This window comes from Athene noctua, chromosome 3 (assembly GCF_965140245.1).
Source record: "Athene noctua chromosome 3, bAthNoc1.hap1.1, whole genome shotgun sequence".
Lineage (NCBI taxonomy): Eukaryota > Metazoa > Chordata > Aves > Strigiformes > Strigidae > Athene > Athene noctua.
In genome coordinates this window covers 36100834-36172303 of record NC_134039.1, presented here as the reverse complement: position 1 = coordinate 36172303, position 71470 = coordinate 36100834, and the positions used below count along the sequence as shown (strand labels likewise).

At 47.0% G+C, this 71470-nt stretch overlaps 1 protein-coding gene across 3 annotated transcripts; it reads right to left on the bottom strand.

Moving 5' to 3' along the window:
• Positions 1 to 20794: 20794 nt before the first annotated feature.
• NTN4 (netrin 4) lies at positions 20795 to 69474 on the bottom strand. Of its 3 annotated transcripts, none has more exons than XM_074902710.1 (10): positions 69298 to 69474; positions 65299 to 65828; positions 48771 to 49058; positions 37834 to 37960; positions 36330 to 36518; positions 30167 to 30383; positions 29346 to 29458; positions 28101 to 28169; positions 26136 to 26306; positions 20795 to 22537 (listed from the first exon to the last, which is right to left on the bottom strand). In XM_074902710.1, exons 1-10 carry the CDS (start codon positions 69467 to 69469, stop codon positions 22401 to 22403), a joined length of 2013 nt encoding a protein of 670 aa, XP_074758811.1. In that variant the 5' UTR covers positions 69470 to 69474; the 3' UTR covers positions 20795 to 22400. The 3 variants fall into 3 exon arrangements, with proteins under 3 accessions (XP_074758811.1, XP_074758812.1, XP_074758813.1); XM_074902711.1 differs by having other exon boundaries at positions 69352 to 69474; XM_074902712.1 differs by lacking the exon at positions 69298 to 69474 and adding an exon at positions 68504 to 68719.
• Positions 69475 to 71470: the final 1996 nt, after the last annotated feature.

Here is a 71470-nt window from a genome sequence, read left to right as displayed (position 1 = left end):
TATTTATTTTGCTTCCTTACTGATTTCATGCTCTGAATTTTGGTCTTCTGGAAATTCAGTGCTTTCTTGTTTATATTCTAATTTCAAAGGAAGGTATTTTGCTGACATTTATACAATATAACCGTTTGTCATGTCGAATCTTTAGAGAAGTTTTAAAGTTGCTGTTTGAGGGGTATAAATGGAGTCCCTCTAAACTCCATGCAGGACTGTAATGCATAAACCAGGTGCAACTCCTGGTTTAGAAATTGAAAGCCTATAATACTGCTTTTCCACATTGAATATTTAAATAAAAGAGGTCATGCTGAGACTTCATGACTCAGGCAAGGTAACACACTAAAAGCTGGGAGCCAAATGGGACGGAAAAAAATGTTGATGGGTCAATTATGTATTCACCTTCCCCACCTACCTCTCTATCTATAAATCAGCTTTAAGAGGCAATAACTCCTTCCAGAAGCCTGAACTGTCATGCAAGAGATATATGTCCCTTCACCAGCCTGTAAGCTGTTGCAGTCAGGAGAGGGCTGAGGGCTCAGATTCGCTGGTGCTGGTTAGAAGGATGTGAATGTATCTTGGATTAAATAATTTCTGGCTCTGCATGGCTGGAAATGAAAGAGTTTTTCTTCATGTCTCTGCTAGTACAACTAACGCTGCCACTATTGTTTCCTTTCTCTGCCTGGGCATTTGAACATTTTGCAAGGATCATTATGCTGCAGGTAAGGTCCTTGGTCTTTTTCCTGGTCACACACCTATAGAAGACCCTGGGTACTGTCCTAAAAGAAACCAGTGATGGCTTGAGCTGACATCACTTTGGGGCAGAGTTGTTTTTTTTTTGGCTTCCTTCCTGAGACAGACCTTAGTACCAAAATGTCACTTCAGCTGCCAGTTCCTTGCAGTTGAGCATACAAGCTACTTTCTGCTATTTATGATGTGTTTACCGACACCTGAATACATTCGCTATGCTGGCATGGCTGTGATGAGCAGCTGGCTACGTGACACCCTCCTGCTGTCCTCTAGTGGGTGGACTCAGAAGAGCTCAAGCGCACTTCAAGGCCCCATCTCTGGTGGGAACTCTTAACAGCCCTGGGAGCTGAGGGACAGGAGGTGTCAGTGCAAGGCTCTAAGTGTCCAGGCAGCCACTGCAGCGTGGACTGGTAAAGGCTTAGGTGACAGTGAAAACACACTCTCCAGTCCTCTCTCTACCATTTGTATAGACTGCTTGTCTGAAGTAAGTGACTGCTGTTGTTTTAAAGCATTTGCACATTGAATGGACATCGTGAATCCACAAATTAGATCAATTCCTCCCTACCTCTGCTCTAAAATGGTGAGAAACTCCTTCACATGTGGCCCTCTTCACTCACAGACTCACACTGGCCACTGTGTGTGGGGTAAGATGAGTTCCCTGGGAAGGAGCAGTCAGGACCAAAGTGGGCAGAGTGGCTTTGAAGGGCTGGGGCGGAGACTGCAGGTTACGCTGCCCACTTGCTTGTTCCCACCCAAGGTTGGGGTTGCTGACCTGTGCAGAGCCCTCTCACATTCACATGCTTGTCTGCAGCCAGCTGAGATGGTCTCTAGGATCATTTTGGTGGCCAGAAACTTTGTTGCCCTGCTTTTCTGGAGCTTTCTGAAGCAGGGGAGAGCTCACCTGTGGCTTTAGCAAAGCATTGTTGGTGGCTGGCTCCTGGGTTTGAGAAAATCCTTCAGTTTGCCAGGATTTGGAGACCATCAACAGCCTTTATCCTACATGGAAGACACACTTTCATGAAGTCAGGCCTTCTCTAACATAAACAAAGAGCAGTGCATATGTGTGCATGCATGCGTGTTAGAAAACTTCCCAAACACACGTACCCAGCTGGACACACCTCTGCCAGAGGAGGAAAGATGGGAAAGCACAAGGATACCAGGTGGTGGCCAAGCTGTGCACCAGGGGGTTGGTCGTGATTAGGCATGGCAGGACAAATCAGTGTCACGACCTGTATGAGGCAGAAATGAATCAGGTAACTATGACTTCTTCTGTCTCATTGTTCAGTAATTTTTAAGACTAGAATTTTCAATAGCTGAACTTGCAAAACTGTTGAAAAGACTAAGAAAACCTACAGTTTAAAATTTTGCCATAAGAGGGCAGTCTGAGATAACGGCATAACTAAATTACCTTGCACAGACCTGAATTTTTCTTATCAAAAAGAAAAAAAAAAAAAAAAGACGGCTGATAGGAATGAATGACTTGTCTCAAACCAAAGTCTTTATTTAACTTTAGAAGGGATTTTTGCAATTGGTGACATAGAATGAGTGTAAAAGGGGAGCATTCACTGTAAATTCCTGCTTTTCTGGAAGAGACCTAAAATAAATGTATGTCCCAAACTCAGGAGTCAGAGGGATGAGATTCAACTTTGTACAGCTGTATTCTCCTACTAGGAATGAGGGTTTTGAATTTTCCCTTCAGAGGAAAAACTATGTGGTCTAACGTGGGAAGAGGACCACAGCAGCACATGCTCATGGTGAAAGAGCAGAGTTACTGCAAGGCAGGGACGGGACACTACGTCATCTTCAGAGAAGCCTGCATAAGGAGCTCTCAGGTCTCACTCCCTGTTGAGGAGGCTAGTTCCTGCCAAAAGGCAATCATGACCCTCCTAGTTCCTGCTGAGTTTTTCCCAGTGCACATAATCTCTAATGTTTCAAAAAACAACCTGGTGCAGGGCTTTGAAAGGTTGCCTGCTGTTAGTCTGATTGCTGGGGTCTGGAAGAGAAAATCTCATCCTCTTTAAGGCCCACCTTGTCTTCCTGTGGTGCTGGGCAAGGCATTTGTGTCCCCTAAGCATAAGCCACTGATGAATGGATGCAGGATACTTCTGACAGCATTGTTGAATGCCCACCTTTTGCAGAGTGCCTTAAAATGCCACCACCACTGCTCTTCCACATCAGATATGTAATGCACTGCCACTCCAGCCCCTGGCTCCTGTTCTTGGCTGTCCCCTGGCACAAAAGGTAGGTCCAGGGGAAGAGAGGATTAGAGCTGCTGTAGAGGACGTGGAGGCTGCTGCCTCCCAAGATACTGCAGAGGCACTGGTGGGGCAGCTGGGGAGGGGACAACCCCCAGGCTGGCTGCGAGTGGGATGCCACTTCTTTCCTCCTTTGCTTGGGCATCACAATGGCTCAAAGCAAGCCCTAAGTATCTTTTTGTGAAAACACCCTTTTGCTATGCTCTTTATAAAATACAGGGCACATTTCACACTTGTGTTAGCTCAGACAAATACATATGCTTCGTGATGCAACTCAAGAGCAGCTGTTCTGTCAATAAAAACTGAAGACAGAGCAAATGTTGTCTGTGTCCCAGTATCACCCTGAAGGACAACAACAACAAAAACAGTCTCAACTTCTCCTCCGAGAAGAACTATGAAGGGAGACAAACACAGGAGGTGACAGCGTGATGCTGGAGCCCAGAAGCAGGCTCACATTCAAACCACAGCAGGGCTTAAGGGCAGGAGACCAAACCCCTGGCCTCCAGCCATAGGGTGTGAATTGCTCTCATAGAAATCAAAGATCTGTGCTCTCCAGGTTGTGCTATAACAGACCATCAGACTGAGAAAGCTTCAAAAGTTCTTTCTGATGTTACGGAAGCTACCAGGCAAAGAGGTTTGAGCACACTCTGAGAAGATTTGTCCCCTGGTGTTGGAGAAAAATATCTGTGCATTTAATGTACTGCAGAATCTCTTCAGGTATAGTTTAGATTTTAAGAAAATAAAGTTCTTATGAATGTCCTACAATCACTACAGCCTTAGGGTTTTTTTAGATAGGTGCCTCTGCATAAATTATATGTGTGCTTCAGCTGGGGCAGTGAAATCTGGCTTTGCACATCATGAAAATCAGAAGGGAGCTTTGAGTTAGTGATGATTCTAGTTTAAGTTGCTGATTCTAGGTTTGTCCTATTTTACCAATATTTAGAGATGAACCTCTGATCTGTGTGAGTCTCCCACTGGTCCAGCATGGGGAGAGTGTGAAGCTCCATCGTATTTCTCACACAGGGCACGCTTGTTTGGGCGAGCACACTGCTCCCCGTGCTTGCTGACTCTGTGCTCTGCCATCCTCATCAGAGCCCTGCTGGCCCTCTCCCGCAGCAACAGGGTGACAGAACTTGTCTTCTGGTAATATGTGCTTAGCTTCTCCTCCAGTATAGGTCAACCTAGAGCTAATTTTGTCTGAGATGTGGTACTGATTTGTGTGGGAATGGGCAGGGATATTGCAAGCTAAAACTGGACTCTGCCATAGCTTTTGTATGCAAAATTAGTTCTGATTTGATTTTAATAGCTCCAGTTAAACATTGTTTGCTGTGCCTTTTTCAATGTTGTTTTTCAAGAATGGAAACCAAAAATACAAAAAATATTTGTTATTCCCTCCTCAAGCCTGCTTTTACTATAAATTGTCGAAGATAAAACACCAGATACTCAGGAATAACACCCTGTGGGAAGAAGGAATTGAAAACTTCCCAACCTGTTCCAATCCCAATAATCTGGAAAAACCTCCCACTTATTTCAAAGGTTTTTCTGGGGAAAAAGATAGAAGGAATGGGATATTTGACCTCCATGCTAGCAGCACAGGTTCATTGTCTGCCACAGTAAAAAAATGAAAGAGCAATCCTTTTCTTTTGAGGCCAACTTCACAACATGTAATAGTTAATGAAATTGTTCTTGGCAAAATCCAGGGTCAATAAAATACACACTCAGTCTCACTGTGATGATTGTGTTACATACAATTAAGTCTTTAACCAGTAGTTAGAAATAGAGATGATCTTGATTTTGATGAGTAAGAGACAGATGATCCTTTGCCATCTCTGTTTACCATTTTACCTTTAAAACAGAGAGAAGGCAAATAGCTTTGCAGCCCAAAGAGAGTTTGCAGTTTGCTAGAAATGCACACACAGGCTTCATAAGAGCAAACTGAATTCCTCAGCTGTATACAGGCAGATTCCTTAAATCAGTGCAGTCGTGCTCACAGAAGTAAAAAATGGACCTGTCATCTCTGAGCAGTTAGTCAACTGCTGTGCTCCCATGGGAAAGGAAAAGGCAATTTTCCCAACCAAAGGAATTGCTCCGTAATGTGAGAGATCATTGAAATGCAAGTAACAAACCAAAACAGATGAAATATGTGCAAAGTAAATAGATCAAAGACATTGAGATAATTAATTACTGGCGGTCCAGTTGTCAGAGAAAGACCATTCATTCACAAAGAAGCCACTGTACCCGACACTTCCCAATATTGGTGTCTACAGCACAGATTTGATGTTTGTTAATGAGTAAAGACAGAATTATTATGCCAGATAACTGCCTGCCCTAAAAGTTTATGTTCTGTTATGATAGTGCTTTGGTCTACAAATAAACTTCACTACATTCATAACATTTTAGTTTAAGAAAAAGTGCCAAGTCCATTTTTGTGTTTACTAATGTGGAAGTTTTGATCTCTATCTGCTAATCATTCATGTGTTTATATAGCCATTTCAAAAGAAAACTCAATGGCATTTTGAACCCAAGTTCTCTTAATTCTTAGTGCCTGGATACTCATCTTTTTAATCCCATTAGCACAGTGGGAATATTTCTGTTGTAAGGACAGTGAGAGCGGAAAGGATGAAGCCCTGCATTAGTGCTGGTTCTTTGTCTGCCCGCACACTTAGACAGTCTCATCCCCTAAGGAATTACTGGAATGATATAAAAAAATTGATTGAATATATTCTGTGCTGCACACTCTAGTCTGATGGGGAGCCAAGCACCTTGCAGGCGTGGTAAGGCTTGTGGCCACAGGGATATTTCTACGAGGATGAGCATGATACAAGCCAGGTGTGAACAGTAAATTTTAGTTGCTCTGAGTCTACAAAACCAAAGGTTTGCCAGGTGGGAGGATTTGCTGGGACCAGGCACTAAACGAAAAAGCACCAGGAGTGAGAAGATGCTGATTGCTACCTGGGGGTGGCACCGGGCTGCCAAAATCATCAAGAGCTGGATTTAGCCATTAGGTATCTAAATCTCTTTGAATAGTGGCATTTGAAGCATCCTGGGGATGCATGTTTCTCAGTTTCCGAGGAATGTTGAGGGTGTTCATCACACCCATCTCCAGCACCTTCTCTGATGTGCCCTTCAGTCCCTAATTTTGACTCCTAAACACTTTATGAGTGGCTGAGGGCACAGCTGGAGGTCTGGGCCCTGCAGTTTGTCCCACTCCTCACAGGAAAGAAAAACACTTTTCTGGGGAGAGGACCAGTATAGCACAAAGGAGTCCAGACAGTGGTGGAGAGGTCAGGACAAATGAGAATCAAGGTCTCTCATGTAGGCGGGTGTTAGGACTTTTGACATCCTAGCTCTAGTTCTGTGTCCACTGGAAAATCTGACTTCACTTAGGTGAGACCATGGTCTTGTGGAGCTGCCTGAAGGATGAACGGTGCCATAGATTGGGGTATCACCCAGTGACACAGATCTGTGAGCCCACCAAGGGACAGGACAGGTGACTCTACCAGCCATGGAGAGAATGGGATTAGGGGACAATAAGGGAGGGAGGGGACAACAGCCATGCTCCTCAAATGCCTGGGGACCTGGCCTGGGAGAGAGGGCAGGAGGACTGAAGGTGCTTGAGGGGAGAACTGGGAATGACTGCTGAGAGTGGAGGGTGGTGGGGAGCTCTGGAGTGGAGGGTAGCTTCAACATGGATGCAGGAGATGGGAGGGCTCTGGGAAAGGGGGAAGGGCACAATGCAGTGCCCTAGCTGGGAAACACTGGTGTCTGTGGACAAGACTGGGATGATACCTTGGAGAAAATGGAGATGCATGTGAGGGGCAAGCTTGAGCTCTGCAGCATGCAGGATGGGGACCAGGCACTTTGGGGCAAGAAGGATGTAGGATTCAGGAGGAACAAGGTGGTGTTGGGGCTAAGTAGTCTTTCCTCCCCCTCTCCTCCCTTTTTTTCTTTTCAAAAAAAGTGCAACCCTCACCTGGATGGAGGAATGGAGGGGTAATGGGCAAGGGGTGACTGATTTGTCCTCTTCCAGGATTACCCCTCAAACAATTATATCCCAACAGACCATGTTCAAACCAAATGGGCTTTCAAGAGTGAAAATTTGTCACAGATTCTCTCTCCCTTTTAACAACATCTCAGCAACTATAAAAAAAAAAAAAAAAAAAAAATCCTGGATAACAGGTGTTCTGCCTATTTATACAAACGAGGGAGCTGCAGCACATCAGCTGTGAGAGTTTGGGCTTCGTATCTGGTAAAGACCCTGCCATTGTCAGTAAGTAACCACGTCTCCAGCTTTAACACTCTCAAATAGTATTCTTCCACCAGGTTATAGAGCAAAACGAACTAAGCCAAGGGATTTAAGGAGCAGCAAGTGATAGGGAACAAGTGTGAAGGCTTAGTTTACTTGGTTTAACACAGAACTTTAATTTTAGCCATGACAAATATAAAAGGCCTTTTCTTTATTTATATATGTGGCCATGGGGCATAAAGGACAGAGGAGCTCAAAAGACTTATTCATGCAAGCAGGGCTGCTGTACTATTTACACACTGCAAATGTATTTAATGCACATTAATGCAATGTGGGGAAAATGGATGAAAATCATGTCTCTCTCCACAGCAGTACAGAGGCTGAAAGTGCAACCAGAGGCCAGCAATCTTTGTATTTTCCCTTCAGCAAAATGGAAAGCTCACCTACGCACAAGGGCTGAAAGGGTTTTCTAAGCCACCCCAAAACAAAACAAAATTCATTCATGTCCTGTAGCTCAGGGACTGCAAAAAAAGCTCTCTATCATCTCTCTGCTTCTTCTATTTTAAGCAGAATGATTTCCCAGCTAAGGAGAAAATAGTTCAAGTTTGAGACATTATTAGCATTTTTCAAGATTTCCTGCTTCCAGTCTCTTGTTTGTGCCAGGCACATTGGTTTTGCTGAACTCTGGCACAATTTCTGCAGAATATTTCAAGGTGTTACAGGCAGACTTTTGGGCTGTAGGTTGTTGAAGCCTTGGTACAAGCACAGCAAAAGACAAAAATGTAAGTCATCTTTGCAAGTTGCATCCCTGAAGTGGTTTAACTGTACCCATGCACCTTTTAAGTCAGAAACGAATTGGGATTTTAAGATAAGAAGAACTGAAAAATCAAGGCCAAAATAACTGTTCTACTTCTAGAAGCCCATGGCAGGGCTGGGGGAGGACAGGTGTGCTGTGTGACAGGATGCCACCTATTCTGAGGGTGGCTTCAGCAGCTGGAACGAACATGGGGACCCCGCCCACAGGTCATGCCTGCCTGCCACTGGTTCCCCCCAGCACCTGGGGACACCCAGAAAATGCAGCTGAAGCTGTGACAGCTATTCAGCTGCTCCTGCAGGTGCATTTAGTGCTCCACGCAGCCAGTGCTGGTCCGTGTGGAGGCCCAGAGCAAGGTGTTCGAGCTGTGCTCGGCCACAGGCGCTGGGGACACTTGAGTCAGGACTCTGCACAACACATTGGTTGCCACTGTGGGAGGGCAAAGCAGTAAAGGACCATCATCTTTCCTGCTCTTGCACCCTGTCCAACATCAGCACCCCTTTCCCTCCAGCTCTGGCACAGCCAAAAATCCGCTGTTAACAGCCTGCCAGTCCTACTGAATGAGGATTCTTGAAATAACATCTTTTACCACCCCTCCCAGCTGGAAGGCTCTTATTTGCTGGCTCTACTCAACACAAGGACTAACTAACCTGTAACTTGGGAACACCTATTTGAAGAGATACTTTTTAAATTACTCCTTTTCATAGTTGAAGTGCCTGGAGAGAAGCCAGGAGTGATTCTCAAGCATCTCTGAGCTACTGGGTAATTCGGCTGTGGCAAGAAGCACTGGGGTGTGGGCGCTGGGGTGGCAGAGGACTGGTTTTATCTGGCTCACACATTTACAGTCACTCTTTCTATAAATGTGTTCAGACCTACTCTGGTTCAAAGGGTGCATTTCTTTGCTCGGCCATCCTTGTTTTCCAGCTGATTTTCTGATTTCTGTCCTGGCTTGAACATTTCAGAAAAGGATGCACGCCAGGAAGTCGCTGCTGGAAACCTGCAGCCTTCCTTCTTGTCTCTTATGGATTATCAAGGGCGCCAAGACAAGAACATGTGTTTTTCCTACTGCAGTAAACGTTTTGAATGTATGCTAAAAATGTTAATACATTATTGAAGGGACTGGAATTTTTTCTTCAGGTGTGATGCCTTTAGGCCATTTGTGCTTCACACACGATTGCAGGTAAGGGCTTGTTACGCTGGCAGAAACATGCACTTAATGAAATGTTATTCTCTGTCTTATTATAGTCAATACAAGAGCTCAGCAGTCACTCAGCTTCAATGTATCCTACTTTTTCCTCAAAAGCTTTGCCCTGAAGTCAGAGCTGTGGTAAGACTGGGGCAAGAGGGACATCTGTCCTCCAAGGAAGGCCCTAAATGGGTCCAAACATGCCAGGACCCTGCCTGCTGCTGTGAGCACCTGGGAAAGCAGCCAGGAAATGTGAAGTGAGCAGGAGGTGACAGTAGCAATGGGAAGGAGCCCAAGAAGGAGGAGGAGAGGGCACTGAAGAGTGCCAGGAGTAAAACCGCTGGGAATAGAGAGGGATGGTGTGGGCAAGACACCACATTTTACCCCCTCTCTGGCAGTGTATCAGAATGATTTTGCTGATGGCCTGGTGCTCACTAAAGCTGCACAGACCCGGTGATGCTGTCCAAACTAAAGGGGAAGCTCTCCAGAAGGTGTCCCTGGGTGAAGCTTGGCAGCAAAACATGCATGGGAGGGAAGATGGTGTGTGGATGCTGGGCATGGCAGGTCTTGCCCAGTGGTCTGGCACCCTGGCAGTGAGCCATACCTCACAGACACATCCCTGGGGGGATCCAGTCAGTCCTTGTGGCACAGGGGGGTCATGGGTCTGCTTCACACCAGGAAAGGTTAATGGCACAAGCCCTTGTGCTTGGAGAAGCTTTTTACTCCTTACGACATCTTTGCAGAAGTTGGCTATAAGTTGGCTGTTCGGCTCAGCTCAGGTAATACCCTGACAGGGTGTCCACCTCAGGGGTCCAAGGGCCCTTTTGGAGACATTGGCTTTCCTTTCTGACTAGCTTTATCATCACTTGTGGTGCATTTAGTTCATTCTCATCACACATTATTGGTTAAAACAGTCCCATACTGGCTCATCTTTATCTTGAACCCTCAGAGAGACAGCAGGCTGAGTTCTTCTGAAGGTATTGATCAATATCCATGGATAAGGGCTGGAATTTTGCAGTATAACTTTAAACAGCATCAGGTTTCATTTGGGTTTCTCAATTTAGATTTAACTTTAGGCAATTTGAAGACATTAAGGTAACAAAGGGCACATTGCTGGATGTTGGCAAGGTTTTACTGCATATCCACGGGCAGCCTCTTGGGGGACAGAGCACACTCAGGGCATCAGAGCTGACGAAAAATATTCCATGTGCAAGGAGATGGATCCATAGGACTTTGCAGAAGGGAAGGATTTTGGGGAGGATCACTGGGCTGAGCTGATGGTTCCCGAACCACGCTGTGTGACACAGAGCTCATTGACTTGGCTGGAAGGTGAGTGTTCTCCCCTCCCACTGCTGTCCTCACCATCTTGCAGGACCATGCCCGTATTTTGACTCCTGAATGTGTGGCCTCAGCTTGGCCAGGCACTGATCCCAGACTCTCCAGTAAGCAGAGTGTGTTGTTCCGCCTGTCTGCTCACAGCTTTTGCCTTTCTTCTGTCCTTCTGCTATTCTACTGCTACCATAAAATGCAGTTCTGACCTTTTTGTCCTCAGCAAGCTATTCATTTAAAATACAAATGTTGTCCTCAAACAGCAGTCATTAATATGAGGCAGCAAATTCTTTTCTTTGTTCTTTATTGTTGATTTCTCCCCATTGGGAAACTGGGTGGCAGAACTGCATAGCTGCAGGAGCAGCTTGCTAATTGCATACTTTCAAATACTAATTTGTATGGGTTTGTTTGGTTATAAAGGGAAAAAGAAACAAGCCAGGGGGTGATAAAAAAATGTCAAGGTTATAAACCCCACAGAAGCTCTTTGGCCTGGAATTTTTATTAATTCTTTAAATGTAAATTGTGGGCCCATGGCTGCACATCTGTGCCCCCCGCTGAGCGCCAGGTAGCGTGGTGTAATTTGCCCTGCGGACCTTCAGTATGGCACTCAACCCAAGGAGCTGAGCTCTGCCCTTGGCTGTCCGGGAGCAAGGCGGGTGAGATGCCAACCAGGCCGCTGTTCCCACTGTGGGCATCGCTCCCAGCTGGCGCCTGGTTGGCTGCAGTCAGGAGCTGGCCCCTGACTCAAACAGGGTCAGATTGTGGTGGAGGCAAAACCCCTTCTACCTTTAGGGAGCTGTGGTTTGGAGTGCTGTCATGCCAGCGTTGTCTGTGATGGTCCAAGGGAAGAGGTGAATGAAGGTACACATCCAGGAGTGACCCTTTTTACTGAACGAAGAGGGATAGCTGAAAAAAAACAAGTGTTTGGGCACCTGTGCTGGGACAGCTGCTCAGAGTTTCCCCCATGTATGTGCACCTCTCAGGCCAAAGAAAGTGCTTACTACACATGAACTGCAAGATTTTACCATTTTGTAATGTGGCTGGATGATTTGCAATAGAAAGCAAAACAAGACTTAGAGATATTCAGCTCTTTTAAGTTCAAGCCCTTGGGTACCGGCTCCTGCTAGGTTATTAGAAGTGGGGTTTTGAGCAGTTGTTTTTTCTGCCTATTTCCAGGTTTTTAGCCATACTTGATGTCTTTCTATATGTTCTTCCTTACCACCAACCAATGTCTTCCACTTTTCTTCTCTTTTTAAAAGCATATTTTTAGATGTTCTCTTCTGAGAAGTTCACAATGTCCATGCATGGTACTCATGCATAGTGGGGGCATTTCTGCCTACAGCAATCAGCTCTGTCCCATTTGGACATTATTATCACTTCATCTCCTTCCCTGTTTCTTGCCATCACAGGTTTGGAGCAGTGTCCCTGCACCCCAACACCCAGCAAAAGCAGAACATACCATGCTCCCCCTCAGCACCAGCACTGCCCTTGCATCCAAGGACTGTGGGTGCCAGCAGGGATGTCCCCCAGCAGGGCTACTACCCGTGCAAGGGTACGTTGAATTTTGTGCTGTGCTGCTGTGAATGTGGACCTAAGGACCTGCTGTGGTGCTCCTGAGTGAAGGATGTGACAACAGCCAGTGCCAGGAGGGACCTACCCAGGGCAGTGAGAGTTGAAGGGATGGGCATGGCACAAGGATCCACAGTTCAACATTGTTTCAGTCAGAGCTGCCACCGTATTATCATCTGACAATACTGGAGGGCTCCAAAGTTGTGAGCGTGAGGCAGGCAAAGTCAAGGAAAATTTTAATTACTTGAGTTCTTTTGTGTCTGTTTGCACGGGAAGGGGAGCTATCTCTGTTCACTCTCTTGTTGTCACATAGCATGATACAGATTCAAACTGGATTTTATTGTGTACCACTTGCATTAAAATATTGTTTCCCAGTATATATGCTACTGTTATTTCCTTCTCTGCTTAGTAAAGTAATCATGGTTGCGTGACAGTAAAAAGGGAAAAAAAGTATCCAGGGGCACTAGCTCTCTCAAAAAGAACTTGTATTTCATTGATGAGAAAAGGTCAGTCATTGGCCAAGTCACACAGTTTGAGTGGGTTTACAGTGAAAAACACTGTAACCGCAGGACTGTGCAGCAACAAAACCCAATATCTAATTATAACACATACTAATGTTGTGTTGGCTGGGAACTGATACTGTAAGGTTGTTTCTCAGTTTATAATGGGCAGCACATTGGATCCCTTGACAGGAATCTGGGGTTTTTTGAGTTATGTTGTGCTTAAGATAATTGACCAATTCATTTCCTTAGCTGGAAGAGAAAGGATGAGTCAGTAACCTTTATGGCTCATTATTATTAAAACAGTGTATATTAAAGGAGGGACAAGGAGAGAATTGGACTGAAGGTCAGTGCTCAGTAGCTTGCGAGTCATTAGGAGACACCCACTCAGCAGCAGTGAGTAAGACCCATAGCACCTCTGGTTTGCAGTAGGTGATCCTTTCTGGCTCTCAGACCCTCATGCTGTCTCAGTGAGGGATCCACCCTGCCCCAGGCCTCCAAGAAGTGGTCTGTGTCTCACATTTTATCATGGCTTTCATCTACTCTGGAAAACAGGAGGTGGGTGGATTTAAAAACCATAGAGTTTGAAGTGCTTTACTACCGTATACCAGTGGTTCTTAGAAGGCTTGTTTCACAGCAGCTAAGCTGCCACCAGCAAGCTGGGTGCTAGCACATGTGCTTCCCAGGGCCTGGGTTCCTGCAGCCACATGGTGGGCTCTGCCTCTGCCCCTGTGGTGTCTGCTGCTTGATGGTGATGGTGGCCTGCTGGTGGAGGGGATGGGATGTCTGACCTTCTGCAAATTCTGTGTCGGGACTGTGGCAAGTGAGAGTGGTGGTGCTCTCACCATGAGAACACTGCTGGTTGTAAAAGCCCAGCCCAGTTCCACTCCTGAGTAATGCCAAGGAAGGAAAAAATCCTCCAAGCAAGACAAGAGGGACAACACTTCTTCCCCAAGCCCTGGTCTCCCTGGAGCCCTCAGACCCTGCAGTCTTCGGGGGAAAACCTCTCTGGGCAGCATCTAATAGTATAACCTGGCACCAGCCTCCAACAAATTGTATGCAATGGCTGCACTGACTGGGGAGGGGGAATTGGGAAGACTAGAACCCTGTTACTCCCTAGGTTTTTTCCATGGATGTATCTCCGTGGACTACATAAAATTAAAATGGTTGATTACACTGAAGAACACATTATACTGAAGATTCATTATACTTCATCATACTGAAGAAATATTCAGAAGATTTCAGAAACTACACTAAAATCATGGTAACACACGCAGTCCTTTACCAGCAAAGCAACAGGCTTTCTGCATTGCAATTCACTGAGAAAAAACACATCCTTAACATAACATGAAAGCAAAATCCTTTTTTTCCCCCAGGTGAGGGAAATTTGGGAAAGACCATGGAGGCTTATTTTTTTATTTTTATTTTATGCCTTCAGATAAGCTGTCCCCCAGAACATGCTGCACTGCTAACTCACATTACAGGAAGAATAGCATTGCAGAAATTGTAGCATGAGGCAAGAAGTTATCATCTCAGTTGTGGATTCGAGCTCCAAGCTGGCATCCAGCTGGCAGAGACTGGATGGCTATTAAATATGTCAACAACACCAGATAAATGCCAGGATAGCCTTGTGAACAGGAACTCCTGATAGTATTTTCTTTTGTACTGTTGCTATTTTAGTTCTATTTGTCTTCTCTCTATTTTGGACACTATAAAAAAAAAGATTCTGCACAGCTCAAGAAAATGGAGTCCTAGAAGGAGATGAATAAGGATGCCAGCTGGTCACCTCTCCTTTGTTCCTGGCTAATATAACAGCCACATGTTTGATTTTTTACAAATCACAGAGGGTTTAAATGACTGTTATGGTATGTCCTCGGTGTATGTCATCATCTGCCAGGTATTCAAGGATTTCTAAGGATTTAAGCTTGCCTGCTGGTTGAATACAGGATGAGCAGCAATCCCTGTTCTTTGGCATGTGTAGGACTTCCCTGGGGGTGGAAAGGGAGACTGGAATTTAAATGATTCTAATTTATTTAGAATTTCCCTGTACAAAAGCCAGGAGTTTTCCAAAGTTGACTAGAGTGCAGTCATTTGTGAACAACCTGTAGCTGCTACCTGGGTTATGTCGGCATGTAACAATACCTGTCTGCTCCATGAATGTCAGACAAAGCTGTCATAAATCTTGAAGGCCAACAGTAAAATTAATGGGAATTGCAGAGAGCAGGACCCTGTCATCTTCATAATAGGTCTGTGGATGGAAAAAAAATTCTCCTGCTTTCCTTCAGGCATTCGGCAACCCAGCTACTGATGCTCAGTGGTCATTATCCAATTATAAGTGCTTTTTTGCTCAGAAAAATTTGGTCGTTATAATTTTTAATGTGTCAGAGTTAAATAGTCACCAGCACAGAGCTCAGGCAAGGGAGCCGACCCTGCTGCAGTCTGTGGCAGAAGTGCCCTGGGCTGTCTCCGCCTCTGAACCTTCTGTCTTGAAGCTCTTTGCAATATTGCTTGTATTTTGTCATTTGCAATTTTGCTTTGTCATTTCAGAGGTGACCAGGGTGCAGCAGGGGCCCGGCCTCTTCCCTCTTCTGCCTTGTCCAGCTGATCGGTATCAGCCCGGGGTGGGACGTCCTGTTTATGTCCCTGAGCAGGACTGGGAGTTCTGACTCTTCCCACCGGCACCATCATGGTCCCCAGTCCCCAGGGTGTTGTCATGGAGTGTCAGGCTCCCCAGAGTGTCAAGGCCTGGGCTGTTTGTCTGTGCTGCATTGCATTGTATTTACAGTGCCTTTTGGGGTTTCTGCCGGTCAGCCGCTGTGACCAGGAAAATATTTTTTCCCCCTCTGCTGCATAACTTGGCTTCTGTTTTCTTGTTGTTTTTTTCCTCCTGCCTTTGTAGCTGTTGGCTGCAGCCAGGGACAAGTCACAGGGCAGGATGTGTTGCTTCTCCGGAGATACAGACATGTGAATAAATTACACGGTTTTCAGGAATTTTTCTGGGCACTGGAAGGTGATTCTCTGTACCACCAAGTTGTTAGCACAGCTCCTGGCCCGGCTCTGTCCTGCTCCACTTCATCCCCTGCCAACCCCCTGGCTCTGGGGCTGCCAAGGGCCAGCATCTCTCCTGAAATGTCTGTTTCAGAGGTGTTTGATGGCACAGGCATGGGTTGTTTGCACTGCAGAGCAGCTCTGGGCATGTTTACTTTGCGCACACAGCTCTGTGTGATCATTTTCAAACTCCCTAGGTGGCTGCCAGCGGCATGTGTTGCAGTGACCAGGCTCAGGGTCCCTTGAATCTTCCTCCCTGTTCCAGTCACCCCAGTGGCGTTGGGGGCCTTTTCCAGGACCTGCTTTACAGGTCAAGAAATGACCCCCTGCTGCATCTCTCTGGGGGAAGGAGCTGATCTGGTCAGGGCAGCCATGCCAAACAAGGGGCGATGGCAGCAACAGCTGAGGCTTCCCTGTCTCCCACCCTGAGGCTGGGGTCCTGGCATTTGCTCACAGCTACAGAGGTGGTGCCCCTGCTTGGACCTCTGCTCTGTTTAACTTCCCTGCCCCTATGGAGGGTGGGTTTAATTAATCCCCTGTTCTTCTTCCAAGAGCATCTTGGTGATGCTCTTTGATGTACAGAAGTACCTGTGCACCTTCCTGCCCCCTGACCTGCCCCTGAGGGGCAGTTGGGAAGCTGTAATAGCCCCTTTGGGGTGCTCCTGAGTCTCTTCTGCAACCCTGGGGGAATCAGGGGATCCTTGCACAATTGCCACCTGCCACCAACACCTCACATGAGGTGGGGTGAATCTCTAGTCCTTGTTCGTGTACGTGAAATAATGTTTCCTTATCTACTACTGGTGTTATTCAGATACAGAGGCTGCACAAATGCTCAAGGTCCAGATGTGAGTTGCACCTGATGCAAACAAAGGAGAGCTCTGATGAAAAACAGAGACAGAGAGCAACTGTGTTTTTACAGGTATATGTTTTAAGGTTATAATGTCAGAAATATCTCCTACTGAATCAGGTAGGGATGATGTGTGTGAATCAGGCACAGGAAATACAATGAGGAATGTTCGTTACTCCAGGTTAATTCCACCCTAATGGATGGTTGCTTGGTTTTGATCTGTTTTTCCTGTCTTTCAGTACCTCCGCGTGTGTCCTGAGCCTGGGACTGAACTGCATTTTGCACCTGCTGGAAAGGGTGCATATCCATGCCCACAGCAGGTCAGTTCAGGGAAACTCACTAATGTTGGGTTTAGGAAGCAATTTTATTCTTCTCAGCAATTTTCATACAGATCTGAGGGTCTTTTGCCAGCCCTGATTTCCAGATGGCTTAAAATCCATGTCCTGTGCTGAATAAGTATATATAACCTCTATGTACAAGACTGTGAGAAGAGGCCAAAAATGAAATTCTGGCAGTGTGAGAAACCTGCCCGGTCAGAGGGAGCTCAGAGATGTGAGCAGGGAAAACACCATCTGGGAAATGAAGCAGCGAGCAGTCCCATTGGGACGCACATACACACATCCTCACCCGCACCCACAACTACACCCCCCCTAGATCTCTCAGTAGCCTATTAAACTTCTTTTACACATCTTCTACTGCTGAGAAAGTGTCCAGGCAGAGCCTGGAGATGCCTTGAACTGCAGATTGCATTGCAGAGAACAAGGCTTGGGCGTGATAAAATTTTCCCTGGGCTACATGCATCAGTTGGTCTTAAGTATATCCACGAGCGCATCACACCTGTAAGCACATCACAACCATGAGCACATCACATCTGCAAGCATCCCAGAATTATTTTTGCTCCAAAGGACCCTCTGGAGTGATGGAGAAGTGAGGAGATGGGCACAGCCTGGAGCTGGGCTGAGCACACAGAGCGGCTCTCCCAATGCCTGCCACAGCATGTTGGCCTCTTGACCATGCTAATATTTTCAACATGCCAACAAGTATCCCATATATAGTACATTTCCCAGCTTGTAAGCCTTGCTGAAGGCTCATTGCCTTCCCCTGAAGCAATAAAAGGCATTCGTGATGTTTCTGTGCTGAACTGTGGGAAAAGAAGCTGTGACCCCTGGGCAAGGGCATGCTTTGGAAACACCGTCATCGGAACATCAACACATCAGCTCAGAAGGCCCACAGGCAGCTGATCTTCTCCTGTCTTATCAGAGAGAAGGCTCCTCTGGATGCTGGGGCGGCAGCCACCGGACATTTTTGAGATGTTTATTCTATCCAGTGTTGATACTGAAGTCAATACAATAACTAAAAATAAAAATTAAAAAAAAAAATTAGATACACTGCAGCTATTTGTTCCCAAGTTGTTATGTTTACCCATACCATCTCAGCTTTCCATTTAGGCAGGCCAGTAGTACCAGATGTTCAGTCATTTTCAGCAACATGGTCATATCCCAGAAGATTTAGCCGTCCAGAGCAACTATATTAAACACGCCTGTAATTTTCCACTGTGACTGGAAGATCACATGCCTCTGGGGCAAGCAATGGCTGGTCAGACAGGCCCCACGCATGTGTAGCTGGCACAGCCCTGAGCCTCTCTAGGCTCTCGCCGTGGCAGGAGGGGACACCACTTCTGCAGCCAGCTGGGGCTTGGTCTGGGAGGTGTTGAGGATGGAAGAGACCCCATCAATAGCACATTCTGGGAGGTGGAAGACATGCTGCTGGGGTCCATGGGCTGACCAGTTGTCCTACAGCCAGCTGTTGCTGTGGGGAAGGATGTGGCTGAGGCTGCAGGAGGCTTCTCCCCTGTCCCTCCTTGCACTCATAGCCTGTAGGCATGGCTGGTGTCTGTTGAGGTGGTCCAAAGAGAAAAATGCTCTTTAATAATATAAAAGCAGATGTTTCACCTAAACACCTCTGTTCGGTCACCTCCTGCTTCCAGATGAATGGGCTGGTCAGAGGTACCCATCCTGCAGGCCCTGCAGAGCTGGGGAGTGCTCACCCCATTTGCAGATGTTTACTAGTGAGCTGTTGGATGTGTAAGGTGACATCTCTGAGGGAGGATGTGGGACATCTCTGAGTACAGGCTCCTCCAAGCATCTGGCTTCAGGTAAGTGAAAATTAATGGGCAGATCCAGGTGGCTTGTCCTGCTTTCTTCCACAAGTAGCAGTGGTGGCAGAGGACAGTGAAGAAACTGCACAGCAGTGTATGTATATGGCTTAGTGCCTGGCCCTGACAACCCTTATGGCACAGGATATGGCTTGGAGAGTCAAGGAGGGACTTGGGGTTGGGTGTTCCTTCCTCTTCGCCAAAGCATCTGCTGAGAGCTCATGTGCAAATCCACCAGAAAGAGTGAAAGAGGTCTCCCGTGAGTGCTTCAGGGGAATACAGGTTTGGAACATATGTAGATACACCGGAGGGACTGTATTGCCATGTATACTTAGGGTCTGTGTTGTGGTGGCAGCTTTATCTCCTCCAACCCAAGTGCCTAATACCAAGTTTGAGAGTCACACCTGCAATGCTGACAGAGAGGAGCATGGGGTCTCTGGCAGCCAGCCCTAGCACCTATCACTGATACCCGGCCAATGCTTACATGTAGCCTCCTACACTGGAAACAGGGATGGCTGAAGACTCCATCATGTTTTCTTCAGTGGCAGGGGGGTACTTGCTCTGTAGGTGCAGGTGAGGCACGAGTACAGCATGAGGATGCTCTGGGGCAAGCTGCTGCAGTTCCTGGTGCCACTGTCACCACTTTGGTCGCTGAAACCCTGGCACTCAACTCTGCTCTCCTCTTGCCAGGAGCAGCACAGTCCAGAGAGGGGCAGCTTGGCCTCTGGGAAGCTGCCAGTTTTGCTTGCATCAGCAACTCCTGTCTGTAAGGCCAGAAGGGTATTTCTGGAAGCCCCTTTTGTGGATGCTGCTGCAAACTCTGATTACGACTGGGTTGGTTTTCCTGCCGCTGATTTTTGTCACACGGCAGGACTGGTCAAGGCATTGCTACTCCTGGAGTCATCAAGCAGTAAATCTACCCTTCAGGTGGGCAGGGACAGGCATCCTGTTCTCATATATGTAACAGATGGGATTAAATAGATAAACCAGGCAGGCTGCTTCCATGAACTCATTCAGTTGCAAAGAGTTACTGTCCAAACAAGCTTTTCTCACTGAAAAGGATTTGGCTGGCCACTTTGTCACTGTGAGGTGATCTCATATGGACAGAGGGATATCCAGCTATCCTGCTCTTGGTAAAGGGACACTTCTCCTTCCAGCCAAAATTCCCCTCACAGAAATCTCTCATGGGCAGATTTGCCCCATGGAAGCTAATCCCTTTCCTTCATAAAACCATCAGTGCCCAGATCCAAGGCTAGATGGGGGTCAGACAAGGTGCCATAAGCAGTGTCTGCTGCCAGAGCTGTCCTGGTCCCGCGCAGTGCTCCAGCTGGCTGGGACTGTGGGCCTCTCTGCTCACACCCTCCAGCTTTCACGTTAGTCAGTCAGTCATTGCAAACATAGTTTTAATGGCATTAAAATAAAGTAAGGCTAAAAGTACGTCAAGCAGGTAAACCAGCAAAGTTTTAAATCAGAACAGATGTTGGAGGCTCTTAGTCTTCAAGTGTCTCCATAGGAGGAGTTTCCTGTGCTGGGGAGATGGGTGCTGCTGCAGCGTGGTGCCCTGGCAGTCACTGATTAACTGCCCACCTTGGGTGCTGCTGCCCACGCTGCAGGTTACGCCTTGGCCCCCTGGCCACTCATTTCTGATGCTTGACTTCACTCTGCAGTGTTTTTATAGACCTTTTGCCACAGCGCTCGTTTCCCACAGCCTGTTTTTCCCCCTTTACAGTTTCAAATGTTTCAAATGTAGGGCCTGGTTTCTGCCATCCCTGGCTTGCTTTTTATGGGTAACTGCTCTGCAGTTCAGCCATCAGGCCTGTGTGGATACAAGGGTCTGGACAGCTTTGAAAATACTTAGGTACGATTCCCCTTATGAGAAGAGCTTATAAGCCTTCCAAAATAGAGGTGAAATGGGATTTCTGTGAGCCATCCATGCTGCTTGGCTTTTTACCACATGACGAATGCTACCTTCCCCAGAGAGGAAAATAGCCCCCCGTGGCAGCTTCTCTGCACCCAGAGCCATCTTCACTGCACTCTTTAGCACAGGCATGAAGACCACATGGCCAGTGGTGTAAAGCAGTAACAGGAGATGAAGATGTTGAGATCATATTACATTTATTACATAAATGAGATATAAAAACAAATTACCAAAATAGTATAATTTTTTTGTGAGTCCACAGGACCTTGAAAGAAAAATACATAAGTAAAGCAGATTGGTAGACTCATGACTTTTCTGGTGTTGCATGTCTTCCTTTTCTTTCCCCTCACACTCATGAACAAAATACACTCTATGCAATGTGGTTTAAAGATGCTTTATAGAAAAGATATATTTTAGTGCTGAAAACTGCAGTAAACTGTGCTATATTCCATACTGGTGTTAATGAGGAAGTATAATGGCTGTATATATTGCAAACAGTAATACAGAGGAAAACAAATAAAATGTTCAGTTTTAAATACTAACATAAAAATAAAATAAACTCCAGGCCCACCATGAATTGCTGGGTTGTGACATGCAAATGCGAGTCCTCTCTGTTCTCTGCATCCACTCCTCATCCTGCAGGCAGAGTTTTTCTCCTCTGGCAATTGCATTTTAATCTCAAAGTCTCTTCTTCTCACACTGTTTGTGGAGTCCTGCCCACGGGGTCCAAGTGCTGGTCTGAAGCTGGGACTTCAGTGCAAATACTTTCTCTTTCAAATTGCATCCTCAGATACTCTGAGTGGCCAGTGCCAGGCTGGCCATTCCCTTTATACCGTTAACGCTGTCCAACTGGGGGGGATCTACAGGAGTGCTTCAGTCTTCTGTTTCAGTGAGTTTTTTTCATATTCCATCTTCAACCTCTTCTTTCCCCAACACAATTAGACTTCCTGCACCGTGAAGTGGCAGGTAGTAAAGTGCTTTATACAATGAAATATTTACACTAGGGCTAGGTTCGTTTTTTAACACTTCAAGGACAAAAGCTCAGAGACGCTGCACCCTCTTGAGCTGGCTTTTCCCTGCAGCCATGTGGTGGGTGGACAGCTGGCCCCTGCCCTGCATCGCGCTTGGGCCAAGGCAGAGGGGTTTGATTCACTCCGGCAGCTCTGTCCTCGCCAGCATCAGCAGAGAATTTAGCCCCCGAGACCTTCAGTGGGGTGACCAGGTTAAAATTAAGTGACATCTGATTCTCTTTGACAGATGCCATGTGTTAACCTGAGGGGGTGTTTATAAAGAGCGATTGTCACTGCCACGCCGCTGTCAGCACCTGCCCTCTGCTGCAGCCACCACCTTCCCCACAGCATTCTCTGGGAGCCTCTGCAAGTCACTCAGGATCCACACTGGCAGCACTGGCAGTGGTGTTTTGCTTCTCAGCTGTAGCTCATGGTCATGCTTTCCCTCTCTAGGGTGATAATTTTGTCTGGGGTCTGGGGTGATCAGTGGCGTCATAAGAGTTGCTCCAACATCGCCCTGGAGCAAGACAAGCGTCTGCCCTTTTGTTTCCCTCAACATAATGATGAGCTGGGCTCAGGCGAGCCCTTGGCAAGGAAGCTACAGGTGAGTGAATGAACGTTGACCAGGAAAGGTTAAATTAGACAGCGCCTACAACTTTGAATGTCTCGCTACACATTTTGGCCCTATTTCCTTACATTCCAGTTTTCATCCTAGAGGTCTTCTCTCTGTGAAGGCTGTTGCAATTTGTGCATGAAGAAATGCCCTAGGCAGTCATGTACCTCTAGTTGCAGTCTCTTTTCAAAATCTCCAGGACCTTTCTTCCAAGAGCTGACTTCCACTGATGGACAAAACTTTTCATGTTGACAATGAGTCTGCCTGTTCGGATGTCCTCATGTCCTGCCACGAGGTACTCCAAGCCTGCAAACCAGCAAAGCCATCAGGGACTTCACAGCACTACACGTAAGAGGCCTATTGACACTGCAAAGTCAGCCTGGATATACAGTCCCATGTCAAAAAGCACTTATACAGAGAAATATTTATACATACTGTTTCTCTCATGTATCTGTATATCTATATCTCTACCTATGGAAAAAAGATCCTTGTGGCACATCTGTCAGTGAGATGCAGTATACTAGCTTTGATTTTGTTAGCTTCTAAATATAAATGGAAGCTGAACTCTGGGACTGTACTACAAGTTTTTATACCTTGTTTGGGAACTATTACCTTCATTTGACAGCCACTGGCCTCACCCCTCCATGAATAACCTGGGCCCCGAAATCAGCTGCATTCCAGTAATGAAAGTGCAGGATAGCCCAGTGCTGGTATCTTGCTCAAAATGTCCAGTGCCCCCTTGCAGGCAAAGTCATGCCAGACCCTGATGAGAGGCAATACTAGATTTGCTGGCACGAGTACCCCAGAAGAGCCTGAGGGGGTGGCAGTCATATTGAAATCAGCTACATTAATTTCTGCCTCTGCCAGATGTTTAGAGACATGACAGCAGCATCTGGCAAAGCCTCGCCTGGTGTCCAGAAGCTGCCAGAAAGGGCTGGAGCACGGCCCTGCAGTGCTCTGCCACAGGGCTTGCCCCGAGCATCTGGGTCTGCACTTGGCTTTCAGGGCACAACTCAAAGAGCGCTTGGAGCCAGGCAGTAACTGCTAAGCAGGGGGATGGAGTGATGCCTTTGCTTTGAATTAGCTAAAGAAACACTGCCACAGATCCCAACAGCCTAAATGGGCCATGAATATGCCATGAATGGGGATAACAAGGAGGATCATTCCTCCCATGGCAGGAGGAGCTCCCTGCCAGGGCCAGCATCCTGCTGCAGCACACCTCGGGTACAGCAAGCCTGAGGCGCCCGCCTGTACCCTCTCCTCCTTGCACCAGTCTGGGGAGACCACGTGGTGGTACAAACTACCCTGGGGAGATCCTTCTTTCCCGGTGCTCTCAGTGGTCTGGCTCCAGCCTGGCCACAGCAGCAGGGAGTCTGCTCGTGTTTTCTCGGGTTTTCATTTTGTAGTTCAGAATAAAGGGAGACTGTCCCCTAGTTAAAGGTCAAGCGTGTTTTTCTTTAATTCAATACAATGCGTTATCTTCTACATCTGAGTTTTTGGGCACACACCCCCTCTCTTCTGCAAGTAAACACAGGATATGCATATGGCAATATCATGCTTTTCAAGACAATAATTTTTGCCATGTCAATCCTGCTGTTATATAAACATCGCTTTTCAAGGGCTTCTAAAACTATCTCCCTTGAGAGAGAAACATGGCATGCACCCTCAGAGAGCAAACAAATACTGCCACAGTTGATGATTTGGTAGGGCTTTCTAGATTTTCAACTTGATGTTACAGAAGTGTAAAATTAAAATGAATCAGATGACTGAGATGCCACCAGCCAGGACTTGAGGCTGTGCGTTTTGCCCTGTGTTGCTGGCAGGCAGCTCCATGCTTATCTGTGTCTATGCCTGGCAGGGCCAAGGAGGGGAAGGGGCTCCTGTTCCCCCGTGAACAGCTGAGACCTTTAAACCTTTCAGTTCAGTGTCCCCCCAGAAGTCCAACCTGCCTGTGTGGGGGTGTGTGTAAGGCATGCAAAGGTAGCAAACATCTCCTCATAGGAATTCAAGCACATTTATTATCTGAAAACAGCTCATGGATATTTGATAAATGGTTGGAATTTTTATTTCTTGTCAGAGCCTTTAAGAACCCACCTCCTTTTGGTATCTCTTTAGCACTGTGAAACAGAATAAAAATATGTCTTTCTTTCTTTTATTTTTATCTTTGATCTCCTCTATGGTTTTGGGAGATGTGATTTCCATTACAGCCATATTTCAGCAATTTGTTTTATGTCAACTTGTCTTTTTATCTGGCTGGTTTTGGGTAATACATCTGGAGATCAGAAGCTCTTACCCTGACAGAGGGTTGAATCTGCTAATATAGCATTGACAACCATTCAGAAATGAATGCGGTAGCTAAAGAAAATAATGAGATTTTAAGAAACATCTCGAATCCTTTTTTTTCCACTTTGAAATCACTGAATCTTAAAGATGCGCTCTGTTGATGTTTTCAAGTTTTTCATTAGGACCAAACTTTACAACTTCTTTCCAACATGAAAGCTGAGATTAATTTATACTCATGGGATGCCAGCAGTTGCATTTCAAGACAATACTAAACTCTGCAGTATAAATCATGAGAGCTGGCAAGGGAGTAATACCTGATGTGTCAGATACCTGGATTGTCTCTAAAGACAGTTTCACCTCCACCCTTCTGCTGGTGTCCAAGTGATCTTCACTGATTGTGTGGTTAGTGCTGTCTTTTCCTCTGCTGGGGAAAATCAGTGAAGCTCCTCTGAAATTAGTGGAGTCATAAAGCTGGGTGTCAGGTACGAGGCTGCCCTGCCACACTCAGTGCCTGACTGCTTCCCCAGCATTTCTCCAGGTTTATATTAAGGCAGACACATCTGGACTTTCTTGCTTGCATTTGCATTGCATATGGAAAAATAAAACAGCTGTATCTATTTATTTATAGATTTATGTTGTTTTACCAATATCCAAAGTCTTACTGCTCTTAAACACTAAAGTCCTGCCTAATGCTGCTGATTCATCTGACCCTTGCACCTGACAAGACTTCCTGACTACAGCTGTGCTATCATGGCAGCTTGCCTTCAAAGCCAAAGACACTCACTTTGGTGGAGAAGAAAGACAACTGCAAACACCTCATCAATGAATAACCTTTCTGCATGATCCAGCCTTGCAGACAGCCCTTTCCACCAAAGGAAGTTCCTAGTGCTGCATGCATAAGGGATGCCTAAGCACTGAAGTCAACATTTCAATTGGTGATTTCCAAGTGATGTGTGTGTCTTATGGAAAGAAAACCCTTTATCTGAATCAGTTGGTAACTGTTGGTTTATCTTGGAGTTGTAAAGAAATGTGTGTCAGCTGGAGCTTAGTTTTGCTCTACTGAAGAAAACCCATAGTATGCATCTCCTTGTCCATACCGGAGACTGCATGCACTGTTTAGCCACCACTGGTTATACTCCATTTCAGTGAAAGATGATGAGAAAAAACTGTGAAGAGAATCTCTTCCAAATCATGTAGATGCAAACTAGTGTTACTTTCAAAGAGGCATCTTCCCTTGAGTTTAGATTAGAACTTCAGTACAATATAATGAGTCAAATTAGATTTAAATGTGTTTTATGGATTCAAATTAGCATTAGTTTTGAAAAAATATATCATGTAATCATGGCATGATGTGCACCTCCCTCCCTCTGGGAACAGACTGAAATTGGTAAAGCTGTAAGACTGTTACTATGTTTCATAAAGATAATTGCATGTTTGAAAGTCTATAGAATGAATGAAGTTTTTCCTCTACAAAATCTCAGTTTGATGGAGATTGCTGTTGGAATCCAAATGATGTATCAACACTGGGCTGCAATCTCAGATCACTGGCATGAGGGGACAGGGAAGTGGGAATGAAATCTGTAAACGTGTTGGGGATATACTGCCCAGGGAGTAAACCTACCGGGATTGAGGATGGGACAAGTGCAGCCTCTGTTAGTCCAGGATTCAGGGTAGAGTGTCCTCTTGCCCCGGAGGACCTTCAGTTTTGTAGACTTTAAGACTTTCTTGATCTTCACATTGACTTCTGCATGGGAGCCTTTGTCATGAGCTGACAAGATCTTTGTCTTGATCACTGGGAAGACATGAATTCAAGACCTGGAATATATAAACTATTACAGTGCTCACTTTTTCTTTTTTTTTTTTTTTTTGGTCCAATTCAAGTGTTTGGGTGAAGCAGTGAGGACAATTACTTTGTTACAGTAGAGTTAGCCTGATGCTTCTTGCTGGGGAGCCTGGGGTCAGTGCAGCTGTTGGGGGAGTGCCTATGTCCCCAGAGCCGTGGGCAGCAACGCTGCCGGTTGGTTTGGCCACAGTCCCTGGACCTGCCACGTGGGCAGCAGGAGAGGTCCAGTGACCTGATTTTCAAAACTTGTGATGGCCCCGTTTTCCCCCAGACATCAGCAAAGACTTTGTCTCTCTTAGCATTTTTGGAAATCAAGGGGAAAGCCTCAGTTTTAGGGATTGACCTGGGGGCTTTGCTGGCCTCAGCCCAGGCAGCAGGCAAGGGCATGAGGAGCTGCCCTCATCCCCCCCTGGTGAGCACTCCTGCTGCTGGTCCTCCCACTTTGCAGAACTGCCAAATCCAAAAACGTTGTTGGGAACTGAGGCAAATCACAGAGTATTTTGAGCTCATAGATACCCACAGGCACACTCCTGCCACCTGGTATCCCACCTGCTGAGCGTCTGCATGGTGGAGGTTCAGGGCTCAGGTCCCATGCACGAACCTCCCCTGGACCGTGCTGATGCCTACACTGGTACGTAGCATCATATGGTGGTGCTTTACTCAGTACTGCACATAGGAAGCTCAGGGAAACCTCTCCTCCTACAGTATGGCCTCCTGAAGCTCATGATGAGCCTCACAATTCATCTGTCTCTCCAGTTCAGCTGACACCTTTCATGTTGAGTGATGAAAGGGTGGGAGGCCTGAGTGCACTTCAGATAAGATTTCTGAACTTGGTGGTTTTGTGACTTTTAAAAAATTTCTTATCTTTTGCAGGATTAAACACAATCACTATCGTGGCCAGGGAGCAAAGTAAAGTAGAATAATTTTTATTTTCTTAATATCGCTAAGCCAGAGCTATATTTCAACAGCTGGTGGCCCCTTGAACTTCCCTTTGTGGGTTGCTCCACAGCCTGTAGAAGTATTGGTTCTCCCTTTGTGCATTTTCAACTTCAGTGTGAGATGAAACAGGTGCAGGAGACCCCTGGAAGACTGTGAAGGAAGGGAGTGCTACACAGAGCATTCCTTGCTCTGCTGCGGTATGAAGGAGGTGTTTCACTGGCACACACCAGAGCGATCTTGGGAAACAAAGTGCCTCCTCTCATTCATTTAAATCCAACAGACACATAGACAATATACATCACCCCATTGCAACAGCTGAACTTTGTTAACAGGGAGAAGTTCCTGGTGGCTGCTGGAGCTGTTTTCTCCATGCAGTGTCTCTTGTGGTCATCACCGTCCCTCCTTACATTCAGCATAGTTCAGATTTACAGATTTCTAGACTGTGCTTGGGGCATCTGGTCTACAGAGTTTTGGTGACCCATTTTGGTAACAGTGCTTTACTGTCTGTCTTGGACCTAGACAACCTCTCAGGGACTCTTCGAACTCTTGTCCTCTCATGATTTTGGCACAAAGGTATTTTGGTAGTGAGAGAGGTGGGTAACAGAGTAAGACACTTCACCCACCTTGACTTGGCACCATGGTATCTATACATTTTCAAAAAGTCAAAGACCTGCCCTCAGACTAAGCAGCCCATGGGTTTGCTGGGATGGAGCAGTGCACACAGGAGCACCTCTCATGCTTTACACTCTTGCACCACCTTGCAGCACCTCCCTTTACACCCCTGCCACCTCACCCACAACTCACCATAGGTGTACTTCATCCCACAGAAGACCTTGGGATTCCCTAAAACTTGTTCTTTACATTCGCATTTACCTGGGGAAAGAGAAGGAAGCAAATGGCTGTGGATTGTATTTAAAAGACAGGAGTATTAGCTGGCAGAGCCCAGGACCTGCCAGAGGCTTTCACATGGTCCACAAGCCCCATGCAAAAAAGTCTTATTTTCAGATCCAGGCTGAATATACCATCTTAGTCCAAGGGAAATTATTCCTTGTTTACAATTTGAAGAGAAGGGAAACAAAGGCCTTATTATCTTGCCTTGGGATGCAAATAACAGGCACGTCTTTTTCTGTGGTATTTTCCACACCATAATGTACCAGACAAAACTTTAAAAGGAAACATTGCAGAGGTTAAGGCAGATTAATGACTTCCGTGATCTTAGAACAAAGAATAACATGATATACTTATTTAGGTTTAAAATGAAGTTGCTCAGACAAATGATGGAGCTTTCCCTTCAATTAACTCAATTATTGTATCTTTGAGATTTTATCATGCTGCTTTCTGAAAATGGAGGAAATGACGCTTGCCTGCTTGCATGCAGTGATTGCAAGGGAGGACAGCTTGATACTGCACTGCGGGACCAAACTGCCTCACAGCAATGTCACATTGCACCCACTTCCTCCAGACCGGAGGGACGGGAGGGAAATAACTTCACCAGCTGAAGTCATAGCTGAAATGCTAGGCCATCTTGAATCACATCATAAGCTGCAATTGATGCTAAAATTGTTGTGGGTGTTGGGGAAATAAATTCTGAGAAATTTCCTAGTGCCGATGAAGTGGCAAACCCCACCCTCTAAATAACATTGCTGGTTTGTCCAAGATGTAGTGGTTCTACTGAATACAAAGACACATTTAAAATATGATGGCCGAGTATAACATATAAGAGTATTTAGCCTTGACATTCAGAGCTGGGACTGCAAATTCAGGCAGGCAAATCTTGCCTTGCTGACAGCTAAATGCTGGGTGCAGGCTTTCATTGTGGAGCACCTGCCTAAAGGGTTTACATGTCCTCACATTGATGGGACGAGCCTTAAGGCTCCTCTGTCTCATGAAGAGGAAGGAGGTGGTCACACAGGATGTTAATGGGGGAATGTCCAGCCCCTCCTGCAACTGCCAGAGCACCAATTACAAGCCAGTGCAGAAGACTGTATCCATACTGGCTGCTGTCAGGAAGGATGGAGCAGGGAAACACGTATGAAGCCGCCATCCTACCAGAGTGCCGGAGCGCCGAGAAACCCTGCTCATCCTCCCAGCCCCAGGCGGGCTCGCTCTCATTGAGCACCACCTGGAAAGGAGGTGCTTCATTGTGCCAGGTCACGTCTGAGCTGTTGGGGGGAAAGAGAGATGGTCAGCCTTCCTCCTGGGGCCAGCGGAAAGCAGGGCCAATACCAACCTGATGTTTTGGTGCAATGTGACTGCACATCTTGGTGATGTTCAATGCGACGGGCAGTTTTGGAAAGTGAACAGGTTGAGTGTTGTCAGAGTGGGTCATGAATCCATTTGGGGTTTAAAATACATTACAGGGATTTATATGCTATGAATATCCCAGCGTTGTAAAAAAAAAAGCAACATATAGGATTCAGATAGTGGGATATTATTAAAATGTGCTGTCTTCTAAAAGTCAGAGCTTGACTCTAAGTCCAACACAGTCAATGCAAGCTGAGTTGCAACAGCAACAATATTAAGCCTTTGGTCTCCTCTCACTCAGATACCTCTGAGGCCCAAGTTTTGCTTGTGGAGAAGAAGCAACTGTGAAGGTTATGGAAAACACCTGATACATGAACACCAGCACCAAGGGCCAATAACCCAACATTATCAGTTCCCTACTACTGTGTGCCAGGCACACAGGTGAACCGCAGCCTCAGCTCCCACTCTATCTCCAGTTCTTGACCCTACCCCAAACATTTTATACAATAGGTATTTTTCAGCCTGCATGGCATGCATAAATAGGGTTGGCGCAGTGCCTTCCCTGGGGTGGAGACTGCGGGGGTATGGTGAGGCTGGGAGAGGGTGGCCAGGTCCTCCCAACTCACCTGCTGCTGTGGCAGTCGCCGGTGCGGGGGTCACAGCTGCGGGCGCAGTCGCAGGGGCGGCAGCCGTAGGCACCGAAGCCCCAGTAGCCGGGGAGGCAGTGGTCGCAGTGGGGCCCTGCCACGCCGGGCTTGCAGGGGCAGTCACCGGTGCTGGGGTCACAGAAGGTGCGGGGGCCCAGGGGGAGTGTAGCCGATCCCTGGGGGTGGCAGGAGCAGGCTGTGGGAGATACCGTGGCAGGAGAGAGAGTATCTGTGAGTGAAAAAGCTCTGCAGGATAAAGGTGCAGGAGATGCCTGCGAAACTGACACTGTAGGAACACTGGTGTGGGTTCTTTTTCCTCACCCATATAAATCTGAGCAGAGTCTCCCTTTGGACTCTGTATGATTTTAACTTTTGTGAGCTATCTTAACTAGTCAACCTACCCTGGTGTTGTGTTTCATTTTGCCAAACAGGCCTTTATTACTTTGCAGCTGTGGGTGCTTCACTGCAAAAACGAATCAGAGCATAACTGGTTTCTACAGTAGTAACAACTGTCTTGCATCCAGAAGATTTAAAAAACCCCTCAGAATGGTCATTTTAATTAAAGTGGAGGCTGAGCAAAAAGTACCTCTCTATCTCTGTCTGATTTTCTTTTAAAGCCATCATTTCAAAACATTAAAAAAAAAAAAAAGAATGAGGACCTGGACAGCTCAGAGATGCGCTTTTGCATATAGACTAGGACATGGGTTTGCAGAGTGCATGAAACTGGCTGCTCTTTCTTCCTCTGCCATAGCCTGTTACAGCAGAACGATGCACTGGAGGCATACTGGGACATGCTGGGAGAAATAGCCATTTTCTCAAAAGTCAGAAAGGCTGCCCTAAAATAGGTGAAGCTTTCCTTGCCTGCTTCTTAGTTTTTTGGTTTGTTTTTTTTTTTTTTTTTTTTTTTTCATAACTGTAATTTGCGTCTGTTTTAAGACCAGATCTTTTTTCTCCCAAAGATTTTAATCTTTTCAAAGATCAGAAATACAGTTATCAAAAGTGTGAGCCAAGTCTCTGACCATGTGGCCTGGTCAGAAGGCAACATGGTGCCCCACAGGACCAGTAGCTGGGTGAATTGTGCACTCCTTCCCTCAGGGTTTGGTTTTCTGACTAGGACATGTTACAGTCAGCCTTGTGAATTATGGTAAAAAATTCTCTTCTGAAAGACTTTTGTCTAAAATTCCATTTATATAAAAACTGGATTTCCTGAGAAAATTTTGTGAGGAGGGAAAATTTTCACCAAATTCTAATATGAATATTTTTATTTTGCAACCACAAAGGCAATAAAGTAGAAAAAACCACTGCATGCAACAAAACCTTTCTTTCTCTTAAAATGCTTATTGCTGTGCACACATATATTTAAGTTTGCTCTGACAACATTTTTGTGGTTTCAGGGATTCGACATACCTGGAATGTAATTTCAAAATAGTAAAGGATAGATTAATATTGGCAGGTAACTTAGAGGCGACTATGATTCCAAAATCTTTGCCAAAGTAATCCCCAAATTTTCCCCACCCTTTCCATTGCCAAACAAATATAATTAAATAAAATTAAAAGATTAGAAAGGCTCTCCACATGCTGCATAACTAGCTGCAGGCAGTGAACTCTGGTACCTTTAATAGCATAGTTTTCAACAGCGCTCACAGACTCGCATACCTTTGTCCTGAAGTCTGTGAAGTGTTTTACACCTGACACATGTAGCCAAATGCTCTCTTTTCCTACTAGATGTGGTGGGTATTTCTGGCATTCCTCAGCCCCTTCAGGGGAAATATCAAGCACTTAAAGCTCTCCTATCCTCCTCTCAGTCAGTGAGCTAAACCCACCGCTCAGAGAGAGTCCTGTTTCGGTCGGGTTTCAGCTGAGTTTTACACCCAACCCTATTGTTGGAGCTTTTTATGTTTTAGACAATGCTTTTGCACAATTTTTTTCCTAATGGAAAATTTAATAGCAGAGGCAACACCATGGTGAGGCAAGAATATTAAATTTATAAAGGGTGTTATGAAAAATAGAGCAGCAAACTGACAGGCAATTAAAGTGGCAATTAAAAGTGAGAATGTAGTTGCCTATACTTTCTAATGAACACTGCAAAGAGAAGTGCTGCAGTGGGAACATGCTGAGCAATACAGAGACATAAAGTGCAGCCCATCACTATGCACCGAGCACAGAAATGAGACTGGAGCTTAAAAGTGAGCATGTTTTACCAGTTTTGAAAGAAATGCATGAAAATAGGACCAAGTGTGTCCATAGTGTGGCAATGGCAGGAAGAAAAGGATGCAGGACTGATTATACATTGTTTGGCAGCTGCAGCTACTGCTCCCTCATGGGCTGCTGCTGCTCTGAGTGGTGGGTTTAGACCCCATTTTCCTCCTTCCACCCAATCTGCACCTCACTGTAGCACAGGTAGTAGGGGAGTCTCCTCCAGGAAGGTGAGAGGAGCAGCCAAGCAGCAGATAAAGCAGGTATAGACAGCGTTTGGATGGCACTTCGTGGTGCATATGGAGGCACAGAGTGTGAGACTCTCAGTGCGAGGCTTCAGGGCAGTGCCTGTCTCATGTGCCACGGCCACCCCACCGGGGAGGCTGGGGGTTTCCACAGCCAAGGGAGCTCCAGTGAGAGAAGGGTGGGCTGGCACAACTAGCCTGGGACCAAGAGAAACCTTCTGCAAGCTTGATATTTTTTCGTTCTTTTCAATTTGCAAGCAGCATCGTTAAAATGCCAATTTACCACCCTGTACTACCCAGCAATATTTTGCACATGACTTCCACACACATATGAATCAACAGCTGCCTGTCCCAGTGTTGCATGTGCTGATTGGAATCGAAACCCAGTAAGCAGGACTCTAGCGGAGCTGAATTTCTCTCCCCTTGATTGGTGATACTGTTGTGGTTTCTTCAGCTACCAGCTAACCTTTGGAAATGACAAATATTTACCCTCAAAAACCTACAGTTGAAAAGCAAAAATAAACTCAGCAATTACAAAACCCAATTTATTGTCTGCAATTATACTGTAGCTGAGGCTTCAGCTACATTCTTGAGGGATGTAAAGAAAAGGACCGATAAGTATGGTGGGGGGAAAGAGTCATCAGATTGCTGTTTTATCAGGTACACACCTACTCCTGAGCAAATATTATATACACTTTTTGCATACAAGAATCTTTAAAGTATCCTTAAAGATTATGGCTTAACAACTCCTTTATTTACTTTGACCTTGGTATTTTTAAATTTTCAATGCTATCCCATGGTTGAGTAATAGCAGTGCCTTGAGCTAGAAGCAAGCAGGCAATGCTGTGGCCTTCCCTGAAAGAATAGCTGGGCATCACATATGTCCCTTGTTACTGCAGTCTGTGGCACCACCCTTGGAAATGTGCTAGGCATAGGCTGCAATTGGTCTTATATAATTTAACTTAGCAGTCATTAGTCATTTGCTACAGCCCTGCAAGCTGCTGGGCTCCCCTGTGAGATGCTGAGTCCCCGGGCAGCCAGAGATCAGAAAGGAAATGGTGAAGGGGTCTGAGGGAGTGTTTGAAAAGCTCAGAAAGAAATAATCTGTGTGTTTGTAGCAATAGAGTCTTCATAAGGAAAGCACTCAGACAATCCCTACATTTTCGTGGAACCCAGTTTATGCTGGCGAAAGTTGTGTCCCTGAGATAATGGAGTACTTCATGCTCAGTATTCATAAATACAAAAAACAAAAAAAAAAAAGCAGCAAAGTAGATGTACTTAATGCAGAAGGTAAATAAATGTAGACTTCTTCTCACTATACTCAAAGCTATTTTATAGTTCTTGACAAATATATGTTACATTTGGTCTTTAAATACCAGAGCTCATGAATACATAGTGGTCCATAAAGAGGTTGAATTGTTGCATTAAAGAGTAACAGAAACAAATTTATAGACTTTATACCAGGCACACTTTTTTTGGGGGGGGGGGGGGAAAATGTGGAAAGTGGAATGCCAGAGGCCAGCGATTTAGAGATGAATGCAGAAAGCCGAGAGAACTGAGCACCAGCATATGTCAACAAAAATGCCCATTAATCACCTTATCTCCACAGCTTCCTCCTGCCTAGAAAGGCTGGGAGAAACTTTTTAATTGTGTCTCTTGGGATTTGGCTAACATATAGCTAATGACATGATATAACGCCTGAATTCATTAGCACTGGTCTAACCTGTGCATAGGCACGTGCACACTGTTGGCAGCCTTCCCTTTGAGCTGTGGCGGTTTTGCAGCAGTCTCAGTGTCACAAGACCTCTATTTCCATCCGGGTTTGCAAGGAAGCAGGGTTCATGCTGGCCAACCCAGGAGGTGCCATTTGACTTTCTCTTGGACCCTCCAAACAGCCACAGGATTTTGACTGGGCGTTTTGGCGCCAGGAAAACCCTATGATGGGTCTCTTGTGAAACTCCATCTCCTCAATGAGCTGCATGAGATGTCACAGGAGATGGCAGTGACTCCTACCACCTTCAAGGTGAAGGGCATTATTTTTAGGTGTCCAGAAGCCTGCACTCAAATCAGTGCCAAAGCTTGACTTGGCCTCAATGGCCTTGGAAAAGTGTATGCTCTTCCCTGATGGGAGCTAGCATGTAAAAAGTATCAGGAATTACAACCCTAGTGAAGGTAGGACAATTCCAGTAAAAGCACATTTTGAAGCTTGAGGGTCCCATACAGAATTTACTTCAGTCTTTCATCCTGTGTTATCTACCAATCTACCAATTGTTTGGGTTTTTTAATCAGCAAGGCTGAATCTATGAGTTAGGAAAAAAAAATCAAGCCCCTACTTTGGGTCTAAGTGCAAGACTTAAACCTGTCTTTTTACTCATGAGACTCCAAAACTAAAGCTCTAAAGTTGCCTAGGTTCTGGCAATAATTATGGAGGGCAAGTATCTGATGTTTCAGAGAAGTAGACTTGGTACTTCAATGTACACAAGTACAAGGAACTTTAAAAAGTCATTAAATTCACTGTTTAAAAACCCAAATTTGTGTACATACTACAGCAGTGAAATAATTATTTACAACAAGTAATGGAGAACTATGGTCAATTCTGTTTCTGTAAGGAGAATTAGAGTTGTAAAACGGGCAGTTCAGCTGTTGCTGCTCCTCCTTGCCACAAGTGAAAGGTGGAGAGGAGAAGGACTTCTGTGACAGGCTGTTGAGGCTGCTGGGAGTCTCGTAAGGATGATGTGCAGTGAAGGAGCAGGATGAAAGTGGGTGTTCCCTACCTGACCCCACAGATATTATAAAAGTGAAACTGCACAACCCTCCCAGGCTGGGGTGCAGCTCCTCACCCCAGAAGGGTTTCTATTCCTTTAAACACAGGTATCTCTCCTTTAGAGGAGGGAGATATGCTCAGTGTCCTCTCAAATGACAGAAGCACGGTGTCAGTCAGATTTTTTTCTGCCACCCATAGAGGTCCTCCTCCAGATTTGGATCAGTAAGGAGAAATCTGGTGAAGCCAATGGGTGGTCATAGGCGCAGAGTGGAGAGCATTCCTGCACCCTATATTTAGCTGACCAGTGTAGTGTGCTCAGCATGATTTGGGGATCCGGAGTCCCCCACGGTGAGTCACCATCCTCACAGTGGTCCCTGGGGAGCATGGCTTTTGGATTGCTGCTTTTGCTTGGGAAATATTTAATTTCACATGTGGCCGAGTCATTGACTTTGGCCTGACCTCCTCAGTGTCACACCTTCTGGAATATCACTTAACTCGTGTTCCAGTCTCTCACTCCATACACACCTGCTGCTGCTGCAAACACGCACTGGTGGGTGATGCTATTTATCAGCTGCAGCCCTCTTGGCTGAGGCACCCTGCTTCTGAGGTTGTGACATTCGCCAAACAAGGAGAACGTGAAAACATGATGCAGCTTTTGCTCTCCAAAAATATCAGGAGAAAGTCAATGAATCATCTCCCTTCTCCTGCCCCCAGGCTACAGATCCTTGGGACAGATTTGTCAACAGCATCTGCAGGCTTTTACCCTGCAAACCTCACCATTGCTTTTTGCAAACAGCATCAAAAAGGGAATTCAGAAGAGCTTCCTGTCCTTCACTGAAGCAAGAAGATTGTTCCAAGGAGGGGCAAAGGGTCTCACACTTTCTTTGACACCCTCCTACTTGAGAAGCATTTTACTAGTAAAAGGTTGCTGACTTACGTTTGCAGGCGTCTGGGGCAGAGAAGGGCTTCCTGAGGTCCCGGTAGAAGCCTGACTTGCAGCGCTGGCAGTGCTGCCCTTCTGTGTTGTGCTGACAGTTGTCACAGACACCACCGCTGCGATTGCCCGATGCCAGCCACGCATCCATGTCAAAATGACAAGTGTCAGCATGCCCATTACACTTGCATGCTGAGATGAAGCCAAAGGGAACAGAAAGACTCATTAAGACAGTGAAAGATGTTGATTTATAGAAAAGACACACAAAACCCCAAACCATGTTCTAGAATAGGAGACCTGAGCTATGGAAGCCATTATTCATTCAAATGCATGAAGTATCACATTTTCATCCATGCTTCCCAAACTCTAGAGGTGACATTTATTTAACTCTTTTATTTCCAGTGTGGGTTTCCCAGTACAAGGACAGCAACACCGTCAAGCTGGCATAGGGAGAGCTCCCCCATTCACTGCTCCTGGTGCGGCTGGATCCTTCCCTCCCTGTTTAGGAATCAGCAGTGCCCCATACAGCATCTGCTGTGCGGGTGCTGCCAGGATGCTCCTTACATCTGATGGAGGGAAAATACAGGTGGAAGGGAGCTGTGTGAGAGAGGGTGAGCACCCATCTTTCCCTGTGTTGGCAGTGGAGGAAGTCTGGATGCCCACAGGCCTGAAATCAGTACCCAAGTGAAATCTATTCCAATCCCTGCTTATCAAATGCGGCTGGTGGAAACAGGGATTCACTGTCATTCCTTTGGGGAACATCCATACAGCAGTGAGTGTGACTGCAGCCCACACAGGCAGGCTGATGGTAGCTTAAGTGTTGATAGCATCATAGCCATGGCAGGATGGCACTCAGCATGCCTGGAAACCTTCCTGGCATGGTGCAGACAATCCTCAGTGTCCTTCTGGCTAGATTGCTGCTGTTACTGAAAAAGATTGTCCCGTGACCTCTGCAGTCCCCTGCAGCCTGCACTCACCCTGAGCATCCCTCCTCAGCACCACAGAAGTAATCCTCAAACCTCCTGGGAGGAACCCACGGCTCCTCTTGTCCCCAGCACCCAGGGGGTGAGCAGAGCCCACATTCAGCAGCAGAAGACAATACCTCCTGCAAATGTGTTTGTCAGTGGTGCCCATGGACGGGACAATGCTGGCCCCCTCGTCACTTCTAAGGCAGCCTAGCAGACTGCAGTCTGCCTGCAGAAGAAAATGGTATCTTAAGGAGATGCACTTGTGTCCCACAGAAAGGCCAAACCAACAGACAACACAGTCTTGTGAGGATTTCCAAGTGAGGGGCTGTGCAAAAAGGGCCATCCCCACCATACACACATGCAGTGGGCTCTGGGCAGGAGCGTGGCACTGGCTCTCCATGCACTGAGCTGCTCCACAAGCACCTGCCCACCAGCTCAGTATCTGTTGCCTTTTGGAAACACAGGAGAAAGGCACAAAAGGAGGAAGCATTTTGCTCCAGCAGAGGCTCTGGAGACACTGTTCCCCGCTGGCTACTTACACTGACACTCCCTGGGGGCTCCGGTTTTGCCGTCGGCAGCCTGCCAAGGCTGGTCGTTGTAGAGTGGGGCACAGTGCTGGCAGTGGGACCCTGCTGTGTTGTGCTTGCACATGCATTTCCCATGGACCTAGCAGGGGAAAGAGAGCAAGTATCACCCACAGCAAAGCCCAGAGAGTCTCTGGGCACAAGCAATGCGCATATACAGAAGATATTGTGCCAGCTAGACGGTATTACATGGACTAGCAAGAGGGCTAGCATGATGTCTGCCTTGACATCCAGTTCAGTCAAAGCAAATATTCTGCAGTTACACTTTCAATTAGATTAGTATTTGTGAATCTGCATGTCATGGTATTGTATAATTATAAGTTGGTGGGTTTTTTTGAGATCTAAAAGGATCTTTAGCAGACAGTTTCCAGCTGCAGCATGAATCTGTAGAAGAGATTAATAAAAGCCAACATTCAAAGCATCTTTAGGAAACACTGTAAAACCTTTATCTTTTTCTCCTTCCCAGACGTTAATACACATTTGCAGTACTGAAGGAACACAACCTCAGCACCCAAGTCTGTGCACAGCCATTGCCAACATAAATGAGAAAAAAAGAAATTCAAACCCCTGAAACATAGATATCTATTCATCCTAGGAAGAAATTTTGCCCCGCAAAGGAAGAACCAAGAACAGCACAAGGACCATGAGTGACCCTATGCAGATATGTTCATGACAGAGAGGTAATTTAACATCTAGACAGCCTAGTGCAACGGGGTAATTAGAGATGAAAAGCCATCGTAGCACGCTTGGTGCCTTACTAACACTGTTGGCAAATGCAAAGAAAACAAGACATAGCCAGAGGGCAAGAGCAGCCCGGCAGCCCTTAGATGCAATGAAATCAAGCTCTGAAGCAGCACAGCTCTCCCGGCAAGGCTGAAGGCCCTGCTTCTTCCCATGGACTGTGTCAGGCAGCTGCTTACCATAGTTATTTTGGTGGCTGCCTGTGCTTTCAGCTTTACTCTGCTTGACATTTTGCTTTTAAATACAGTTTTACTAAGAGCATTTCAGCTGCAAGTCCCTCCCGATGTCTGATGTGTGGCCAGGCTCAAGGCACCATCAGCATCCTGTGTTTGCTGAAACATGAGCTGAGCGGTGCCTCACCACCCTGGTGCCCCTTCCATCACCAGTCGCCAGGAAAGTGATAAAGGAAGGCAATAAACTGAGCATGCTTCGGCTTCTCCTGCTGCTCAGTAATGAGCCGGAGACCTCAGCCTGCCCTGCCAGCGTGGCCCCACACTCATGCCACAGGCTGACCATAAAACCAATGGAGCTGGGGAGCTGTACCAGCCACTGGCTGCTTTTGGCATCAGGAGTGACACAGGGAGGTTGGGGTGCGTGGTGATCCAGCCCAATGCTGGGGCATGACTTTAACTGCTACTGGAAGATGCTGCCATCCACTTTGTTTAACTTGTGGATTTACCAGTGTGCTGTTCCTAACTGTATGACTTGCTGCTGAGACCTGCCACGAAAAAGGTTCCTGTGAAAAATCTGAAGAGTAAACAAAACAGAAGAGGACCCTGAACATGTTGTAAACAGCTCCTGCTTGTTACGTAGGTGCACACACACGCACCACACACACTCCTGGCTAATGACGACTTTCTGATTTATTTTTAATGAACAGATTTTAGCTGTTATCTCACAGGGGTCAGATGCAACCTGAACAGATAAAACTTCAAAAATGACCTTGAAAGTCCTTAAAAGACTTTTCAGCAGCAATGTAAATAGCAAAATGTCTCAAAATCTTTTAAGTGATCCTTTCCTGCCTTATTAAAATGGCTGAATCATGAAAGCAGAAATAAGCAAAATGCAGTACAGTGACTGGACTGTGTAAGCAATGGACAGATACAGACAGAGTCAGACAGAATGCACAAGCATCTAAACTAAAGTGCAAATACTAAGATAACATTGCTTTCTGTGCTATTAGGCCTCATTGCAGATATCAGTTGGTCTCACTGCAGATACTAGTTGGTATGGTCTGGCTTATCATATTGACATATGCTTAAATGTGTGCTAATGTTTGAAAAGAATGAGAAGCAAATATAGAAAAGAAACAAACCAAATTTTCAGAGGGAATATTTAGTTCCCAAACTGTGTCTTGTGTTCTCATAATTTAATTTTTGCTACCACCTGGAAAATGCTCTTCAAGGTCTCAGATGCCTCACTTTCCTAAATTATGACTCTTCAATAAAATATCTCATACATTTTTTAGGCAAAGTCCACACACAAACAAACCAGTGTTACAGAGTTACTCCACACACATTTAAAGGCATCTATCTGCATGGAAGCAGAAACTGGGTAAACCTGCATTGGTCATTTGGTCATCTTCTGATGGTTTTGATGGAACCCTAACTCTTTGATGCCATTTTTGGTAGGAGTTTCTTGCAAGCCCTTTGGCCATTGAGTGGAGAGGGCTAAACAGGTTGTAGTAGCCTGAACCACATCTGTGGACAGTGAAACCCTTCAGCTTGTTCCTCACAGACTGTCACAGCTGTTAGGGTAGAGGGACCCACCAGACCTGGGACATGTGTGATCAAGAAGGGAAGGCAACCTGAGGGAGCCAGACAGGGTCATGGTCAAAACCAGGTGGTCTCCTAGTGCTTTGGTGATCATGATGCCAAAGTAAGAAGAATGTGGAAGAAGACTTGCAAACAGGGATATGTTTCAGACACAGGGACTCTTGGGATTACTGCAAGGATGCATGCTCCTCCTGCCTGTGCCTGCAGCCTCATCCACCAAATTCAGCTCCTCCCTTGACAAAGCCAAACAAAGAACCAGTGGGAACTCAGTCAAACTGAGTGGCTGCTCAGCATTAATAATATATGACTCCAAAACTCAGCAGCACCTAAGAAATCCTCAAAGGATTAAGCATCCCAAGACACCAGCAGAGAGCTAGGCAAAACTCCCCACTGAGGAGCATTCATGGTCCCAAGTCGTAAGAGCCTGCATTTTCTGAAAGCCCAAGTACTGTATAACAGCACGCCACGTTGCCAGAATAGGGGGAGGTGGGTGAAAATAAATCAGAAGAGGATGGGTATCCCAAGAACCTGATGTGCTGCTACTAATTTGGCACACAGAGCTAATAAGTAAACCACTGAATAGCCATCTTATTAATCTGTATATGAACTCTGAAGAAGGGTTTTATAAACTTAAAACCTGCTGCACCAATGGCAGGCTTGTGGGCTCTCAGATGCTGTGGCAAGCAGCGCTGCAAAAGAGTCTAATTTGGAGTTGGATAAAAATCAAGTCAGATGGTGATAGACATTGAGTCAGAGCAGGGCATGCTGCTCCTGGTATTAATTGCTTGTAAAGGTACGAAGCACCTGGTGGGGGAGGAAACAAATGGTCTGGCTGAAAAGCTTAAAAAATAATAGAATAGCGTGATTCTGACTTCTGTGTAAGGGCAAGTGCAGGACCAGCACAGATGTCCGTAGGTTTGGGCTCCCCAGAATCATCTAGGTTGGAAAAAACCTTGAAGATCACCTAGTCCAGCCATTAACCTAGCACTGACAGTTCCCAACTACACCAGATCCCTCAGCGCTATGTTGACCCGACTCTTAAACACCTCCAGGGATGGGGACTCCACCACCTCCCTGGGCAGCCCATTCTAACACCTAACAACCCCTTCTGGAAAGAAATGCTTCCTGACATCTAGTCTAAACCTTCCCTGGTGCAACTCTTGTCCTACGACATTACTTGGTTAAAGAGACTCATCCCCAGCTCTCTGCAACCTCCTTTCAGGTAGCTGTAGAGGGCGATGAGGTCTCCCCTCAGCCTCCTCTTCTCCAGACTAAACACCCCCAGTTCCCTCAGCCACTCCTCACAAGACCTGTGCTCCAGACTCAGTGGGTGCTGTTGCAGCCTGGGTCAGGAGGAACCACATGTTCCCTGCTCTTATCATAAGGGTGCTGCTTTGCAGTCTCCTTTCCTCCAGGGTTTATCACAACCAGATGTGTTAGTGTCTTCATCAGATGCTCTCTCCCAAGCCCAGATCCCACTGTTGGATCCTGTGCTCTCTCTGCTCACCTCAGCATGGGCTGGGATGGCCATTCAGTAGCCCAGCCTGCCATGCATGCTTTGCAAACCTGTGCACCCCTGCTCGTTGCAGGGCCAGGGACTCATAATCTCAATGGCATTCACATCTGGGTGAGCACCCACAGAGGCATGGGATGTGATGGTACGGCTGGCCCTGCTTCTGCATCAGATGCAGCCACCCAGGTGCTGGTCTTCAGGAGCAAGATTTGGAAAAGGCAGAAAGCTTCCCAGTTCCCATGGTGTCAAGCCTTTACAGCAAACAGGCTGGACCTTAAGAAAACTCTGCCTCTCAGAGGTCCCCCCAGGTCCCATGGTGGCCCTGATGCCTCTCGGCCAGGCAGAGCAGGGTGCAGACCCTCTAATGAACAAGCTGAACAACTAAATGGCCAGTCTCAACCGACTGAGGGGAGGGAAATGGGGTCTTTAATAACTTGTTTCTCAGTGCACCCACTTAGGTAATATTCCTTTTTTGCAGAAATGTAATGAAAGTCAGACCTAAGTGCTTCAAAAACCTTCCCTCAGGCTGATTTATCTATTCTCTTTCAATAGCATTATAATGATTACCCCCCAGAACAGCTCTGCTTTAAAAAAATCTCTCCATCCTAGCTTTATCCCATTGAAGAAAATATCTTTTTTCTTCTACATAATTCCATCATGACAGAAAAGATTTTTATGTGCTGGAAACAACAAAAGAAGGTGAATATTAGCAAGCCCTTTCTTGCAGCCCATAAGCAGAGAGGTAATTTTTTAGTTATAAAGAAATACTATGACAGCTGAAAACAGGAGAAAGACAGGACAAGAAGTAATAGAGGTGGTGACAGGTGAAAAACAGCCAACAGACAGTCTACACCGTGCAAAATTAATGCCTCTAAGAGCTGTAGGAGGGCCAGATGCAAGACTGCTGTGCCCTGTGAACTCCTCATCATGCCACAGATTGGTTGGGAGCCAGGGCTGCGAAGCCTGCCCAGCATCTCTGCTGGAACCCAAGGTAGAGTGGGGAAATGATGTACCCAGCCACGGGGATTTCTTCAGCATCTCAGCACCTTTCTGAAGGCAGGATGTGATCCCCACACATCAATAGGGGAAAGAGGACATATTTTCCTTGCTTTTCGTTCACCTTGATTTACATTTAACTGTAAGGCATACCCACTTGGGTCATCCTGGAGCATCGCTAAGTACACAAACACAATTCCCAGTACGTCTCACTCGTTTAAGCATTCACACGGCTCTTGATTCATTTAAGCAGCAAAGCCTTCTCACACCATTTTTCATTTTGTCATGGGGTCTTTACATCCCAGTTCACTTTCACACTGTTTCCCTTCTTAGCTCGACAGCCCTGTCACAATGTCAGTCATTAGAGGGCACAATGCAAACAGTGTTACAAAAGTTGACTTCTGTAAGATAAACGAGCGACTGATTTCTCTATACAAAGACAGTTGCTAGGGCATGCTTCCTTCCAGAGCCTTTTGTTGCTGAATTATAACCTTCCAGCACTTCCTTTCAGATTGCAAATACATAGGGTTTTTTCTTTAGTCGAATCCTATAAAATACTTTGCCCCCTATTTATCATGTTCTAAAATGTTGGGCAGGGAGAAAGAAGTGCTGTGTCGAGGGAAAAATGCTTTCAGTCCCCTGTTATGAATTGATTTATATTGCAAGAACTCACACACTATATAGACTCCAACACAAATGCACACTAAAAGAAAATCAGTGTTCCAAAGACAGAGTAATAGGCTAAATAGCTGGGAGGGACAACTCTGCCTTTAATAGTTTCTTTCTTGGAACTGCTAAAATGGTATTTTCTCTTTTTTTTTTTTTTTTTTACTTTTGTGGAAAATGGTTATGGTATCAGCCTAAAGGGAAACCACAGCATTCATGCTGAGTCTCTAACGACAGCTTTTACACTGTGTTGTGCTTGAGCCACTGTGCCAATTTTAGAACCAATGCCTACTGGCTGCTGTCAGCATGCGGTGAGGTATTCTTTCCCAAAGCACCAGACAACCAAATTTACGCATGAGAAAATTCTCATATCCTATCTCATTCTTGTGAAAGAAAACAAAGCTTGTTGTCCAGGGCGTGGGGGCTGTCTGGTGCTTTTTTTTAAATTCCTTGTACAATAGGCTTCTGTCAGTGCTGCGGGAGAAGACCTTCTACATCTTTTGATGTCAGTAGCACGGTAACAATTTATAACAGCCACTGGGTTGGCTACATGAGAAGGGGGAGAAATATTCACCCTGCCTGACTCTACAGAAGTGCTTTAGCACAGTAGCTCAGTTTACCCCGGACCTCAACCATACGGTATCCTCCTACCCCTTCATAACCGTGGAAGGAACCTGGAGAGATCAGCTGGTTAACCTGGGCACATCAAATGCATGCCTAAAATTAGGTGAGGTATATCTGGGGTTTGGTGCCTAGTTGCTGGACAGCTGCCAGAAAGCGAGTTCAGATGCATTCACTGATCAGGTACCTGAACTGGTTGTTCAGTCTAGAAATTAAAGCACAGTTCCTGGAAAAGTTGTTGACTCACACTGATACAGCACCTTGAACTACTAAAGAAGTGTATAAGCATAATTGGAGCAGTACTATTTTGGTATGGCAGCAGCACCACACCAAACTGCTGTGGGCACATGTCTTAATTCATTGAAGCTTCTTCATCCCTAAGTTCTAGTTTCCCACTTCCTTTCTTCAGAGCAAAGATAGCTGCTGTATCATGTTATTAAAACTGTCATTAAGGGAAAAAGAAAACAACAGGATGAACAAAACCAGACTGCTTCATTTGTTCTCACTCTGTTCAATGCACATGAAAGTTGTGCAGACAGGGCTGCACTAGCAGGAGTGCAGGAAAGGAAAGGAAAAACAGAGTGGGAAACATTAGATAGTTGATAATGCTGGATTATCAATGAAACAGTGAAGTCATCAGTTGAGAGAGGGATCTCATCTCATAGGGGTAAAAGCAGGGAAACCCCAGCAAGGACACAGACCTCTAAGACTGCTAACTCAGGCCAACTGTGAAAAACACTTAGCTGTTGCAGGATACCACAGTCAGGGAGGGCCATGGGGTCTCTGAGATGGATGAACTCTCACCATGAGACAGAACTGCACAGATCAGGTGAGCTATCTCCGGGTTTGCCTTCCCCACTTTGGAGTACTAAATCGCAAGATTCTACTTATCTCCAGGCTGATCTCTTTCACAAACCTTGCCATAGCTGCAAGAAGGCCATGGGGATGCTTTAGCTTGTAAGGGGACAAGCATACACTGCAATCGCTCCATGTGCAGAGGTACTGGCAAGGGGTGAGAGGCTCCTATGCTACAGATCAGCTGAAAAAACAGTCCTTTCATGGCCAGTGAAGATCAGGAGGGATCTCCTGTGTATGCAAATTCATTTCTCTACTCACATTGGTGGTTCACCATGTAATGCAGCTCACAGACTGATCCAACTGCTTTTCATGGTATGGCGTGAGGTGTGTTTTTCTGTGGACATTTTTTTCTTAGGCATGCATTGGGCTGTTGTTGATGGGATTTGGGTAGTGACCCTTTGAATAAATATGGGAAGACCAAGGAAGAGAAGAAAGTGTATCTGTATCACCCTGAAAGCTGTCTGTTGTACGCAAGTGTATAACAAGGAACAGTCAGGATCATACTACCCACGAGGTACCACCCTTGCCATCATTGAAAGGCAGCCAGGTCTTCTCTCTAGTCTTGCCCTGCAGCTCATACTCTCCCCTAGAGCATGAGCTCTACTGGTATACTCAGAATTCACCTAAAGGCTGGCGTGGCATTTCTGATGCTCCAACAAATCCAGAGATTTCCTACATAAATCCTTTCTCCTTTAGGAGTGACTGCCACAGAGAGGAGCATCATGGAGAGTTTCACAGCTGGATGCTGGTGAGGGCACAGAAACAAACCCCTTCTCTTATCAGGGTATTGATTTTTGCTGTTTGAGGGTAATACGAAATATTTTTTCTCACAGTGAATGTTTAGACTCTGTGAAGTCCACCTTTGCTTTGACTCTCTTCAGAGGGATTGCAAAAGGAGGTTATCCCACCCCAGTGAACAGAGCTAGAGCTGCTTCTGCTGGGGAAGGAGCCCCTCTTCGTCCATGAAGCCACCCTACTGATATCCCACCCCCATGCCCTGAGGATGTCCCAGGTCAGTGTGGCCAAGCTGGACTTCTAGCCTCCCTTCAGATGGACTTCTAGCCTCCCTTCAGCTACTCAGAATCTTTACCTTCAAAACTGTCAGCTTCCCAGCACATGATAGCACAGCCCTTGAGAAAAAATGCATCTGATGGGAGGAATCCCACAGCAGTGAGTGGGGCTGATGTCCCAAGCTGAATGGAGCATCCTGCCCCCTGGGACAGGTCCCTGCACCAAACCTGTTCGAGCAGCAGCCACCAGCATCCCTGGTGGCTTTCCCAGATCCTCTCTGGGTGAGATGGCCAAAAATGCTTCTGGTTGCTTTGTGAGATCCGCCCAAGACCCAGCAGCTATGCCCACTGCTGCCAGGACACCCCAGCTTATTGTCCAGAGAAGCTCAAGAGAAAAACAAATATATCACATCTGGGTCTTACACTGGCCAAGCAGCGAGTAAAACTAAGCCTGCAGTTAGGATTTTGCCTGTGGGCTGAGACCAAGTAGGGGTTTAAGAAAACTTGCACATACATTTTTCAGAAAAGTTTTGTTTTTTTTAAAGGATCTTAAACTTTCTTAAATTTTGATGTTAACTCTCTGACTTAGGGGATATTCTTCAGGAGTGCTCTGGTCTAAATAAGCATAAAACCAGATACAGATTGTATAATTATACTGAAAAATGGTAATGTGCTTTCCAGCTTTTGCCTTTCTCGGTTTAACAGTGAAGGTTCTGCTAAAACCTCATGTAGATAATGTTACATAAAGACAAGACTGAAATCCCCATCTCACACTTGAATGACTAACGGTAATTTTTCAGAATTATCTTTTATGTGATTTTTTCAGGTGAAATGTACAAAATGCTCCCTCTCTGAAATCCTACTCTCTTTTTAGAAGTTTCTCTGAAATCTCCCAGCTAAGCAGCCACAGACCCCACAATCTTTTGTCCTTTTTCTGTTTATTCACACACACGTCTCTTGATATCATCTTGGATATAATCCTCTCTTCCCACCTTGAAGCAACGGACTAGCAAACCCCAGCCTTGTGTGCATGAGTGGGGTGCCAGCACAGTTCCTGAATCGCAGCAGCCTCATGCCAGGCAGGAGCCTGGCACAGATCGGGCTCAGCCCCAGCTGCCCTGGTGCCATGATGGAGAAAGTGGTATTGGGACAGGAAACATCTTACCACTCCCTGCCTCTCCCTGCAAACCATGGGGCTATGTCACCCCTACAGTGGTGCATCCCTTATGAGACATGGAATAAGCTGTAAGGCACAGTAAAATGAGTCAGCCTCATGGCAGAAACGTCACCTTTGGGACTCCTGCCACATACACACTTACAATCAGAATTGAATTTCCAGTCCCCTCGGGGCCAGCGCAGGGGCTTGTTGCTATTTCTTGCTTTGGTTTTCAGTGTGATTTTGGCACTTGATTCTTCCCACAGCACTGTCTGTTACCTGCACACTATGGTTTCCCTAGGCTACAGCCATACCAGAAGTGTATTTGCCTGCAAGCTCTGTTACAACTCTCAGCTGTGTGCTGGGGCATGCTCCCATGCAATTGTATCCCACAGAAATAATCCTGAGCAAACAGCTCCTTTTGAAGACTTTCACTCAGGGAACATCTGTGGAAAGCAAAGCAGTGCTACTTGAAACAGCCTTAACAATCGTAGCACTGCACGCCTTCAAATTGGTGTATTTTCAAGACGTTGCAAGGCTACCTCTATTATAAGGAAAACTTGCTGTCTGCTTCATGTCTAAGACCATAATTTAAGTGAGAGTTCCCTGAAGAGCTGGACAGATGCCAGACCTCCTTACCTCTAGTAGCTGCCTTATGTGTTTTTTATGATCTTTCCCTTTCTAACATTATTCAGCACAGTATGTTTGACTGCCCTGGCTTTCCCTACTGCTCCTCTGCCAGCAAAGCCAGGACTTTCAGAGCCAGCCAAGATGGGCAGAAAGGACAAGATGTGTTGGGGGCAGTGAGTGTCCCTGGACTGGCAGGCATTCAACGCATCGGCCATTGCTGTGTCCATCACTTCCCCAACACTTTAAAGGCTCTTGCTTCTCTGGGACATGGGAGCACTGGGGTTTAGGTCTTTGTGGGTCCCAAGGGATTTGAACTCAGAGTTCTTGTGATGGAAGTCCCCTTGAAACAGAGGGGATTGAAAGGCAGCCAGGTCTTCTCTGTAGTCTTTATCCAGAGAAAGATATTGCAAAGTGCAATGGAAAGCCTGGGTGTGGGAGCCAAAACCCAGTTCTCTGGCTCCTCAGTTCAGGACCCAACTCGATATCTGAGGATCATCCAGAAGCAATGGCAACCACAAGACGCCTAGTACCTTCAGAGAAGCTCTCATCCTTCTTTGTCATCAAAATACCCTGCATTTATTATCTTTTAGATATTGTAAATTTGCATTTTTGGGGAAGAAGGGAGTCAGCAATGTTGATTTTTTTTAAGGATCCACCTGAAATAAACAAATAAATTACTGTGGAGCACCCTTCAAGGATAAGAGTCCTGGGGGACCCCACACCAAGGTACAAGGGAAGCCCAGCCTTTCAGCCTGACACGGAGACTACCTCCTTTGTAAAGATCACTTTTGCCACTGTGCTTGGAATTCAGGTCATCACACATCAAATACCGCATACTTGGACCTGTACCATACTCCATACCATCCCTACTACTTTTAAAGCTCTGTTTTCCTGCAGTGCAGATGTTGTTGGGTGCATGTACGTACCACATGGAAAACACCAGCCGCCTTGATAGGCTTGAATCCGTTGACAGGGATGCAGTGGTCAGCATGGCCATTGCAGAAGCAGCTGCCCTTCACAATGAAGTCGTAGACAGCGTAGTGCAGGGGCAGCGGGGGCTGCGGGGACCAGGAGGCTGGGCTGGTTGGAAGGCAGGGGCAGCCCTGCCGCTCCAGCAGCTGTACCCGCAGGTTGGTGATCTTCAGCTGTGCCTGGGCTTCTGCGCTGTATGGGTCCTCCGTGGTGTAAGGCGGCGACAAGGCTCGGTATATCACCTGGGCAGAGAAACATGTCAAGGGAAGCAGAAAGGAGGATGTCAGTCAGCCCCACAGTGGGCCAGGGGGTGGGATGGCAACAGGAGCATCCTCTGGGAGCATGCACCAGACTCTCGTGATGCTCCTCCTCTCTGAAAGCCGTGGGAGTAGCAAATCCACCTCGACCCTGGTATGTGCAAAGTGACACCCCCCCCCCCCCCCGTGATCCCCTATGTCCCTTTCCACATAAAGTCCATACCCTAGGGGTGTCAAATGACATTTCACCATTAACTTAAAGCAGAGGTCGGTGCTGCTGGTACGCAGCATGGCCCAGCACAGGGATCAGTAGTCCTGCAGGCGATGCTCAGGTGGAGGACTCTTCATTAACCTTCCCTCCTCCAGAATGGGTGTATTTTTTAACAAATAAAGCTCAGATTTCCAAATATTTGGCTCCTATCAGTCCCAGGCTGTTTCCCAGTTGAAAAGTGATTAGGTGTGGCAATTAGTGACAGCAAGCTGATAGTCAAGAAAACTGAGATAAAAAAGGAAGAAAAGTGGGGGCTTCTGAAGTTTAAACAAATACTTATCAGTCAGTATTTATTTTAACTTTGGTCCGACTGAATAGGTAAATATTGGCTCAAGTTGAAAATTGAGAGTGCTAGATAAAAATAACCAATTTTCTCGAAGAGGTTTATTTTAAAGTTGTTGGTCTGGCTGCCTACAGTGAGACATCAGAAACAGCATATACTTCATATAACTACCATTGGCATAAAATGACATATTTATGACACATGTATTAGTTACTGGTACATTCAACTGACAGCGACACTTTCTATATAGTTAAACAGCTCTTCACTGAATAGCCACTGAAGGCTTGATGAACTACAGTATTTATAAGCACCACTCAATCGGTCACTTGATGAGTGTCTGAGGGTGTGACACAGCCTCATGTCTCGATGCCCTACTCCCAACAGTGGCTTAACACCTCCCCAAACCACCCTGCTGCCCTGCTTCTAACCACCCATGCCACCCAAAAAGCCAGCCAGCCTGCTATAGACAGCAAGGAAGTATGTGGCAGTGAAGGGAGACCATCTTTTTTTGCCAGGAGGTGCTGCAGGGTGCCAGGCAAGAGGCAGTGTATGAGCCTGCCAGCAGCACTTATGGTGATCACAGCCTCCTCTCCCCCAAAAGGATGCGGCTGATGCACCTCAGCTGATGAAGGCTTCCTTTTTGTTTCACCAGGATTCACAGATCCTGGAAATAATGACCCTGGTTTTGCCACCTCGCCTGCCCACAGGCTTTGGCAGCCAGCTGCCGCCTCCACCAGCCCCACCACTGCTGGCACTGCTCCCGGCTGGGACCTGGTGTTTCTCCAGAGCTGCCAGGATCCAGTTGGAATAAGCTTTGTTCTGGCCTGGAGGGAGATTTAGAGCTCATTTTGGAGCTGAATGATCACTGGCCTGCCAAGCATGGTTGCGACCAGCGTGCTGGTAACAGCAGGGCTCTGACATGCTGGTGGCAAGTGCTGCGTGCTGTCAAGCACATCATGGATGCAGCCCCGTGCCACCGCGCCGCCATCCTGCAGATGCTCCCTCCCAAAGGTATTCCAGTATCTTCTGCCAGAAAGACATCAATAAGGGAGAAGATTAACCAGGAGACGTGGTCAGAGGGAAGGCTGGTGAGGGGTACACCCCTTGTGTGGAAGTGTTGAGTCTGATGAGGGATATTAATAAATAGCAACACATTTCAGAAGTGGTGTTTTTTTCCCTCTCTCTTTCATGAACATATGGAGTTTTCTTCTGCTTTCCTAAAAATATCAAGCAGATATGAACAGAAACCCAAGTGGATGCAACTATCAGGCCCTGCACCTCTCCCCAAGGTTTTTTATTTACCCAAATTTAAATCAATGTCATTCTGATCACGTTTACTCATTAGTGGCTTTGTGAACACAAGATGCTTTCAGATATGGAAAGGAAACTCCTTGGGAAACATCCAAATTGGAGATATCGATTTCCTTTTAGTGGAGATGATGGAAAACACTGGGCTGAGCATTTTCAGTAAAAACTAGCATTTTGGGTTCCTTGTGATTACATAAATTGCATCTCAGAGAATTCTTTGTTCATCCTGATTCAGATGAGAGTAGCGAAGAAAATAAATGGAAAAAATGTATGCTAGATGCAGCTGCAGACTTTCTTCTCATCATTTTCAGTTTTTCTTGTTTATCTATCCCCATTTAATGCACATGACTGATGCTTGTAGTTCCAGTAAAGACAATTGCAGCAAGGAAATCAATAACCCTGAGAGCCTTCATGCTGAGAGGGTTAAACCTTGCCTGTGTGGAATTCAGGGGGAGTTATGCTGCTGATTTCAATGGAGCCAGTATTCCCGCTCAGGCCCTAAAACTTTACAAACATTTCTTTTTATGGCTACTTGAAAACAGTGATGCTAAACATGAGCCCTGTCTGTAATTCCCCAGGGCTGCAGGCTCTCAGCTGCTCCCCCGGCTGCCCCGTATTGCTCCGGCTGTGCCCAGCAGCCCCTGTCCCGGTTTCAGAGCTGTGCTGCACTCTGCAGCAGTGCAACGTAATGGGGTGAGCCTGGTCTCAGCACTGCCAAGACAGTAAACACCCTCATCCCTCTGTCCCAGACGCTAGTAGCTCTACTTTAGTAAAATACAAACCAGTCATTATAACATGTAGGACACCATACAAATAGCAGTTCTCTGCTCTACCCCAGCAGATTAAGCTTGAGCCCCCAGAGGCTGTTTAATAAGGTCAAGGGCGTGTTTCTCAGCAGGATTTCCCTGTTCAGTCATTAACCTCATTGATTTATCCCAGCCCGTCTCGGGAGTCAGCACATCACTGGAGCCACACTACCCTCATACAGCTGTTATGGGTCTGCACCCCTTGTTCTGCCTAGCACCCCAGCCCCACATACACACATGAACGGGTACCAGATTTCCTGCTTTTACCTGTCTTTGGACTTTTCTGTGCAAATTTCACTGAAAGGACTGTTCCCAGTTTGCAGCATCACATCTACAAACAGGCCATGGTTTGCACACCAAACCTGATCGGTTTTTCACACATACAGTTCTGCTGGCAGTCTCCAGCCACTGCAGAGGCTTCCTCAACCAAAATATTGTTTAGTTTTAATGGTGCAGGGCAAGCACGTAGGCAGGATTTGAGAAGTACACACTGACAACATACACGTGTATCTGACGATGGGATTTTACAAGCCCATCATTTCCCTGATGTCATCAGGCAGGACTTCAGTCCCACTGTCCAGCTGGGGGCTGCTGGCTCCTCTGATGGCCTTTGTTGAGCCAGTGCTCCCCAGCCACCCTGGGACACTTGTGGTGATATGCCCAATCCACAGCCATCATTTTCTCTTCCTAACAGATTCTGGTAGCCCTCCAGGTTTATCCTGATAAAGCTACAAAGAAAACATGCATGCCTGGCTCAACTCAGGGACAGAAACTCTCTCCAGTGGCTCTGCCACCACAGTCATGGTCTTGGCTGACATGGGCATATGTCATGTCAGCTTTCTAGCTGTTGGGGCAGTCCCTCTGACAGACACAACGGGGGGGATGGCAGTTCCCTCCCACCCCCCGGAGAAATCACTGCCTGCAGAGCAATCAAGTCCATTAGTCTTCTTATCCCAAAAACACTGGAAGAAATCATGCCCAAGGGTCCTGCCAAAGAGAGCTGTGCTGTCATTACACAAGGGAGATAAATAGCTCAATGAGGTAAGGGAGAACATACTTTCAGATGGATGATGCCGTTTCTGTTTTGACAGAGCATGGCCTCTACCAGGAGAAATCTCCACCACATTCAGAGGAATGCACCCAGCCCTTTGGTAAAGGAGCAATGGCAGCAAAACCTGGCCATTTGCCTGCAGTGAGACTCACCAGAAAGCACACCACAGTGTCCCCACTCGTCTGTCTGCATGGAGGTGTCTCACTGACAATATGTCAAAACCCAGAGGTACAATGTTGGGCAGACAATGTGACTTCCTCCAGTAGTCAGCAGCATGTATGACAGCAAAGAGTGGGAGGCCTGGATCTTTACACCAGCAGCTCTTTAGTGCATCCACTAATCCAAATTTTCTATTTTGTAGAACAAGTAGGAAGTAACAAATTGAAAACCCATGGCACTTCTATGATAGACATGCCATAATATATCCTATCAGAAAGATGTTTCCATTTCCAGTGCTGCTAGCTCACTATAAATGTTATGATATTTAGGATTCTTCTTAAACACAACCCCAGAAACTGAATCTTTATCTCAGTTTCCTTTTAAAACTAAGTATCTAGCAATATTTTATATCTGAGCAGCAAATGTGACTAACCAAGAGGCAAATAAAAAGCACCTCTGTCTTTAAAACAAAATGTACAGTATTTGGAGTAATGTTCCTTCCATGTCACATGTAAGCTATTGGATTCCATGTTCTATAAATGCAACATTTGCATGAAGCAATATCAATAGAGGAGTGATTTCAAAGTTGCACAGGGATTTTTTTTTTTTGGTGGGGGAGAAGTCTCCCTACACAGCCAAATAGGAACTGTAGACTGCAATCCCTGAGTGAGGAATGTGGCTGCTATGCCTTGAGAGGGTTGGGTTCACCTGATCCTCCCAGTCGGATGCCTGGCAGCAGCAGGAGAGAGCCCACTTTGCTCCCAGGGGTGCAGGAGTGGAGAAGCTGCTTTGCAGTGCCTTGCGCATGCCATGGGGTAAGAATACTCTGCTCTTCAGCCAAACCGTTCTGGATGTCTGCAGTTTGGGCACGTAATTACATAGACACCCTCTAATAAATTTCCACAGCATTTCTATTCCCTTATGGGCTGTCATGAGTAACTCCTGCTCTGTTGATTACTTCACATGTTTTTTGTCTTAGCAGTACAAGAAGCCTTAGCTACTTGCCATTCCACAGATGCAGTAATGTAGCCCTGTATATAAATAAAGCAGCAACCATGAACATGGTGCACTCAAGTAACCGCTTGCACCACAATGACCTCAATTTATAAATACATAAAAGTCCTTTTGCAAGAAGTACCCTAGTATGTTTACACGCAAGAGGCAATGAAAGGACATCTTTTTATATATATCTCCACAGTAGGAAGGAAAATGCTAATGAATGATGCTGAGAGCAACAAAACAGGCTCTGAAGTCAAAGTTGCCTGAGGAAGTCAACAAAACTGCTGAAAGATTTGCCACCAGCAAAGCCTTCTCAACGACTAATGGATGCATCTTGGACCACTGCAGCCTCCACTCACCACAGCTGTAAGGGCCCAGACCTTTGCCAAGATACAAGTGTTCACAGCAATAAAAAGGTGCCCTTTGGGATGCAAATGCCCACAACATTGAAGAGACATGCTTGATCCACAAAAAGCTTCTGCCTCACAGACCTTCAGAAATAGGCACACCTACAGAGGCCATGGACAGGGACCCACAGTTCCCATGCATGTGACCCTTCCCTGGGTGCCCACACCTGGCTAGAGGTGCCATGCTCCAACCTCCAACTGGGAGCCTGGCCTCAGCCAGAGTTTCTCTCCCTGAGCCTGGAAGGCATTAGAAGATGGTTCACAAAATGACAACACCAGAAAATTAAAAACAGAGGGAATAAATGTATGGAAGACTCAAGAAGTGTATATACATGGGAACAAGCCAACAAATGGGAATACAGAAGAAATAAAAGCAATAAACAAATACTAAAAACATAACTACATTTTTATTTGGTTGTAAATGAAAACCAAGGTTGTAACACTGCATGAAGTGGTCTGTGGTTTCTTTCCAAAAGAGATTTATGGACTTTACCTGAATCATCCAACCTGGATGCATGAAAATCTATCCATAAGCACTCTAGAATAATGATGTATCTGTATTAGTGATTCACCCGTTTGGCTCATGGGCATTTCATAAATTCAGTACTGCTTTATTTGATATTTGCTGGTGATTTTATTCCTTTCAACGTATTTTACAGGAACACAGGAAAAAGTAAGAATAAAAAGAATGTAAGGTTTGATGTCTTCTCCAAACAGAGAGACAGCGAAAGCAACAGAGGACATGCACCACCTTTCAAAAGGGCATGTGATGTCTGGGTAAGTGTTTAACAAAAAAGTCAAGGTTTGCACTAGGAGTCTGCAGTGTCTCTTGGTATGCAGGCACTAAATAAATGTGGCTAATTGGCCTGTATTACAGGGCCCTGCTGAATCTCCATCTCCACTGGAAGCAATCTGGTTTATTTAGTGCCTGGACAATGCTCTGACAATGTAGTCAGTTAAGGCGGTGGTGCTCTGCCAGCACATCCAGGACCTCATCCCTTTGCCTCCTGAAAAATTCCCCTCAAACCCAGCAAGCAACCAAGGTTAGGCACTGGAGCTAAGGTGAATGGGAGCCCTTGTCTCCCACTTCCTAGCTCTGGGATTTCCAGCTGTGTGCCCAGCATCTCCTAGCACATCTGCTTGTGCCCACAGGCTCCAGCTGTTGCTCAAGCCACACACAGCTGCAGAGGAAGCTGAGATGCTCAGTGCTATACCTGCTGCCCAGTACGCCTCTGTCACCCCCAGCCACTGCATACCTGTGCCCCATTCCTCCACGCCTCCCTCAATAGCCAGCCCAGCCTGTCCTACAGCCCAGGCCCTCTCCCATAGGGACTACCCAAAAGCAGCAACTGCTTTTAGCCTTGGCTGTCTTGTTCTGAGAATCTTAGCTGGGAAATTTTATTAGGCCAATTAAGCTTTCCTTCTCAATAGATGTAAAAGTCAAAAGTAGTAGTTTCACTTGGTAAGCACTACAGAAAGCTCACAGAGGTGAGTTTTAAGGCAATAAGGCTCATTTGTAGAAATGAGTAAATGAAGAAATGATAATAATGATGCAACAGTGTGTGCTCATTGGGACTATCTATAATGTCAACCTGTCACAGTGTCTTGTCGCACCATCCAGAAGTTATACAATCTTACAAAGACTTCAGGAGGAAAATCCAGCTATTTCAAATAATTAGCCCTTGCGGGAGTCTTGGCAAATTAATTTATACCAGGACAAGTTCTATCTTTTGGGAAATTCATGGCATTCTGTCATTCTCAAAAGCAAGAAGCTATAGGGCAAGCACTCCTACTCACATGAAGCAGCTGGCTGGTGGTGGGCTGGAAAAGGAACAAGGAAAGCTAGGCAAGAGCCTCAGGGTTTCTCCAGGATCCTTGACATCTGTGGCAATAATCAATCAGACAAGAGCCATCTTCTCAGCTTTCCTTCAACATTCTGCCTCACAATTTCATTAGATGAAAATGAAACACCGCTAGGTCATCCTGCCTTCATGCAGACAATGATCGCAGAATTAATATTCTTACCAGAAAAATATCTCTCCTGTTCAAAACTGCTCAAAGCATTTGGATTTCTTCACCTCCAGTTAACAGTGCTTCTCCAAGAATGGATAGTTTATTCCACAATGGCTTCATTTTGCCTAATCACTACTTTCACTCAACAAGTAGATGTAAACACTGTTTCTTGGCTCACAAAGCATCATCCAGATGCATAATATCATCAGCTATGCACTATCTAGGAAAATAATTACTGCTTTTTTCTCATCTTCAGAGTCAGGCTGCGCTATCCTGCATAGGAAAATGAACCAACACATTTCAGCTGATGATATGAAGTCCTTTGACCCATCAGCAAGAAAGATGGTATTTAAATACTCTTCCCTCCAGCAATTCCCCTCCTTTCCCTATCCCCACAAAGATTTATGTTCTCAGCCCTGACCTGATGGCAGTACCTGTTGTGCATATGGAAGACCAAGAAAACCTGGAGCTACCTCCAAAGAGCCAGACAGAGAACTGGATTTGCTTGTTCATAGGCAGGGCTGTAAGGAAAGCTGGCTCACTCCCCAGAGCTGCAGAATAACCCCTTTCACAGTTTCTGAGTGCGACACACCACTGCAAAAGCCTGCAAGGCAGCAGGTTAGCATTTCAGTAACTGCAACAGTACTAAGGATCAAGGGGATTTCTTTCAGCCTAAGAGTAACCCGATTTCATGAATACTTTTCAATTATCTATAGTGAAAAGGCTTTGTGTTTATAGAGCTGTCTGCTTAAACCATCTAGTTACCATGAGCTACACTTAATTTTAGGAAAAAGAACACCTGTCTGAATTATATGCAAATACACACCATCAAAAGGTCATGAGAAACAGCACCACCCTTTCAACCCATGACTATAGATTTTGACCACAGCAATGAGGGACACTGCAGAGAGACTAGTGATAGAGAGGAATGGCATTTGTGTCTAGCAAGTTTGTTTTTGGACATTAACTTTTCTTCCTGGAAATGTTGCCCAGGGAGGATTTGAGGACTTCACCATTTGTGTAGGATTTTGAATGCTGGTAGACTGGATATCTCACACTGACACCCATTGTGCATGGAGATTAATATCAGATTAAGTCCCCATGAGCTTTTGATCCCAAACTTCTGAGATGTGTCAATTCACTGCTTTAGGTTAAACACTTCCTGTGTAACTGGTTGTATCCAGGAATCCCAAAGAGAAACACGGCAGCCGTACTTTCCAGACAGTGAACTGGGAGCTGAATAAGTGAGCCAGTCCTCCCTTCATGCCAGAAATGAACTGTGAAATGAAGCAGTGGGGTGCAGTGCCTGAAGAGAGGCTCTGGCTGCACCACTAAAATGCCGTGGCACTTTTCTCAAGAGAAGCAATAGTCCCACTAACAAGGCCAGATGCCAATTTAGAGAATTAAATTCTGCCTACCCAAATTCCTCTTGTTTCCTGTGGGTACAGTGCTCTTCACTTCCTACATAAGAAGTTTGGAAAGGGTCTCCTGGAGCCCTGTGACCGATTCCCTCCTGTTGTTGGCAGCCTACAATATATCCCCTTTCACAGACTGGTCCAGCTCCCTCTGAGGAATAATTTGTTTTAGCCACAACTGGATGCCACTCCAGAAGCCCTGATCCGCAGTTGTTAGAAACTTGCTGTTCTAAATGGGGGACTGTTGATACGCAGAGTTAAACACTGGCTATGCTCCATCCCAGAGGCAGCTGCATTTCAAGAGCTGGCCAAGCAGAGGGCTAACCTCCAAGTGCCAAAAGCACTGGGAAAGTCGGGGAGAAAAGGAGACGATGAGGCCTTTCTGTGGGCTAGCTGTAATGGGGGAAATTATGTGGAGGATCACCAGGCAGGGTGGAGAAGCATCTTGCTCCTCGCCTGCCCTAGTCCTCCAGAGATGCTGAGCACCTGGGAGGCCCAGCAAAGGGACACGTCACTCCTCCAGGACTGCCCACAGTAGAGAGGGAGGGATTAGTCACAACCAGGCCCAGAGATCTGGCAGTATCACCGCTGGTACTCCACCAGCGTGGAGTATGGAAAACTTAAAAAACAGGTGCCGGTGCCCAGAAAACAGCAGTTCTCTTGCTCGGCCCTGATGGTGACTGAACTCTAGAGGGAAAGTATCTTTCACGGTAAAATTCTCCATAGACCAAAGGTTTATCTCCACATGTGCCCAGAACAACTCTCATCTGCTGTCCTCCCAGGTACAGGTAAAAAATCAGCTCAGGTTTCCCCTTTTTCCCCTGAATCTTCTTTTTGTTGCCCCATTATTTAAAGGGAGAAGCTCCCCCCACCCCACTATGTTAAAACGAGTGGAAACCCCACTCAGGGCTTGGGAAGATGGGCTTCCCTGACAGGAGGGAAAGCTCAGGGGCCAAGCCAAGAGCTGCACCTCACCACAGCTGTCAGCAAGGTGGCCAGTGGGGGGATGGCAGTCCACTGGTGTGCCACTGCTGCCATCACTGCCACAAGCAGTGAGCGCTGTGCGCACTGGCTGGCAGGCGCGCATCCCCCTTGGCTCTCATAAACCCTCCCCAGCCACCCCATGATGGATGCCAGCTGCCACAGCCTGGGATTTCTATATCTCTACATAATTTCATTGACACCAGCCTGACTCCGTTTACTTCGTCTCATTAACTATTCCCCTAGAAATAATTATTTTTGTGCTTATGAAATAATTCCCCCCCCCCTTTCTTGCTAAATTCACTGATACAATGCAAAGAGCTGGTCTGGACCTGGCCATCACCTCCATCACCCCTGTCCCCTAGCTGAACAGACCCTCCCTTGCATGTGGCATTTCTGTACAGAGCCTGACAGTTTGCGTTTTCCCAAAGACAGAATGATCAGGAAGATACTGTTAAAGAGGTTTTTGTTCTACAAAATGCACTTCTACAAAGTGTTAAGATGGGACTTGAAGACATACTTCCCTAGCCATGTCCTCACATGTCCTGAGCACTGCTGAACACCAGCCAGAATCTTTCTTTCCTTCTTGTCAGTTTGGGCTTTTGTTTTCTCTCTGTGCAGACATCAGTGGCAGAGGACAATTAAAAAAGCCACTTGCAGCTCTCTAATGGGCTCATGTCCGAGGCTGTTTTGAGGTTTTTCTTACATATTTTCCCAGGTTCTTAGTGGAATGCCAAGTCCTGCAAGTGACTGAACTCAAACCCACAAGGTCTTTTGAGGATCTCGGAGCAATGAAGATGTAGCTTCAGTTAAGGACAGCAATGATAAGCTTAAAGACTAAGATTATTGAGGCCTAAAAGACAGGCAAAAAGTGGGCAAAATCTTCTAGGCTGCAACAGAGTGTTTCTACAACCCAAAATTAGGGCTTGAAGATAAAAATCACTGAGCATCTTCAACTCCTGTTTATGTCAGCAAGTGTTACAATTCCTCACTGTTTATCGGGACCAAACTTGTGAGTAGCAGGACACAACTTACTTCTCCTCTACACAGCTCATTTCAGGTACAACCAGTAGGACTGGTGTCCAAATCCTTAAGGAACAGAGGCAGGCTGCATGCAGTAACCATGCAAGGCAAACCATTTGAAGGTTCTTCTGCTAGAGAAGACATATGAAATCAATAAAATGCTCAGTAAGACACACACCTCACAGTAAAACAGTGGTATGTGATGTTTCAAAAGTTAAAAGCACGTTAGAATTTGTTGCTGGAATACAGTCAAGCTGCAAATATGCCTCTCCTATTAATAGCAAGCAGCAACAATAGCTGAGGTGTCCAAGTGATTTATTAGCAGTATTCTGAATAGATGAATACTCAAATAAGTTAGTAATTTACTAAAATCAAGGAGACTCTGCTTCAGTAAGTCCTTTTATCCTGGAGCTTGACACTCAGGCGAGCTAATCTGAATTGACCACAGATGGGAATGTAAAGTGAATGAGATAATGGCATTGCAGAGTGGACAGTCACTCTTGCTTACAGTTAAAGAATTAACATCTGCTAAGGGCCCCATGTTGATGAGCCCTTAACAGGGATCTCCAGCTGAGGACAATTTTAAGATTAGAGTATAAAAGAAGAAATATTATTATATCTGAATTACGGGAGGGAAGATAGCCTTTTGTGCATACTAATAAAATCGGCATTCCTGTCTGAGCATGAAGCTGAAAGAGTTTATTTCTGCATCTTGCTTACTTAGATTGAATTATATTTGGCTGGTGAATCCAGTTCTGATTTCCCTTGCAATAATGTGGCTGAAGGGTTACACCCTGGAAAAAAGTGGAAATAATCTGGATTTGTAGCACATTTGTATGATCCAGGCTAAAACTTGGCCTTAGCCTTTCTCTTAAAACACTGATGATATGAGGTCAGCATTTATAGGTTTCTGCCTATGCTAAACAAACTGCTGCTGTGAAACCATTAATTCACTAAATTATGAATGTGGAAAGACTTTTGTGACCCTTCTGCCTGCAGCTGACCTGAAATTATTCCCTGACAGGGAAGAAGCTTCTTGTCCCCTTCACAGTGTTGCAAATCCAACCCCTCAAATTGGCAGATGCTTGAAGCTCGCTGGAAACTGGGGTTGGTTGTACTGAGGCTTCCACCTCCTTCCCACTTCTCCTTCACCTGTACTGGACAGGCCCCACAATGGGGACAGCCTGGCCCTAGGATCCTGAAAGCAGTGCCAGCCTGCTGGTGGATTTCTACACAGGATGCAGTGAGTGCCTGCGGGTGCCAGGGCAGGAGGTGGGTATCCACCACTTGCCTCTTTTCCTCTGTTCCCTACCGAGAAAGGGCTCAGTTGTTTTGATTGGCTCTTGGATCCTTGCAGATAAGTAATTGCTTTCCTGGCTGCTGAAAGGGGGGTTCTTTTTTGCATGAGGCCAGACTGTAGCCAGGCTGCTCCGGCATGGGGCTTAGCTGGGCAAATTCTCTGAGCACATGCTGACCTGTGAAGTCATGCTTACTTCCACCGAGAAAGCCTTTAAGACCAAACCCAGGCATCAGTGCAGTGTTCTTGGCATCACTACCACATCATGCAGCCTTCAACCTCTTTCTTATACAGCTTTGTCTAGTTCTGTCCTTTCCTTCCTAATCCCACCATTGGGCTGTTGATCCTCCAGCTCATGCCTGCTTCAGAGTAGAGGGCTCATGCATCCAAAGCAGAGGATAACCATACCTGGTGTTTTTGCAGCATCAGGGACTGGTAGCAAAGAAGAGCAGAGACGTAGCCTTGCTGAGGTGACTCTACCCATCAGTTGACCTGCCAAGTGTCACACATGGCATGTGACATTACCTGTTCTGGCTCCCATCGCTTGGGTGACTGCAGCATGGTGCCACCCTCTGAGCACAGACTGGTCTCCCAGTGCTCTCCACCACTCCAGTACCACCACCCCAAAAGGAAGCCCAGAGCTGCCCTACTACAGAAGAAAGAAGAAAGGCGTTTTCCAGAGCCATTTCAGCATCTCTCATTTCTCCAGCAGCTCTGAGCTCTGGATCTTTGAAATGAACCTAGAGTCTTGGCAGCTTGCTTTCTGCGCTATTATAAATCTCCTCAAGATCAACATCATGGCAAGTTGCGATGAGGTAGTATTTTTGTCACAAGAGTTGAACTAAGCATCTAAGGAATGACTCATGATGATGAGGGCAGAAGAAATGCAAAAAGATTGATCTTTCTTTTCAATAAAAACTGAAGGAAATACACCCTTGTTCCAAATTAAAACAGGTGTTTTATTTAAAAGAGGCCATAAACTCCTGAGTAGTATGAGCTTCTGTATGCTGCTGCCTTGAAACAGGGCTTGCAGGCACTGTAACGATCAGCTGAAATGCAGGTGGATCAGCACCACCTGCTCTTTGCAGAGGGCTAAAGCCAGAAACCACCAACCCAAACAGCCACAGGTCTGTGACAAGCTCTGATGCCATTTGGTGTGAGCTGCCATCTCTTGAGGCCTCGTCTGAGGCAAATTGCTTATCCAAGAGGATGGGCGGCAGAGTGACCGCGCTGCCAGCAGCCTGCAGAGACTCCACCGTCACACAAAGTCCTGCAAGCCCTGACTGTGTCTGGAAATGCACATGCGGCCTTAAAATGTTTGAAGTGGAAGAAAGTGATATACAGACGGTGTGATTGATACACAGTTTGTTACAGTTACAGTCATTACATTGCCATTAAAAATCTCTAAAAAGTTAAAAAAGAAATCCAGTAGCACTCACAGAATTTATGTTTGTGCTTTAAAGAAAACTACCGCAACTGAGCTCCAATTAAATAACACCCTTCAGACTTGAACATTTCAGATGACTGCATGTTTAAAACCACTGTTTCAAGTGAAATTACTGTTTCCATATGTCTGAAATTAGGTGCTACCAGAAGTGGAGTAAAGCACAACATAACTCCAAATGGAATACAAAACTCTGTTTCTTTAGGTGAGATACATGCTGCTATTGGCAGTTACAAGTAATTGCTGGAATGTAGCACACTTGTAATAAATTAAATGTGATATTTGCTAAGCATGCAGACTTGCCATCTGGTCACCAGAGAGCCGCTGTTATTACTTTGCAGGTAAAAAGTGGTGTTTAAGTTCAGGGAACTGAAGTTTGCCATATAAATAACATCTTATAAGCTCCAGTACCTTGGACTCAACATTTGTTTAAAACCTGGAATAATTAGATGATCTTGACTTTTACAGCTTCTTTGCAACAACACAGACTGAAGCAATGCCAAAAGAAGAGATCCCACAGGAGCAAGCTCAGTAAACAGCCTGTTTCTGCAGCATGCTACTGCAGATGCATCAAACACCACCACATTCCTCTTCTTCTTGAGATGGGCATTGGTTTCTACAAGACCTTGATCCTACTGTCCCCATGCATTGCACCAACCTGCAGAGGAGCTGGCCCAAGGTTGGAATTTGCACAGGTTCTCGCCAGGCACAGCCCCCATCCTGGTGCATCACTGGCATGACCACAGCGAAAACTGCACTGGGGTGCTACCTACGTGGGACCCAGCATGAACGGGGCAGATACTTCCCCAAATGACAGCCTGTGTTTCTCATCCTCGAGAACGATCCCTGGCAAAGGAGCGCACAAGTCAGAGTACCTCAGACATGTCCTGCTAGCTGGCCTGAGAGCTATAGATTTCAGTCCATACCCTGTATCACACGCTCGCATAGCTTTATGATTCAGGTAGTGGGACACAGAGAGAGGCTGGCAGAAGTGCTGAGGGCCTGGAAAATTCCCAGTGGGGTACATCCGTCCTTTCTTTTGTAAGTCCCACTTTGTAGTTAGCCCTGATTCAGAACCACAGAATGGTCTGGGTTGAAAGAGACCTTCAAAGATCACCTCGTTCCGATCCCCCTGCCATGAGCAGGGACACCTTCCACTAGACCAGGTTGCTCAAAGCCCCGTCCAACCTGGCCTTGAACATTTCCAGGGAGGGGGCATCCACAACTTCTCTGGGCAACCTGTTCCAGTGTCTCACCACCTGCACTGTAAAATATGTCTTCCTTATACCCAATCTAAATCAATTTCAGTTTAAAACCATTGCCCCTTGTCCTGTCAGAACAGGCCCTGGTGAAATGTATTTTTCCACCTTTCTTAAAAGCCCCTTTACATATTTCACTGTGAAAGGAAGTTCAGACAGCTTTTTCAGGGCATGAGCAAAGGAAGGTAGGAGAAGAGAGGAAGGTAGCAGTTTCTGTCACCAGCCATCTGAGCTGGGCTAAGGAAATAACCATCCTGGGTCTGTTTGGCAGGTCAGGAGATCCTTGCTTCTGAGATGACAAGAGCACGGAGTAGCTGCCCCTAGAGCAGGACACGGGCTGCCTCCCAAAACACAGCTAAGAGATGCGCTTTGGTGAACAAACAGCTCTCGGTATTTCTGCAGAGTGGCTTCCTAGACAGAGCATGGCTAGAGGTGACCCCACATGACTGCAAAGGGGCCTGAACAGGTGATTCTTCTCAGACATGAATGCTGGTCTCCAAAGACCAGGCTTTCACCTCAAAGCCAGTTCTCAGCAGAAACTACAATGGTATAACTGACCATCTTGATTCACTAAACAGATTTGCTCCTTTCTCTGTGTTAGGTCAAGGGGGAATTTTGATTAAACTTTCAGACAAGCTCATTAAATTAGGCCACTAGAGGGAGCAGCCATTAAAGTCCAGAGCTGGCCACTGGGGACACATCCTCATGGGTGGGGACCCTTGGAGGCAGCCCTGCAGCCGTGACTCCCAGCGGAGGGTCTCCAGTGCAGTGAGACAGGTTTAGGCACCTAAGGGAAGAGTATTATTGGTAGCACCTCCAAGTGCATGATTTATTATCTGCTGTTTCTGATACTGAAAAGAATCTTTTTCACATCTATTGTTCACATATATTTTTCCTCTTAGCAAATGTGATGTTTTTCTTAAATATTTTCATGCGCATTTCACATTAGAATAAGTGTGCACAGAGGAAAAAAAAGATGCGGTATAAGGTTTCTTAATTGCCTGGTTAATGTGGCTTATGGGAATGGTACTTCAGTGTAGCTGTTCTGAATGGCTACACACTACTTCTCAGTGAAGGTGGTCCCTATTAAAAGTGAATTTAGTGACCATTAATTTTAATGTAGTTGCATTTCGGTCTGTTGGACTGATTTGCATCACCCCAAAATCACACGACTGCCAGATCTGGAGAAGATCGCCAAGAGCGTTGTTCCCTTTGGTTTTCCTGAGGAACTGGCAGCATTTGCTGCATTTGCAGTTGTGCAGGGGTGTTTCACTGGGTGACGGGAGAGGTGGTTTTGGAAAAGAGGGGGATTAGTAGCTCAGCAAAGCAAGGGGCAGGGTGGTGCCTACATCACCTAGGAATTAATTGTGTTAATTCACCTTGTGATATAAATGTGATGACAAGGGATGCCAGTGCAGCAAAATAAGAAGCATAAACACTGGAGCAGAGATTGCAGAGAGAAAAGGGGCTGAAGTGAGGGCTTTCTCTTCTCGACTCCGGCAGACCTACCTCTCCTCCAGTGCAGGGGAAGGGACTTGAATATCTGGAAGTGCAAATGGCTCCTCTCTGCCTCACATCATCCTCCAGCCCAAAGGTGGCTGAGCAGTTAGCAGCAAAGTATTTGTAAGGCTTCCATGTCTCGCCGAAGTCCTGGGAGCGCTCCAGCACCATGGCAGCTGGCCTGGGTGACTTGAAGACCAAAATCAAGTGGGTGAAGTAGAAGGCGGCTTCCAGGTCCAGCTGGATGGTCTCGTGGGGGGCATCCTGGGCCGCCTGCCACCAGGTTCGGGGCAGGCGGAAGGGTGAGTCGGCCATTGCGGCAGGGGGATGGGCCAGCCCCGCGTGGGCTGCACTGCACTGGCCGCAGGCAGGGCGCTTGCAGTGGTGTTGGGCGTCCTCGGTGTAGGCACAGAAGGACTCGGTGACGTGGCGCCCACAGGCCGTCTCCGTCCGCAGCACCCGCCCGTGCGCCAGGTTGCCCATCCGAGGGTTGCAGGCCTTTTCACAGGGGCTGCCCGCTCCCACCACACTGCCCAGACCTGCAAGGCAGAGAGCGGGGAGATGAAGCCGGCTCCCGAGGTGGGTGCACCCCACTCGGTCGGAAGCAGATATGGCTCGCACACGCTTTTTGGGGACACTGACCCTGCCGAGACCGTGTGCTGCTGATGCCCGCCAAGCCCAGGAGGGGCCGAGGGAGAGCACGGCATGCTGCTCAGCGCTCCTCTCCACGGAGCTCAGTGTGCTCTGTAAGAGCAAAACACACCAAAAACCCCTCAGGGCTTCCCTGCACTTGGGAAAATCCCTACCAAGAGTTGTAGAGCAGAACAGGCAGCAGGCAGGCAGACAGATGGTTCCACCTCACCCTCCTGCCCTGAGGGACCCAGAGAGGGCTGAGGCTTCGGGGGCAGTGACAGTGGCCATGCCACCCCTGCCCCGAGGCCTCCAAGGGGATTCAGGTGGTCCTGAGGAAGGGGAGAAAAGCACAAGAAAGATGGGCTGCCGGCGACATGGGGCAGCCAAGGTAGCATGTTGGCAGGAGGCTAGATGGCCACGGGGGACAGCATCACTGCACCCCAGATCACCGTGTGGTAGATTGGGTGCCAGGGGTATGAGAGCTGGTAGGAATATCTCCTGTCACCAGTGACCTCAAATCTTCAACCCCTTTCCCGTCCCACCATCCATACCCCAGATCTCCCCACAGTCCCAAACTACTGCTGAGGTCAGGGTTCAATCGATGCAATGCTTAATTTTGGGAAGGCTGTCACTGGTGTGTGTAAAGGGGGAAAAAAAAAAACAAAACCACTTGGTTGAAATGATGCTGGCAAGCTGCCTCGCAGCTGAGGCTCTGTGGTTTTTGTTCAAGTTTCTCTGGAAGCCTTGTCGATTTAAAAATCCACAGTTAAAGTGTCAAAGAAAAATAAAATCACCATGGGGTTTGGTGTGAAACCATCTGCAATGTAACCCTCCTGCTGCAGGAATGTTTGATTAGGGGCTCTCCACCACTTTATTAATAAATGTAACAGTAGGTCAAGGCTGTATCTGATGAACCATATCTGTTTAAAATAAAAAAAAAAAGGCTCTGATGACTTGGATGGGAGAAGGCCAAAACATCTTTATCACCAGGCCAGTCATACATAGTCAGCTTTGTGCACCAATAGGGCTTATTCTTGGCATTTTTGTAATGTCCAAAGCTTGTTTCAGCTTAGCATCCAACAAATCCTTTATTTGGGTTTTTTTCAGCTTTTGTCTACAATATCGTAGTTGCAATTAAGCTATATTACACACTAGCAGCGGCTGAGCCTTCAGAACCTGACAATGTTCCCCACTCCTTCTGCTCCTCAAGAAACGCCCTGGAAAGAAATAATTTCTACCTTCAAAGGTGTATGCAAGTATTCTGTACCAATTATTCAGAACAGATGTGGACGACTGCTTGTTATGCACCCCTTACAAAGCACTTCTGAATGTAGTCTCTGGATTTCACGGGGTAAGCAGTCTTGGAAAATTTTTAGTGAAAAGAAATGTTCAGTCAAGTAGCTTCCTCAAGGCACCTGGTAAAACTCTGTCTGAGATGATCTATACTAACTGCAGAACATGTTTACTCTAGAAAAGTAAACAAATATCACTGTAAAATTAATGTAGTATCACTTATGTCTCCTGAACATCCTTTTCAAAGCATTGTATAAACATTAACCTACACAGCTCTCCTGAGGGGTAGGTAAGTAACTGCTATTATCATATTATCAGTTAGGCTTGCCACAAGTTGGCCTAATTTATGTCTTTGGCTGCTTTCCTGGATTCTTTGGCTACGTGTAACACAGCGCAGTCAGCCACTAAACAAATAGATGAACATTTAGTGTGGTTCCCTCAGTTACAGGATTTCAAAGCAGATTCAGGAAGAGGTAAAAAGAGCAGGGCTCAGTCAGCACCCTGAGCCAGGTTGAAATTACTGTTTGTGTTCATCAAGTCCTTTTGTTTTTTTGCGCACCACCGATTACTGTCCCCGGGGAGGTAGTGGAGGAGGACCTGGTCAGGGGGAGGTTTCCCGGTGACTGGTGACTGTGGTGGTGATGGCAGGGCTCTGCATAGCTGTCACGGGGGCAGGGGCAAGGCTCTGCCTGAGCCCACCCAGGAGGGGCTGGCTACCAAATTCCCGTGCAAGACCCTGGGAGCTGAGTGTATTCAGTTGCTCCCAGCTCCTAGTATGCTCCAGTCCCAGTCCCAGACGGTCACTGACTGCATTTGTCTTTGGGCCAGGCATGGAGGGTCCTTTCCTCACCTGGAGCCAGATGTGAGGCCAGGGACTTTGGCTTCAGTAGGATGTGAGAAATGCTGCTGGCACACATACCCCATTTCCCATCCCAGGGGTGCGAAGGGGGGAGAGGAAACCCCCTTTGAAAGGGTGTTTGTTTTCACTTGAATTGGAAAGAGTTGCATGACAGATGCAGAGCACTGCATGCTATGAAAAGTGACAGCTTTCTAGTGTAATGCTGGCTGCCACAAGGATTCAGTAAAAGGACAAACGACAGCATAAAGATTTCCACGCTCTCAGCCACAAGCTCATGACTGCTCTGCCACAGCCCTGGAAAACGTGCTTTTGCATTCTTGCATTTAATGCATCTGCCCAACGAAATACTCCCATTCTATGTACTGTACATGCCACCGGGCTGGGATCTTCAGTAATGAGTAAGAGCATGCAGCGAATACCATGACTCACCTGTAAAACATCCATGGAAAATCATATGCTTCCTGCTTAAGCATTTTAGCAACACTCGCCTTGTGATGTTTCATTTATATCTTGTGCCTGATTAAATGTTTGTTTCCCATCGGGGCTTTTACTTCTTTTTAAAGAAGAAAATTGGCACTCGGCTTGCGACCGGCCGAGGAAGCGTTATGCAAACTGTTTATGCCCAAATGTCTCTGGTGCGGCGCGGCAGGAGCCCGCTGCGGGCAGATCTGAGCGCAGAGTGTTTATGTTACGGGAAGGGGCTTTGAAAACGCCGCCCGCCTGGCCTGCGCTGCCCGCTTTGCCTGCCCTGCCCGCCCCCCGACGGCTCGGGGCATCGCCGCCCGCAAGCGCCGGCGGATCCCGCAGCCTCTCTCCTCCGCGTCCGGCCGCCGCACCCCGCTCCCGTGGCATCCGCCCGGCCCCGGCGGGGCGCCGGCGGGCAGAGGCGGCCCCGCGCAGGGCGGCGCGGCCGGACCCCTCTTTGTCTGCGGCGAGAGCCCCGGCCCCTACCAGCGCTCCAGCCCTCCCGCGCACACCCCGTGCCTACACGCGCGGCGCGTACGCACACCCGCGTGCACAGCACGTACCCACATACACGCGTATGTACGTGCGTAAGTGGGCGCAGACATATACGCGCATGCACAGCCGCAGCCGCCTGTGCGCAGCGCGCACACGCGCAGGGGATGCCCTATGCACGCGCGCGCCCGCGCACACACACCCGCCCGCGGGCACACGGGTACGCACACACCCGCGTCCGGACGCGCAGCCGGCCCCGTATCTACCTCGTACGCCTGCGGAGGACGGCGAGCGCCGAGCGCCGGGCGGGCGCGACCCACCTGCGGCGGCGGCGGCGGCGCCCAGCACCAGCAGCACCAGCAGCACCGGCAGCAGCAGCGGCACCGGCAGCGGCGGCAGCGGCGGCAGCGGCGGTGCCAGCCGCATCCCGCGCCCCATGGCCGCGCGCCCCGCCGCCCGCCCCGCGCGCCCCGCCGCCCCGCGGCGCGACCGGCCCCGCGCGGCATCAGCGCCCCGCGCGGCACCGGCGGGCGCGCGCCGCCCCGCCGCCCGCCGCGCCCCGCGCCGCCCGCCGCGCCGCGCAGCGCCCCGCCGCCGCCCGCCCCCGCGCCCCGCCCCGCCCCGTCCCGCCGCTCTGCTCCCCCCCCCCCCCTCCCGCCCCCCCGGGGCGGCCCCCGCTGCGGGGGGCTGTTGCCGGTGCGCGGCGAGGCGCGGTACTGCAGCCGCGGGCACCCCCCCGAGCCCCGCCGCGGCAGCCCGAGGCGGGAGGGCCGATGCCCGGGAGAGCGACCGGCGCCCCGGGGTAGAGCGCTGCCCCGCAGCAGCCCCCGCCGGCGCCGGCTTCCGAGCCCGGTGGCGCTGCCGGGGCGCGGAGGGCGGGATCCGAGCGGCACCAGCCCTCCGCCGGCCGGGCTCCGCTGTAAAAGAAGCGCGACCCAACTCGCCGCTAAACCCGAGTGGCTCAGAACTTTGGAGACGTTCCTCGGTTTACGGGCTCTTCTCTGGGAACCGAAGGACTGAGCGATGGAGCCACGTAACCGTAAGAGGTTTTCCCTTCTTTCGCGGGACTTGTCAGTCCGTGGTTTCGCTCACAGTTTTAAAGAGCCGTGAAGTCCCATATAGCCTGACCGGTTCAACAGCACCGGCCAGCGGACCTCAACAGAAGTTTCGGGCTCTGAAAAGAGGAAAGAACAAGTTCCATTCATTCTTCGCCCCCAGACCATTACCTTTTCAGATCCCCGCAGAGGGACATTAGGAGAACAAGGGTAGAGCGCTTCTGAGCAATCACTTTTTTACTTACCTGAACCTAACCTGGAGGTGAGCGTGTTGCAAGCTTTTCAAAATGTTTCGTACTTCTTTCTCTGCACTTTGAACTCGGGTAGCTTAAGAACAACTCTGTTTTAAAAACCAACATGATGATATTTTAGGACCACCATCCTGCCTTCTGCAACGTGTTTCAAAAATGCTGCACGTTTGGGGCTGCTCAGGGTTACACCGTCACCAGAAATGCTCCCTGAGAGGTATTCAGTCCCTAATCAACCGATAGCAGTCAAACATCTGACTCACGGGGCGGTGTTATCTCTGTATCTATACCTTAAAAGGTACAGGTGGGCTGATCTTTGTCATCTTTCTCATTTTTCAGTTCTGACTTACATACCACAGAGAAGCATTTTGCTTATGTTGCTGCTGTCATTTTCTTTGCTCTCCCTCCAGATGAGTGCATCTAGACAGAGACGTCCAGCCCCTGGGCACCTGTTCGGCCCCCTGGCCGCTTGCGAGCTGCTCAGGGTCTTGTCCGGCAGCTTGCCTGTCACAGCGAGGGCTGCACCCACCCTTCTGAGCCTCCTCACTGCGGTGGCCGTGGGGGAAAAGATGTTCTGGAGGGTTTCTGCTTCACGCCTTGCTAAAGGGTGGCGTGTTGTTGAGGAATCACATGGGGGTTTGTGGTGTTGCAGCAGTCACATCATGCAGGGCTGGGAAAGGAAAAGTGCAGCTGCAGGTGAGGAATTTATCTCCACTGTAACCCGTCCCTCATAGTTCCTCCTATGTCAAAATTGTCAGGTGATAAGTCTGCCGTAGGGTGATAACTCTGGGCGGACCTGAGCAAGAGCTCACACTACTGTGTCAACCCATTTGGCATCAGGAGCATAGGGCAGGTTGAGGTCCATGAGCAGGAGGAGTAATTCATTGTCTTGAAAGGAGAAGGCGGGGCTGACTGGGGCAGAGGATGGCTCTGGAGAAATCCCTGGGGCAGGAGAGAAGGTGATCTGAACTGAAATACTGCAGAACAAAACCTTGAGGGAGATGGACAGTGGTATCAATGGCTGGAGAGGAATAGTGCAACCAGGCTCAGGCTTGAGCTAGAAATGAGAGAGAACAGCAGTGGCCAGCGAGGGAAAATGGGAGGAGGGAGGCTACACAGTGGGTATGAAATCGTGG

What these genes read in the sequence shown, in the direction of transcription:
- NTN4 (XM_074902710.1), bottom strand. Translation starts at nt 69,469, where the DNA reads ATGGGGCGCGGGATGCGGCTGGCACCGCCGCTGCCGCCGCTGCCGCCG. An exon ending in CGGCTGGTGTTTTCCATGTG is followed by an intron (nt 37,961 to 48,770) that starts GTACGTACATGC and finishes TTCCCCTGCTAG; the next exon opens with GTCCATGGGAAATGCATGTG. An exon ending in TTGTCCCATCCTCAATCCCG is followed by an intron (nt 22,538 to 26,135) that starts GTAGGTTTACTC and finishes GCTGGTTTGCAG; the next exon opens with GCTTGGAGTACCTCGTGGCA.